This window comes from Lolium perenne, chromosome 2 (assembly GCF_019359855.2).
Source record: "Lolium perenne isolate Kyuss_39 chromosome 2, Kyuss_2.0, whole genome shotgun sequence".
NCBI classification, from domain to species: Eukaryota; Viridiplantae; Streptophyta; class Magnoliopsida; order Poales; family Poaceae; genus Lolium; species Lolium perenne.
The window spans coordinates 242,936,805-242,998,277 of NC_067245.2; the positions used below are offsets into that span (position 1 = coordinate 242,936,805).

The 61,473-nt window shown below is 47.2% G+C and overlaps 3 protein-coding genes across 3 annotated transcripts; all 3 read left to right on the top strand.

Annotated features, from left to right (window-relative positions):
* Positions 1 to 44,748: 44,748 nt before the first annotated feature.
* On the top strand, positions 44,749 to 48,864 carry LOC127335440 (magnesium transporter MRS2-C). Its single transcript, XM_051362091.2, has 5 exons — positions 44,749 to 45,360; positions 46,867 to 46,995; positions 47,093 to 47,446; positions 47,548 to 47,595; positions 48,562 to 48,864. Exons 1-5 carry the CDS (start codon positions 44,827 to 44,829, stop codon positions 48,793 to 48,795), a joined length of 1,299 nt encoding a protein of 432 aa, XP_051218051.1. The 5' UTR covers positions 44,749 to 44,826; the 3' UTR covers positions 48,796 to 48,864.
* Positions 48,865 to 53,034: 4,170 nt separating this feature from the next.
* LOC127335442 (uncharacterized) lies at positions 53,035 to 57,085 on the top strand. Its single transcript, XM_051362093.2, has 5 exons — positions 53,035 to 54,077; positions 55,726 to 55,783; positions 55,903 to 55,986; positions 56,069 to 56,210; positions 56,503 to 57,085. The coding sequence occupies exons 1-5, from the start codon at positions 53,606 to 53,608 to the stop codon at positions 56,896 to 56,898; spliced, it is 1,152 nt and encodes a 383-aa protein (XP_051218053.1). The 5' UTR covers positions 53,035 to 53,605; the 3' UTR covers positions 56,899 to 57,085.
* A 1,305-nt stretch (positions 57,086 to 58,390) lies between these two features.
* On the top strand, positions 58,391 to 60,037 carry LOC127335441 (UPF0481 protein At3g47200-like). The gene is made up of 2 exons (XM_051362092.2): positions 58,391 to 59,186; positions 59,279 to 60,037. Exons 1-2 carry the CDS (start codon positions 58,596 to 58,598, stop codon positions 60,002 to 60,004), a joined length of 1,317 nt encoding a protein of 438 aa, XP_051218052.1. The 5' UTR covers positions 58,391 to 58,595; the 3' UTR covers positions 60,005 to 60,037.
* Positions 60,038 to 61,473: the final 1,436 nt, after the last annotated feature.

Genomic DNA, 61,473 nt, shown 5'->3' on the forward strand with positions numbered 1-61,473 from the left:
AAAAACACAGTGGGTCCCACTTTCTGTTAAAGGGCCGGCCCATTTGGTGTGTGGGGTCCACCATATAGCAAGTGGGCCGGCCCAAAAAGAAAGTGGGCGGGCCAAAAGCACAAGTGGGTCCCACCTTCTGTTAAAAGGCCGGCCCATTTAGTATGTGGGGTCCACCATATAGCAAGTGGGCGGCCCAACAAGATAGTGGGCCGGGCCAAAAACACGAGATGGGTCCCACTTTCCGGTTAAAAGGCCGGCCCATTTAGTATGTGGGGTCCACCATATAGCAAGTGGGCGGCCCAACAAGATAGTGGGCGGGCCAAAAACACAGTGGGTCCCACCTTCTGTTAAAGGGCCGCCCATTTACCATGTGGGACCACCATATAGCAAATAGGTGGCCCAACAAGATAGTGGGCCGGCCCAATAAGCATGTGGATCCCACTATCGTGTAAAGGGCGGCCTACTAAAGAAGTGGGCTGGCCCAAAATGAAAGTGGGTCCCACCCTACAGAAAGTGGGCCGGGCCAATCTGTTGTAGTGCCCTACTTGTTTGACTAGTCAACTTGCATTACATTTCATGAGCCTAAAATCTGATATCACCGATACACACAATTACATACACAAATAAAACAGGTAGGAAAATTACAAGGCAATTAATGTGCCCAAACAAAAAAATTACATAGAATCATTGAGGACTTCTATTAGCATCATCAATAACACGTTGACATTTGGCAATCGCCTTGATTGAATCTTGTGTACTCTTTGTCAACATATCGACTCTGAGATCTTAAAGCGACAATACCATGTCTTTTATAAAGTACTGACCTTGAGATATTTCTTGTTTGATGAAAGCAATGGTCTAGGTTGACGGCTCTGAGAAGATGCATCAGAAGAAATATCAGAACTTTTTGTGGGCCTCACTTCTAATGAAGATTGCTTCATCACAACTGCATTCTGATAATAATGCAAAAAGAGTTAAACGATGAACTATGCAAACATTTATTATGCAATGTAGATATAAGATAATAACAAGTTGCATAAATAAGACAATGTATGGAACTTGTACTAAGCACAAACTTACATCATAATGTTGCACAGGGTCGCTACAGATCCTTTTTGGCGACTATCTTCTAATGATGGCGCTTCATTAAGCGCATCTGGTACCATTTCAAACATAGTTACAACAATTAACTATTCAAACATGTATTACGCAATGTAGAGATCAGATAACAGCATGTAGCAGAAATAAGCACAAGATAAGATAAGATGCATGTACTAAGCACATATTGGCTCGCTGCAGGTCCTTCTCTTGCGTGCACTAGTCGTGGTCAACATGCCTGTCATTTTAGGTTCAGCCATCAAGTGAAATGCTAATCCTCCTGCTCCATTGTCCTTAATCTGTGTTTAGATATCACATTTAAGACCAAGTCAGCTGGTTTCAAATAACAAAAAACTTGAGCTGCCAAATGAATAAGCCAATATTTACCAGATATCGGATTAAAACCAACTAGATGTTGCTTTGCATGAGATACGAATTTCAGACATTCAGATTTAGAGTAGGGTAATGCCAAGGTTTTCCACATAAAGTAAAGCTGGCATTAAGAATGACCAAATGTCGGTTCAAATCACCTTCGCAGTTTCTCCAAGACAAGCATATCAAATAGGCAGAAACATAGTAAAGCATGAATGGCATTGCTATGGCAGGGTTCCAAGTGTTAATCTCTTGCATAAGGAACAATGCATATAGGTTATAGATAATAACGGAAGTAAACTGCCAAAATTACCAACCAAGAACTCAGATTCCAACCTTCCCTAGCGTCCCCGCTGTTAATGTTGGATGTTCTAATAAGTGGTTCGCATGATCAATCCCTAGGAAAAATAACATTGACAAGTCAGTCTACGATAATACAAAGACCAGACATGCACGCAACAATAACTATATAAGCTAAAGACGAGGTATAAGAGCAAGCAGATTGGAAATGCACATAGCATGATTATAAAAGCGATGTGAGAATAGCGAGACACGAGAAAACAGCTAGCGGCTAGCGGTGAGCTAATGACGTGGTATAAGAACAAGCAGATTGGAAATGCCCATAGCATGACTATAAAGCGGTGCGACAATAGCATGCGGTACAAAAACGAGGGCAGCAAATGAATGGGTATAAGGCTATAAATATGTGGATGCACACAGGTGTCGATAGAATGAACGGGATGGTAGCGACCGGATAATGCTTTTATCTTGTACAATATTTAAACAAACTTCATGCGAAGCAACACATCAAGAAAGTTAACGGCATATGAGATCTGCAAATAACTACACAAAACATGGCTAAAGAAACACCGCGATCTAACGGGCCAGCGTACTAACCAAGCTGCGGCGGGGTGGACGGGGGCGGCAACTTGCATTCCAGCGGCGGCGAACGCGGGAGACAATGAATCGACCTGTTTCAAGAGAAGCGGGCGTTAGTGAAGCAGATCTGGTTGGCTGGCAAGGGATTCGGTGAAGTTGATACAGCCGCTGCGCCGAGGTAGTCGGTGGCGAGGTCGGCGGTGAAGCAGATCCGTCGGTGGCGAGGTCGGCGGTGAAGCAGATCCGTCGGTGGCGAGGTCGGCGGTGAAGCAGATCCGTCGGTGACGAGGGCGGCGGGGGAGCGGATCAGGTGGGTGGACAGCCAACACGATCAAGGCTACGCCGTGGAGGAGTATGCCGGCGGCGAAGCAGAGATCTAGTGCGTAGAGAGTCAGAGCTTTGGCGTGTGAGAGTATTTTTGAGCTAATGGGGCGAATGGTTGGTGGGTGGGTGTGGGCCTGTGGGGAGGGTTCGGGATCTAGGCAAGATATTTCATTGTTACCGAATGAGCCCTCCATGGTCGGTGGGTTGTAGCTTAGGACCGGTTAAAAGGGTAAAACTGGTCACGGGATTTTCGAATGGATGCGGCGGGATGATTTGGCGCGCGGCCGAAATTTTCAGTTTCAAGCTACGAGCAGAACGACAAAAATAATGTTCTTCCCCAGGGAGCTCTCATTTCTTCCTCTTCTCTTTCTCTCTCGAGTCTCGCCCACTCCCCCGGCTCCTCTCCCCCTTCTCTCCGGCGGCCTCGCCGGCCGGAGACGAGGCCGACTTCTCTCTGTATATTGTACACCCTCCGAACTAAATTAATTGATTCAACTTTCCTTAGACGTGTATGTATCTAGAGTAAAAACATGTGTGGATACATCCATATTTAGATAAGCAAAGTTGAGTCAGCTAATTTGGATCCGAGGGAGTTAGTGTTGTTGTAAGCTTAGATCCAGTGTTTCCCATGAGCAGAATGGCGCAATGGAGTCGGGGATCTCGTCATCGGCTTCAGATCTGGCCTATGGTGAATCTGGCGGATCTTGCCAGCCAAACCCCGATCTGGTGCCATCAATGTGATGGCGCTAACGGTGAGGCTTGCTTTGGTCAGTGCTTCAGATCTGGTCAATGGGGAAGTTAAGCTGCTAAAGTTCACAAGCTCGGGGCATACGACGGCGTCATCCGTCTTGCCCGTGCACATCTTGGCCTTTCAGCGGCCCTTCTCAGAGCCAATATGCCGTTCTTTGAGGCCCTTCTTCTCCTTCGTCCTGGCGACTACCGGCGACACCGTCCCAAGTGGTGCGTCCCCGGCGACGGAGTTCTTTGGAAAAGGATGCGGAGCGAGAGATCGATGTGCGGTCGAGAAGGACTCGATTGATTTTCTTCTATATGTTTTGGGGTCCTTTTTGTAAAGTTGCAGGTTCTATTAGTTATTGTCTAGTACTTTTGGTCCTCTATGTAATTTTGGACTAGTTTCCATTGGCAGATAAACTTGAATTTTGACAAGTTCACAGGAAAAAAATCCTTTGCACATATGGCCTATCATGTATAAACATTCTTGAGATTTAAACTATATGTAATGTGCCATGCATTAACCCTAAACCATATATATGTAACTAACCCTAGCTGATCAAACCCAACTTAATTAAAACAAATAACCCTAAACTATACGCATGCACTTTATGCGCATAGGCGCGGGTGCCTCTAATAATGTGTGTGCGCACTCGATCGATGATCCCTAAACCTTATACAACCCTGAAACCCTAATCCCTAATCCCTAAACCCTAAACACCCTAAACACTAAACCCTATACCCTAAACCCTAACCCTAAACCCTAATTAAACCCTATATATAGGCCAACGACACTTAATTGTGCATCAAGCAGGCCAGGGGTGCCTCGCGGTCCTCTAATTAAATTAAATGTGCCATGCATTAACCCTAAACCATATCTATGTAACTAACCATAGCTAATCAACCCAACTTAATGAAAACACATAACCCTAAAGTATACTAGCTATAACCCGATCTAATAAAAACATGCTCTATATATAGCAGCTAGCTAGCAAACCTTAGATTAACACCAATTAATATATACATGGCCTATATCGATCATGTTGTATAACATATCCTTGAGATTCATTAATTAATTATATAATTATCGTGATAAATTAATTAACTCTAATTTTGACAAGTTCTCTCGAATGAAAACACATTTGATTAAGTTGCCTCATAATATATATATAATTAGTGTGCATGCATGGCCTACCATGCATTCGTGCATATATTTTAATGTATATTTGAACATATTCTTGGGGATTTCAATCTCTCTCTCTCGATCATCTATATATCGTTGGTGGCCAAAAAAACACACATATATATGCATGCAATTTATGCGTAAAGGCGCGGGTGCCTCTAATAATGTGTGTGCGCACTCGATCGATGATCCCTAAACCTTAAACAACCCTAAAACCTTAAATCTCTAATCCCTAATCCCTAAACCTAAACACCCTAAACACTAAACCCTAAACCCTAGACCCTAAACCCTAACCCTAACCCTAACCCTAAACCCTAGCTAACCCTAAACCCTAATTAAACCCTATGTATAGGCCAACGACACTTTAATTGTGCATCGAGCAGGCCAGGGGTGCCTCGCGGTCCTCTAATTAAATTAAATGTGCCATGCATTAACCCTAAACCATATATATGTAACTAATCCTAGCTAATCAACCCTACTTAATTAAAACACATAACCCTAAACTATACTAGTTAGCTATAACCCGATCTAATAAAAACATGCTCTATATATAGCAGCTAGCTAGCAAACCGTAGATTAACACCAATTAAAATATACATGGCCTATATCGATCATGTTGTATAACATATCCACGAGATTCATTAATTAATTATATAATTATCGTGATAAATTAATTAACTTGAATTTTGACAAGCTCTCTCGAATGAAAACACATTTGATTAAGTTGCCTCATAATATATATATAATTAGTGTGCATGCATAGCCTACAATGCATTCGTGCATATATTTTAATGTATATTTGAACATATTCTTGGGGATTTCAATCTCTCTCTCGATCATCTATATATCATTGGTGGCCCAAAAAACACACATATATACGCATGCACTTTATGCGTAAAGGCGCGGGTGCCTCGATCTAATAATGTGTATGCGCACTCGATCGATGATCCCTAAACCTTAAACAACCCTAAAACCCTAAATCCCTAATCCCTAATCCCTAAACCCTAAACACCCTAAACACTAAACCCTAGACCCTAAACCCTAACCCTAACCCTAACCATCTGCCCTAGCTAACCCTAAACCCTAATTAAACCCTATGTATAGGCCAACGACACTTAATTGTGCATCGAGCAGCCCAGGGGTGCCTCGCGGTCCTCTAATTAAATTAATTAAATGCGCCATGCATTAACCCTAAACCATATATATGTAAATAACCCTAGCTAATCAACCCTACTTAATTAAAACACATAACCCTAAACTATACTAGATATAACCCGATCTAATAAAAACATGCTCTATATATAGCAGCTAGCTAGCAAACCGTAGATTGACGCCAATTAAAATATACATGGCCTATATCGATCATGTTGTATAACATATCCCTGAGATTCATTAATTAATTATATAATTATCGTGATAAATTAATTAACTTGAATTTTGACAAGTTCTCTCGAATGAAAACACATTTGATTAAGTTGCCTCATAATATATATATATAATTAGTGTGCATGCATGGCCTACAATGCATTCGTGCATATATTTTAATGTATATTTGAACATATATATTCTTGGGGATTTCAATCTCGATCTCTCTCTCTCGATCATCTATATATCGTTGGTGGCCCAAAAAACACACATATATACGCATGCACTTTATGCGTAAAGGCGAGGGTGCCTCTAATAATGTGTGTGCGCACTCGATCGATGATCCCTAAACCTTAAACTTAACAACCCCTAAAACCTTAAATCCCTAATCCCTAATAATCCCTAATCCCTAAACCCTAAACACCCTAAACACTAAACCCTAAACCCTAGACCCTAAACCCTAACCCTAACCCTAACCCTAACCCTAACCCTAACCCTAACCCTAAACCCTAGCTAACCCTAAACCCTAAACCCTAGACCCTAAACCACCCTAGACCCTAAACCCTAACCTAACCCTAACCCTAACCCTAACCCTAAACCCTAGCTAACCCTAAACCCTAATTAAACCCTATGTATAGGCCAACGACACTTAATTGTGCATCGAGCAGGCCAGGGGGTGCCTCGCGGTCCTCTAATTAAATTAAATGTGCCATGCATTAACCCTAAACCATATATATGTAATAACTAACCCTAGCTAATCAACCCTACTTAATTAAAACACATAACCCTAAACTGTACTAGCTAGCTATATATAACCCGATCTAATAAAAACATGCTCGATCTATATATAGCAGCTAGCTAGCAAATTAAACGGTAGATTAACACCAATTAATATATACGACATGGCCTATATCGATCATATATTGTATAACATCTCCCTGAGATTCATTAATTAATTATATAATTATCGATGATAAATTAATTAACTTGAATTTTGACAAGTTCTCTCGAATGAAAACACATTTGATTAAGTTTCCTCATAATATATATATAATTAGTGTGCGCACTCGATCGATGATCCCTAAACCTTAAACAACCCTAAAACTCCCCTAAACCCTAAACACCCTAAACACTAAACCCTAGACCCTAAACACCCTAAACACTAAACCCTAAACCCTAGACCCTAAACACCGTAAACACTAAACCCTAAACCCTAAACCCTAAACACCCTAAACACTAATTAAACCCTAAACCCTAGACCCTAAACACCCTAAACTAAACCCTAGACCCTAGCTAAACACCCTAAACACTAAACCCTAAACCCTAGCTAACCCTAAACCCTAATTAAACCCTATATATAGGCCAACGACACTTAATTGTGCATCAAGCAGGCCAGGGGTGCCTAGCTCGCGGTCCTCTAGTTAAATTAAATGTGCCATGCATTAACCCTAAACCATATATATAACTAACCCCTAGCTAATCAAACCCTAGTTCATTAAAACACATAACCCTAAACTATACTAGCTAGCTATAACCCGATCTAATAAAAACATGCTCGATCTATATATAGCAGCTAGCTAGCAAATTAAACGGTAGATTAACACCAATTAATAAATACGACACATGGCCTATATCGATCATATGTTGTATAACATCTCCCTGAGATTCATTAATTAATTATATAATTATCGATGATAAATTAATTAACTTGAATTTTGACAAGTTCTCTCGAATGAAAACACATTTGATTAAGTTTCCTCATAATATATATATATATAATTAGTGTGCATGCATGGCCTACCATGCATGCATTCGTGCATATATTTTAATATATATTTGATCGAACATATTCTTGGGGATTTCAATCTCTCTCTCTCTCTCGATCATCTATATATCGTTGTTAGCCAAAAAAACACACACATATACACATGCACTTTATGCACAAAGGCGCGTGTGCCTCTAATAATGTGTGTGTGCGCACTCGATCGATGATCCATAAACCTTAAACCCTAATTAAATAAACCCTAATCCCTAATCCCTAAACCCCTAAACACCATAAACATTAAACCCTAGACCCTAGACCCTAAACCCTAACCTCCTAACCCTAAACCCTAAACCCTAATTAAACCCTATATATAGGCCAATGACACTTAATTGTGCATCAAGCAGGCCAGGGGTGCCTTAGCTCGCGGTCCTCTAATTAAATTAAATGTGCCATGCATATATATATGTGTTTAATTTGGGGATTTCAATCGCTCTCTCGTATGTAGATCTCTCTCTACCTCTCTCTCTCTGTCTCTCTCTCTCTCGTTAATTGGTGGCCAACAACACACACATGCACTTTGTGCGCAAAGGCATGCGCCTCTAATAATGTGTGTGATCGATCAATCTAGTTTTGATTAATCATAGCACACAAATAAAGAAGTTGTATTTGAATCCACACAACCTAATCTAAAACACATAACCCCTAACATGGCCTAATTAATTAACCCCTTCTCTCTACCTAATTAGTGGAAATTGCACAAAATCAAAAGGGGTCCCTCACTAATTGTGCATATCTGCTAGATTGTGATAAACTTTTGCCCCATATATATTTGGTGGATGGGTGCGTTGTCAAAATTTATGTACAAATGATTTCTTTCCATCCAAAGTGCATAAAATGGGAGTTTTAATGAAGAAAGTACAAATAAAACAGCTCAACATGCTTCCACACCCCGATTTCCACACGAAGTAGAGCATATTTAAAGGATAATTCCAGAGTTTTACTATTTTTCAAGCAACTTTGCTAATTTTCCCCCACTCACATGACTTTATGTCGATTTAACGAAAATATGGCGAATTTAAACTACATGGGCGGGATAGTTTGAATTGTGCGCGCGGCAAAGGGAACCGCCTATTCCTCAACCTTGTGCACGGCAAATTACACACGCAACTCCATTAAACGCCACCTACCGACCTTAATTATCACCCCGGCCCGGCCGCCGCATGACCCCCACCCACCCCTACACAACTTATCCCCGTCCGTGCGAAGAGCTTCCCCTCCCCGTCCCGTCCGTGCGAAGAAGAAGCTTCCCCTCCCCGTCGTTCTTCTCGAGACGCACCGGCGGTCAAGTTGATCCACGGTAGGGCTGCTATCTCTAGCTCAATCATGTATCGGGCAAGACGGCCTAACGATTTATATTTTCTTGATGCTGCTAAAAAAATTCGTCAGTATGCTCGAACTAATTGGCACTTTATAGTTTTCCGCTCGATTTGTCATCGATCAATTTGTTCATTTGCGTGGGCATATAGAGTCAGTTCTGCACTCGATCCGTTAATTTGCTGAAATGCCATGGCAGAGTTTTGTACACGATCTGTTTGCTAAAATGTCGATGGGCATTTTTTGTTTTGTACTCGACATGATTGCTGAAATGCATAATCATGTAGTATAGTTTTGTACTCGATGGATATACATTTCCTACTTCGCCTTAAATTAATCACCAACCACTGTATCTCATAATTAAACAGATGGACAGAACTTGGATCTGCATGGACATTTATGTCCCCCTTCATATATAAATGGTGTTCAACCCTTTATGGGGTTTATTAGAGCTCATGAAGGTCACAACCTGGACGTGTATTGCCCGCGCTGCACATGTATGAATGGTGAGAAGAGGCCTCACCCTGTAGTGGCAGATCATTTACACATTTTTGGGATGGACCGCACATATGTTAGGTTGGTTTAGCATGGTGAACCATATAATGATCCTTTAGCAGGAGAAGCAGATCTTGCTCACCTTTGTATGTGTCTTGGCATATGTAGTTAATTATTTATATTGATGCTGCCATTGTTTCAATCAATAGTTTGCATTGCTTTGTGCAAGGTTACGTACTCAAATTTAACTTGTTGCAGATGGATGGACGGGAAGGAGAGAAAAAGCGCTTGCTTCGAGAAACGGGTTTCAGCTACGGGACATGTGCTGTGCCGGATGAGAAGGTAAATATGTAAAACGGCATTTGTTCAGGTTGCATCCCTTAGATGTTTGTCTAATCGGTTGATGTACTAATTGCGAAGCATAGAGTTGAAGAGGTCTCTCGGTTTGATGGGAGATTTGAAGATGAATCTCAGTTTGATGCACTGTGGATGGTACTAATGACGAGCCTTTCATAGACGAAGGTCCTGCACCTGAGATTATCCAGCCTACAGAAGGAGGCCGTGGACCGAGTACACAGCTTTGCGTTGAAGTGGATGCACGCCCGGAGATCATCAGGGGCGTCCGGGTAGTCTCAAGACCACCCAGCCACGATGCACTGTGGATGGTGCGATGACGAGCCTCTCATAGACGAAGGTCCTGCACCTGAGATTATCCAGCCTCTGACGAAGGAGGCCGTGGACCGAGTACACAGCTTTGCGTTGAAGAGGATGCACACCCGGAGATCATCGGGGGCGTCCCGGTAGTCTCGGGACCACCCAGCCACGATGCAAAATGTTGAGCTACTTTATGATTCGTACTCTTATGTTCTGGTGCTGTAGTATGTTATGATTTGTACGCCTTTGGCGCTAGATTAAGCATTCGGTGGATGATCGTGTTGCAAAATTCGACACCCACACAATCAGTTCATCGTATGAGTAGTAGCACAATTACTTCTACTGCGATTCTGCCAGCGCATTAGTTGGTAGCATGAAACACTTTCAGGTACTCCCCTACGATTCATATTAATTGACTCAATTCTGTCTAGATATGGATGTATCTAGATGCATTTGTTAACTAGACTAACAAACTTGAGTCGTTAATATGAATCCGTGTAAACCGCCCTTGATCCTCGAGCAGCTAGTTTATTGACTCTGGACTCCAAGCCTCTCGCGGCAAGCCATCGACGAAGCTTTGACCAGATCTTGGCCCGCAATTTTTTGTGTGTGGCGAATAGCAAAGCTTTGACCAGGTTCCTCTCGGGATGCGGCACGCCGGTGAGCTTGCACGGTTGCCATGAGCACTTTCCGGCGGAACTTCCTCTTCGAGCGCCCTCAAGCCGGCTGCCGCGAGACAGCACGCGGTGCCTCGAGGTGGACGGAATTCTGGATCTCGGGCGGGGGTCCGCATCGTCCGGAACGATCTCCAGCGGGTTAACGAGGACATGCATGGCGGCCGGGGATTTGTTTTTTTTGGTTTGAGCTTGGGATTTGGGGTTTTCGGATAGGGAGGAGGAACCGAGGAAGAGGAAGGAACAGCCGCGTGCTTGGCGCGTGGCGGTGTGCTTGAATTTCGAATTTTTGTGAAATGTTTCATTTCCCCGCTACAATTCGGGGGTTTCTTGACGCGCCAATGCATCCCGCCGGGCAGCTTCAAGTGAATTTGGGGTGCCACGCTATGGGCCCTAGTTTCAGTGAGACATGTAATGACTATAGTCACATCAGTAAGTTCACTGTGTAATAAAATATTTTACCCCTCCCCCTTATGTAGCACCCCTTCTCTCCCGATCGAGTGCCGATTGCCGATGGATGCAAGCCGCTAGCTCGATCCCCTCCTTTCGCCTCCACCGTCCAGGGCATCCAGCTTGGAGGGGCAAGCCGCATCTAGACCAAGCGGATTAGGTAGGACTAGTAATGTTCTTTCCTTTCTCGAGATCGGTTCTTTTTCCTCTCCTCGATATCTTGCGCATCTCTTTCCTATTACGGGCGAAGGGGTGTCTTTACGGTCACCCTCGAGCTGGGAGTGATTGATGGGGGTGGGGGCGGGGGCTACCTTTGCTTGGATTGGGGTGTTCTTCCTTTATTTGTCGACATTTGCAACCTTTGTAGTTTCTGCTGATCCTCTTGTATCTTTTGTCGGCTTGTACGGGAAAGGTAAGACCTCGGCGGTGGGGGCAATGGAGCGTAAGGCCACCGCGCATGTGGGCGATTGGCTGAGCCTCGAGGCTGCGTCCCCAGCCCGCGAAGCGGTACTCCGTTTGCTTATCCACTCTTTACCTTTTAAGTGTCTCTCTGCATCCTCAATCTGTTCCTGTTCTGGAATATGCTTAAAGTAGCACATGTCTTCAGGTGTTTGTGCGTAAAGCCTCTGTGACACCATGCTCTATATTCTCTGTATCAGGTTGGTACCTCCAGGTTCCGTCTGAGGCTATGGGGAACGAGAATAGCGCCCACTGCTGCAGGAGCATGGCCCGATCTGCAGCACAAGAAGCGAAATGCCTTTGCCGAGCTGGGCGGGGACCGCCAGGGGGTAATTTTTTAACCAACTTACCATGATGTAGTCTGAATACGATACTCCCTCGGATCCAAATTAATTGACTCAACTATACGTAGATACGGATGTATCTAGATGTGTTTTAGCTCTAGATACTACTGCCTCCATCCCAAAGCTTTGGGCTTATATTATTTTTAGAAAGTCAAACTATACCATGTTTGACTAAGCTTTTACCAAAAATCAGTAACATGCAAAATACAAAATTAATATCATTAATTAGATAATAAAATATATTTTCCTACGGTATCTACACAGTATTATATTTGTTGATAGAATGTTCTAAAATTTTGGTCAAACTTTGCTTGTTTTGATTTCTCAAAAATAAATAAGGCTTAAGCTTTTGGATGGTGGTAGTACATTCATATCTAGACAAAGCTGAGTTAACTAGTTTTTTGTCTGTCCATAGCTAGTGTTCACGCTGCAAAAGGCTAAGAGCATCCACTATATGCATCAGTCTATCTCATACAGTAATTCAATATCACTGCTGAGGTCTGCCTTTTGTTTTGCTATTCATATGCAGACTGAAACTTTAGGACCTTTACTCAAAAGGAAGATCAAAACTGCGGCTGATCAGGCTGCCAGTATGTTGATGCCGCCCCCATCTTCTAAATGCCTCTACAAGCACAAGGCCACGCGCCAGCTGGGTGGTGATCTTTTAATGAATATGGTATATTTTCTTAATCCACAAAACATGCCTTGATTTTTCTCTGTTTATTGTCGGTTTTTTCTATGCTTGCCAAAAGTTTACAACAACAACAACAACAACCAAGCCTTTCAGTCCCAAACAAGTTGGGGTAGGCTAGAGTTGAAACCCATAAGATCTCGAAGCCAAAAGTTTAGAAACACCAAATTCGTTTGCTTACAATCATCATACAGTAATGTTCATCTACTCCAGTTCCCCTAACCCAACAAAAAATTATGTTAATTACGATTTTTAGATTAAAAGAGCACCATTAGGCACTGTTAATTACGACTTTGAGATTAAAATGTCATTTGCAATTGTTAATTACAATTTTGAGACAAATGGTTAGTTTAACCTCGATCTCTTCTGCTCTCCATTTATCCCAACCGAACAAAAATTTAACCATTCCATTCCTCTGAAATGGAATCATTCCATTCCATTCCACGCTGTTTCAGAACCGAACACACCCTTGCATTGTTGTGAACTGTTGTCCATACACGGCCATACCCTTTCACTTACATCCAGCACTATATGCATCAGTCTGTCTCAGAGTCATTCAATATCACTGCTGAGATCTGTTCCCATTCTTATGCAGGCTGAAACTGCTGCGCCTTTACTCAAGTGGATGCAAAATGAGGCTAATGAGGCTGCTGTGAGGACGATGGTGCCGGCACCATCTTCCGAAAACCTCTACAAGCACGAGGCCATGGGCCAGCTGGGTGGTGACCTTTTAATGAATCTGGTATATTTTCTTAATCCACATACATGATTTCATTATTATCTGTTTAATTACTGTTGGCTTTGTCTAATGCTTACCAAAAGTTCAGAAACACTGCGTTTGCTTACAATCATCATACACTAATTTTTCACTTTTGATCTGTCTCATCCGGTATATAAACTGTTGATTTCCATTGGCTTGTTTTGTAATCATTTGCATTGTTGTCGATTGTTCTCTATGCACAACCCTATTCTTCCACTTACACCCGCACTATTTGCATCGGTCTATCTCATAGATTTAGTAAATATCAATGATGCGTTCTGTTGCTATTCATATGCAGGATGAAACTTCGTGCCTCTACTCAAATGGATAAAAAATGATCCTGATGAGGCTGCTGTGAAGACGATGGTGCCGCCACCATCTTCTGAAAACCTCCTCAAGCACAAGGCCACGGGCCAGCTGGGTGGTACCCTTTTCAGTAAGCAGGTATATTTTCTTAATCCTCATACATGATTTGATTTTTGTCTGTTTATTGCTGGCTTTGTCTAATGCTTACCAATAGTTCAGAAATACACACACCTATTCTTACACTTACATCCAGCACTATATGCATCAGTGTCTCATAGATTCATTTTATATATCACTGCTGATGTCTGTTGCTCTTCAATTTTCATATGCGGTAAGCCGCTAACCCTTCATTGGTCAAAAGGATTGCAAGCTGCTGCGATGAGGCATCTGCAGAGGCTGCCACCAAGTTCTTGTCGGCCCCACCTTCTGGATGCTTATATAAGCTCAAGTCCAAGGACCAGCCAGGCCGTAACCATCCAAGGGTTCGGATATATTTTCTTAAGCCACATATACATGCCATGATTTATGTCTGATATTATCACCGGCTCTGTCTAATGCTTTTTGGAATTCGGAAACACCAAATTAGCATGCTTATATTCATCATACACTAATTTTTCACTATTCAGGTTGTAACATAGTGTTATGCACTCGCTTGTCAACATTTGCATTGCTCTGAACTATGCACTTTACACAACCTAATTCTTCCACTTACATTCAGCGCTACGCACCAGTAGTACCTCCCATGTTTCCTTCACCATCCCGATGCCGAGCTTGCGGGAATATGGCGGGCCCATGTACATACCCCGCATATAACACCTCCTATGGCTCTATCTACCTTTCTAGTAGCTCCTTCATAGAGTTACAGGTATGTATTCTCAGTGGTTTAGCATGAATTGGCATATAGTAAAGTCTTGTTTTTAGTCTTCCTGCTTCTTACATTTGTATCAATTTTCACATGCGAGTGTACCTTGTGAACTTCGTCCAATGATTAACCAGATGTGTCCGCATGAAGGGTCTTTCACTATGCATGGCAATGGCAAATTGATGAACACCTACACGGTCTATGAGGTGTATGTCTACAAGACGCAGGCCATCACATATTTGTATGGACATGATTGGAGAAAGTTTGCTTTTGACTACGGTGCGAAGAAGGGCGACGAGTGAGGATCGAAACTCAAACGGGCAGATATACGTAGCGCTTACGAGTTGGAGACACTTCCAAATATATAATATGTAACTTTTTTCTACTCATATCTTTTGATAACTGTTACGAGCAGTTGTTCTAAACCATTCCCTCTGTTCTAGCTTGCTGGGTTTAACATGATCAAAGCTGCAGATCCACGATGGAACATGAGCGGATGTCACAAAGGGCAACCACACCAGCACCGGCACCGGCTTCCCACTCTCTGCATCGGCACCGGTTCTGTACCAGCTCCGTTTCTGCATCTACCCAGCAGTCCCCTACATCAGCATTGGTTCTGTAGAGGCCCCATATACTACACCTGCCCGGCAGGCTCTGCATCAACCTTTGGTTCCTCTAGCTGCACCGTTCTTGCACCTGTCCATGATCTCCTGCATCAGCACCGGTTCCTCTAGAGGCACCGTTTACCGCACCCGCCAGATCCTCTGCATCAGCACCAGCTCGTGTACCAGCCAGGCTCCTGCACTGCCCAGCCCGGATCACCGAGGTCTCGGCTCATTGCTTTGTGGCCACCCGTGTGGTGACCAGGACGCATCCGAAGGCTATGTTCGTGAGTATATGACAGCATAAGCTTGCTCTTATCTTGATGTCTTCTCTGCTCAAAGTCTCACATGGTTCAGTGCATTGGTGCCATTGACTAATTTTTGGTGGTATCTCTTGCTTTGAATCAGAAATTGCCTAAAAGTATCTCCAAGGATCTCAATGCTGGCCGAAGGGGCAAGATATCCCTCGTCATGGAGAGTGAAGGTCTCACCATGGAGGGACGGTACTCCGTCGGTCCACAGAGATGGCCGCTTTTGTTACTTCCAGGTGGAAAAAGTTCATTGAAGGTGCCAAACTTCGGATTGCATCAAAGTTGAAGGTCAAGATCTTTCGATGCCACTGTGACATGCTGGTCATAAAGTTCGCGGTTGTCTAGTTCTGTTGCCCCATGAGCCCTTAGGAAATGCATTTGTAGTTATACTTATATAAGGTTATCTTATCTGAACTGCTAATTAATTGTATGGGTGGTAAAACTACGGCAAGCTTTTGCTCTTAGCAAGTATGTATGTATGATCAGCTATTATGATAACTAATGTTTGTGTTCATCTTAATTTGCATTTCCGTTTTAGAAAAAAACTTAATTTCTATTTTGGCTGACCTGTTAGAGAACTATCAGATTGAACCCACAACATGATTCAAATAGATTCATTACACCGAGCCACATGTCTTGACCTTGCTATACACTACTTCCATTAATCGGTGCAAGGAGGCTTACCCGAGCTGCTGAACCATGGCGATTCGAATCCACCTTATCTATCTAGAAATACAACCTTTGCGAAAGAGGATTTGCGGTATGAGGAGGCTGACATTGGGGACCCATGAGCCGGCGGCGTCGTCAACGTTTTAAAGGTGGCGGAGATCAAAAGAAAAAATAAGCCAAAAATCAGTTGGTAAACAAATTCAAGAAAAGAAACATTTACCTTTACGAGAGGATGACATGCGGGACCCATGAGGCAGCGGCATCCTCAACTATTTCAAGGCGGCGGGGGATCAAAAGAAAAAAGGAAATAGCAGAAATTAATTAGGGTCAAAAATAAATCCATCAAAGGAAACTTTTATTGTTCATAGAGGATGACATGTGGGACCGACTTGCCAGCTGCGTCGTCATCGTTTCAAGGGGGCAGGGGATCAAAAGAAAAAGGCAAATAGCCAGAAATTAGGGGAAAAAAATAAATCCAACAAAGGAAACTTTTATTGTTCATAGAGGATGACATGCGGGACCCATGAGCCGAGCTTCCTCAACGTTTCAAAGTCGGCATGAGATTGAAAGAAAAAAGGCAAGTGACATAATATCAGGAGCCAAACATAATCCAAGAAAAGAAACTTTATTGTACATAGAGGATGACATGCGGGTCCCATTTTGTAGCAGCGGTCTCAACGCTTCCAAGGCGGCACAGACTGAAAGAAAAATGAAGTAGCCGAGAAATCGGGGTGTGAAAAAAAATCCAAGAAAAGAAAGATTTCAATTGGGTTGTATACGGACATCCGGGCCTTGAACTATCCTCTTTGGGCATTTTGACTCGTACAATTTCAGCCCACTCCAAAACAGGAAAGGTCGGATTTTTCTCAAAAAAAAAAACAGGAAAGTCCTATGCTTCGCAAAAACAAAAAACAAGGAGATTCAACATATAAGTTTGTTTATGTAGATATAAAGATTTAATTTATCCGTTTGCAATAGCTCGAGCAAAATACAACGTTTATTGTACGCAAAATAAAATATCACATGTTTCTTGTACGGGGAGGCTGACATCGGGGACCCATGAGCCAGCTGACGTCGTCAACGTTTCAAAGGCGGCGGGGGACCGAAAATAAAAAAAGCCAAAAATCAGTTGGTAAAAAAATACAAGAAAAGAAAACATTTATCGTTACGAGAGGATGACATGCGGGACCCATGAGGCAGCGACATCCTCAACGTTTCAAAGTCGGCATGAGATCGAAAGAAAAAGCCAAGTGACATAATATCAGGAGCCAAAAATAATCCAAGAAAAGAAACTTTATTGTACATAGAGGATGACATGCGGGTCCCATTTTGAAGCAGCGGTCTCAACGTTTCCAATGCGGCAAGAGAACAAAAGAAAAATGAGGCAGCAGCATTCTCAACAATTCCAAGGCGGCAGGGGATCAAAAGAAAAAAAGGAAATAGCCAGAAATTTATTAGGGGTCAAAAATAAATCCACCAAAGGAAACTTTTATTATTCATAGAGGATGACATGTGGGACCGACCTGCCAACAGCGTCCTCATCGTTTCAGAGGGGGGCAGGAGATCAAAAGAAAAAGGCAAATAGCCAGAAATTAGGGGTAAAAAATAACTCCAAGAAAGGAAACTTTTATTGTTCGTAGAGAATGACATGCGGGACCCATGAGCCGTGACTTACTCAACGTTTCAAAGGCGGCATGAGATCGAAAGAAAAAGGCAAGTGACAAAATATCAGGAGCCAAAGATAATCCAAGAAAAGAAACTTTATTGTACGTAGAGGATGACATGCGGGTCCCATTTAGCAGCAGCGGTCTCAACGTTTCAAATGCGGCTTGAGATCAAAAGAAAAAGAAAGTTGATTGTACATAGAGGATGACATGCGGGTCCCATGAGTCAGCAGCTTACCCAACGTTTCCAAGGCGGCAGGGGATCAAAAGAAAAAGGAAATAGCCAAAAATCAGAGGGTGAAAAAAAAAGAAAATAAACTTTTATAGCACATAGAGGATGACATGCGGGTCCCATGAGCCAGCAGGTTCCTCAACGTTTCAAACGTGGCATGAGATCGAAAGAAAAAGGCAAGTGACCGAATATGAGGAGCCAAAAATAATTCAAGAAAAGAAAGTTTTATAGTACATAGAGGATGACATGCGGGTCCTATTTAGCAGCAAAAAAGAAATTGCCAAAAATCAGAGGGTGAAAAAAACCAAGAAAATGAACTTTTATAGTACATAGAGGATGACATGCGGGTCCCATGAGCCTGCAGGTTCCTCAACGTTTCAAACGTGGCATGAGATCGAAAGAAAAAGGCAAGTGCCCAAATATGAGGTGCCAAAAAAAAAACAATTAAAGGAAGTTTGATTGCACATAGAGGATGACATGCGGGTCCCATTTAGGCTGCAGCGGTCTCCTTTGTTTGAGAGGTGGCAGGGGATCGAAAGAAAAAGGCAAGTGACCAAATATCAGGAGCCAAAAATAATTCAAGAAAAGAAAGTTTTATAGTCCATAGAGGATGACATGCGGGTCCCATTTAGCAGCAGCGGTATCACCGTTTGAGAGGCGGCAGGGGATCGAAAGAAAAGGCAAGTGACCAAATATGAGGTGCCAAAAAAATCCAAGAAAAGAAAGTTTTATAGTACATAGAGGATGACATGCGGGTCCCATTTAGCAGCAGCGGTCTCACCGTTTGAGAGGCGGCAGGGGATCGAAAGAAAAAGGCAAGTGACCAAATATGAGGTGCCCAAAAAAATCCAAGAAAAGAAAGTTTTATAGTACATAGAGGATGACATGCGGGTCCCATTTAGCAGCAGCGGTATCACCGTTTGAGAGGCGGCAGGGGATCGAAAAAAAAAGGCAAGTGACCAAATATGAGGTGCCAAAAAAAACTCCAAGAAAAGAAAGTTGATTGCACATAGAGGATGACATGCGGGTCCCATTTAGCAGCAGCGGTCTCAATGTTTCCAAGGCGGCAAGGGATCAAAAGAAAAAGGAAGTAGCCAGAAATCAAGGGGTCAAAAAATCCAAGAATAGAAAGAATTTTGGTTCATAGAGGATGACATGCGGGACCCATGATCCTGCATCGTAAACGGCTCGATCGGAGAACGTTGAACGAGATGGCACGATCGAGAAAAAAAACAATGCCAGAGAGGCTGCCATCTGGGCCCTACATCCCTCGGCGGTGCGGATTTGCGTTGACTCGGCCGGCGAACCCGAGATTTCGAGATGCACCACGTCCCGGGCCACCATACGCGACGTTTTGGCCGCTTTCGTCGGGCTAGGTGGCCTCAAAAACGAGAAAAAAAAAGTTTTGACATGCACCACGGAGGGACCCAAAATCGTCGGCCATGGTACACCAGCAACCACGGCGCGACTTCAACTTCATCGGCCATGGCAATTTTTCTTGTAGTGACTTTACATAACCGCGTTCATGAGACTTGCTCCACGTTCGACATGCAACTTGTATTGCATAAGTGGCTTTGCGGGTGTCTGTCTCTCCCACCATAGTGAAGATTCAATTTACTCTTTCTATTGACAACACTAGTATCACCGTTGTGGTTCATGTTCGTAGGTAGATTAGATCTTACTCGAAAACCCTAAACCACGTAAAATATGCAAACCAAATTAGAGGCGTCTAACTTGTTTTTGCAGGGGTTTGGTGATGTGATATGGCCATGATGTGATGATGAATATGTATGAGATGATCATTATTGTATTGTGGCAACCGGCAGGAGCCTTATGGTTGTCTTTAAATTTCATGTTGAGTAGTATTTCAAAGTAGTTGTAATAGTTGCTACATGAGGTGAACAATCATGAAGACGGCGCCATGGACCTTGACGCTACGCCGACGATGATGGAGATCATGCCCGTTGATGATGGAGATCATGTCCGTGCTTTGGAGATGAAGATCGAAGGCGCAAAGACTAAAGGGCCATATCGTATCACATATGAATTGCATGTGATGTTAATCCTTTATGCATCTTATTTTGCTTAGATCGCGACGGTAGCATTATAAGATGATCCCTCACATTAATATCAAGATAATAAAGTGTTCTCCCCTCGTATGCACCGTTGCACAGTTCGTCGTTTCGAAGCATCTCCTGATGATCGAATGTGATAGACTCAACGTTCACATACAACGGGTGTAAGCCATGTTGCACACGCGGAATACTTGGGTTTGCTTGACGAGCCTAGCATGTACAGACATGGCCTCGGGACAACGGAAACCGAAAGGTTGAACACGAGTCATATGGATGATATGATTAACATGTTGATGTTCACCATTGAAGCTACATCATCTCACGTGATGATCGGTTTTGGTGTAGTGGATGTGGATCGTGTACCACTTAACAACTATGAGGGATGTTGTATTAAGTGGGAGTTCATTAGTAATTAGATTAAAACATGAACTAATTATCATAAACATAGTCTGAGTAATATTTTGAATTAATTTGTAGTATTGGCATCCGTTTTCTACCAAGCGCTAGTCTTGTAATTGAGATAGAAATACTGTTAAAATCTGACAAGAAACTTTACGGACTGGTACCGTATTGTTAAAGAATCAAGAAATGATTAAGTCCTATTGCAAACTTTCAGTAAACCTCACATTGTTGATTCAAAGAGCTATGGTTTCAATTAGTACCTAAAGTTATCTTGTCTCCGTGAAACTTGAAGTTCAAATCTGTTTGAAAAGTAAGGAGTTGAAAATTTTGTTTTCAGAAATAATCAAGGTATGAGATATATGTGATATCTAAGACCTTATTGCAAGATGATAGAATATAATTTGGTGAGACTACATAAACTCATAAGTTTTATGGGAATGTAGGAAGGTTGAAGACGCAAGGCGTCCCAATCCTCCAACTATTGGGGCACTAACGATATTCGCATATCCATGAAGTGATCGTCCTTAGTATGCACCGTTGCTAAGACTCGTCGTTTCGTAGCATCACGTGATGATCGGGTGTTATAGATTCTACGTGTGCATACAACGGGTGCAAGCCAGATTTGCACATGCGAATACTGAGGTTAAACTTTACGAGCCTAGCATGTACAGACATGGTCTCGGAAAAGTCGTCATGATATGATGGATAAAATTATGAGTGAAATTGTTCATCATATTACAAAGTTACTAATAGTGAAATCTGAAACACTTGTCATATGATGATCAACTTCAAAGTAAAAACCTCAAGGTTATTGGTATTTGACCAACAAACCTAGAAGTTATTGAAGGTGAAGTATTTTCTGAATAATGAGGAAAGCTAAAAGAGAAACTACAAACGATATTTTGGCAGAAAGAAAAGAGAAGACTAGAAAGTCTAGCTCAGGTGTATATACATGATATACATGTTATGGTTGTATTCCTAGTTTGGTCACACAATGAAATTCTTGGGTATTAGTACCATATTGGTTGGTATGAAATGTCATACAAAACAACGCAATACAAGAATACAATGGCCTAAGTGGTGACAAGGAATATGATAGGAATGCACTTCTGGAACAAAAATAAAGTGTTATTATGTTCGTCGTTGGCATCCTATCTAGCCCTTAGAATTTATAATAAAGAACTTAATAATTGTTATTTTGCTCTGGTCAAATGAAAACAATGAGTTGTTCAAATTATGACATTACTCCATGTACGATGGATAAGTTATTATAAATCTTAATGGTGAAACACACATACATAATACTAACGCTAAAATGCCATAAGGCAAATGATTTGAATTCCACTTATTTGTGGAACCGCAATTTAGGTCATATTAGAAAGGAACGCATGAAGGAACTCCATGCAAATGGATTTTTGGAGTCATTCGATTTTTGAATCGTTTGGCGCTTGCAAATCTTTTCTAAAGAGAATGACTGAAATACCGTTCATAGGCCAAGAGTTGAACGGGCAACTAACTTAGTGGAAAAATACATGATGATGTATGTGGTTCACTGGGAATAGGTTGTGCGGGAGATTCTTCTACTTCATGAAAACTTCCAACAATGAATTGAGTATATATATGTGAATATATTCGATAAGGAAGAAGTTTGAAACATTTGAATGGATTCAAATAAATTTCAGCATGAGGTGGAAATCATCGTAATAGAAAAGTCAAATATCTATGATTGGATCATAGTGGAAATATTTGAATTACGAGTTTTAGCGAACATCTAAGAGAGTTATGAAATTGTTCTACAACTCACGTTTCTTGGAGTATCATAGTGATGATGGAGTATCCGAGAGATGTATCCAAACCTTGTTGGGTCAATGATGAGATAAAATATTGATGCTATTATATTTTTGTGGATTATGCTTTAGTGACTACCGCTTTTACACTAAATAGAGCATCATCATGATCCGTTGAAATGACACCATACGAGTTATGGCATGGGTATGAACCCTAATAGTCCTTTCTTAAATTTTGGAATGCATAGCATAAAGTAAATAAGTTTACAACCAAAATCGGATGAATGTCTTTATGGTTATCCCACAGAATTGATTGGGAATTCTTTCCACTATGGAGACAAAGACAAAAGTGTTTGTCGATGTTTCTTACTTATTTCCAAGAAATTGTTTTTAGTGAAGTATTTGAGTGGGAGGACAATAAAACTTGATAAGGTTTATGAACCTGAGCATAATGATCAGAGTAGCGCAGCATCGGAATTGGTTCCGGAAGCGGCCACGACGATCATGGCTCCCATGTCTACAAAATGTTATAGTCATGGAGATCGAAGTACTTATTGAACCTTGTAGGTATGGTTTACTTTGTGATCAAATAAATGATTTGTGAACAAAGGATTGTTTTTGAACAATGATAAACCAACTACATACAAAGAAGTTATGATGGGCCCTGACTCCATTAAAATGGCTATACGTCATGAAATCCAAGATAGATGAATACTTTTTGAAAGTAAACGGATCTATAAAATTGATGGACTTGGATGGAATATCCTTGAATAAGCTCGACTTGTCGAAAAGTTGTTTACGACAAAGTTCAAAGAGTTGACTACGATAAGATTAGATCTTTCGTAGCAATGCTTATAGTCTATGTGGATTATTCTAGTAATCGCTACATATTTCTTTCATGAGATATGATAGTAGGATGGCAAAATACATTACTTAACAGAAGTGTGTATTAAAGGTGTATACAAGATACAACCAATTGTTTTGCTAGTCCGTGGAATACTAGATAGCTAAACGAACTTCAATTGGATGAAGTGAGTATCACGGAGTTGGAATCTTCACCGGATGAAATAGTCAAAGAGTTTTTGATTTCATCAGAAACGATGAAGAGGCTTGCATTTGCAAGAAATTAAGTGGGAGCGCTGAGACATATTTATAATACTTTATGTAGATACATATAGTTGGTTATAAATGATGTAATTATATACTTGATTATAAAAGATTTCATTGAGAATTAACTTCAATGAAAGGATATGGACTGAAACATATTTAGTGTCAAGATCTATGAAGATAGATTGAAACACATAATAAGTTTAAGTCAAAGTACATAGAAAGGATATTGAAGTAGTTCAATATAGAAATATTAAGAAAATGTTCTTGTCATGTGAAGTTTTAACAAAACTTGAGTGTATCTGACACTCAATGAGTAAAAACACATGAGTGATTTAGATCACAATTAATATGTACACAATCAGATGTCCTGTGCTCTAAAATGTTAGGAGCATATACCAGAATGATTCATGTGATAATCATTGGACAAACAGTAAGAATATCCATGTGTACTTTAGAAGAACCAAGGATATATAAATAGTTTTGTATGGAGAAATGACAAACAAATCGCTGTAAGGTGTTGCACCGATATTGGTTTTTTCACATATAAAAATAAAATTTCAATCTCAAAATTAAGCTAAGTGTTGTTTAAAAGGTAGCACAATGCTAGATTTAGAAGAGTTCTAAATGTTGTGACGGATTCTACAAATGAAGGCAGAATATGTCGTTGTTTTGACAATGATTGAGGATGTTAAGTCAAGAGGTTCTTTGAGAACTTGGTGTAGTTCCGATAGTGTCAGAACTTTGAAGCTATATTGTGTATGACAATATTAGTGACATATTTCGGACCGCGGAATTAAGGTTCCACCAGAAGACCAAACATATTTAATGCCGACTCATTTGGAAAATGAGTGATGCGTGAAGACGCAAATGAATTGCAAAATACATACGTTTCTGACTGTGCCAGAACCGTTGACTAAAGCTCTCCCTAGGGCAAAGTATGACCAACACCAGAATGCCATGGGTGTTAGGTACATTACAATATAATCTAGATTATTGACTCTAGTGAAAGTGGGAGACTGTTGGAGATATGCCCAAGAGGCAATAATAAAAGTGGTTATTATATATCTTTATGTTTATGATAAATGTTTATATACCATGCTATAATTGTATTAACCGAAACATTGATACATGTGTGTTATGCAAACAACAATGAGTCCCTAGTAAAGCCTCTTAACTAGCTTGTTGATTAATAGATGATTAGTTTCATAATCATGAACATTGGATGTTATTAATAACAAGGTTATATCATTATGTGAATGATGTAATGGACACACCCAATTAAGCGTAGCATAAGATCACGTCATTAAGTTTTTTGTTATAAGCTTTCGATACATAGTTACCTAGTCCTTATGACCATGAGATCATGTAAATCACTTATGCTGGAAAGGTACTTTGATTACATTAAACGCCACTGCGTAAATGGGTGGTTATAAAGGTGGGATTAAGTATCCGGAAAGTATGAGTTGAGGCATATGGATCAACAGTGGGATTTGTCCATCCCGATGACGGATAGATATACTCTGGGCCCTCTCGGTGGAATGTCGTCTAAATAGCTTGCAAGCATATGAATGGTTCATAAGAGACCACATACCACGGTACGAGTAAAGAGTACTTGTCAGGAGACGAGGTTGAACAAGGTATAGAGATACCGATGATCAAACCTCGGACAAGTAAAATATCGCGTGACAAAGGGAATTGGTATCGTATGTGAATGGTTCATTCGATCACTAAGTCATCGTTGAATATGTGGGAGCCATTATGGATCTCCAGATCCCGCTATTGGTTATTGGTCGGAGAGAGATCTCGACCATGTCTACATAGTTCGCGAACCGTAGGGTGACACACTTAAGGTTTGATGTCGTTTAAGTAGATATGGAATAAGGAATGGAGTTCGAAGTTTTGTTCGGAGTCTCGGATGGGATCCAGGATATCACGAGGAGGTCCGGAATGGTCCGGAGAATAAGATTCATATATAGGAAGTCATATTCCAAGTTTGGAAATGATCCGGTGCATTCATGGCAGGTTCTAGAAGGTTCTAGAAAAGTCCGGAAGAAATCACCATGGAAAGTGGAGTCCCGAAGGGACTCCACCTTGCATGGCCAGCCAAACCCTAAGGGGTGGAGTCCCAGGTGGACTCCACCATAGGTGGCCGGCCACCCCACCTAAGGGAAAGGTGGGAGTCCCACCTTGGGTAGGACTCCCCCCTTGAGTAGGTTTCCCACCTATGGGAGGTTTTGTTGTTGGGGTCTTATTCGAAGACTTGGACTACAACTCTTGGGGATTTCCACCTATATAATGAGGAGGAGAGGGAGGGGGGCAGCCACTCTTGGCCGCACCACCTAGGGCTGCCCATGGCCGGCGCCCTAGCCACCCCCTCTCCCCAAACCCTAGCCTCTCCTCCTCCACATAATACTCCCGCAGCGCATAGGCGAAGCCCTGCCGGAGTTCTCCACCACCACCGCCACCACGCCGTCGTGCTGCCGGGATTCCGAGGAGGATCTACTACTTCCGCTGCCCGCTGGAACGGGGAGAAGGACGTCGTCATCAACACCGTACGTGTGACCGAGTAAGGAAGTGCTGCCCGATTGTGGCACCGTCAAGATCTTCTACGCGCTTTTGAAAGCGGCAAGTGACCGTCTACCGCAGCAACGAGAGCCTCCTCTTGTAGGCTTTGGAAATCTTCAAGGGTTAGTCTCGTTCATCCCCTCGTTGCTCTCATCTTCTAGATTGCATCTTGGCTTGGATTGCGTTCTCGCGGTAGGAAATTTTTTGTTTTCTATGCTACGAATCCCTACAGAGGTGAGGGGGCTGGAACCCCAGCGAGAGATCAAAGGGTGATCCACAAGACACTACAAGAGAAACTTGCCCAAAGCGGGGTCAGCAAGATTAGCAGGTTGAGGCGGAGGGACGAAATCCATCAGTTCAAAACGGGGGATCCACCTCGAGACACCTTCAACAAGGGAACGACACCTAAAAGGTGACGCCGTCACGAGCAATGGCAAGGCCATGCGTAGCTTTCGCCTAGATCCCACCGGGTTGAAAACTGGTCGTCGTCGCGAGGACGCCGAGCGGACAGGACAAAACTCGCTACTGCACCTCCAACCCAAGCCACACTATGACCTAGCTCCAGCTAAAGTCACCCGCACGAGGGACGCAAGAGCTGGATGGCCAACCCGGCCAGACCCGGAACCAGACGTCGCTCGACGCTGGATCGGTGGCACCACGACGGCTGCAACATCAACAGCACGCCAAACCCTGCAGTAGCGTGACCACAGTAAATCGGAGGGAGAAACTACAGCCGCCAGAGCACCTGCAGTACATGCTGCCTACCCCGGCGAGCACACGCCGACTTAGGAACCCTGTTCCAGAACAAGCCAGACACGAGGGACGTAGAGGTTGCAAGATCCGCCAACGCAGAGCAACAGATCCAGCGGCCGACAGCCAACGCCGCGACCGAAGGCCACCACGCCCGTAACGGCAGAAGGGAATCCCGGCCAGACCCTACCAGGCCCAGATTTGGGCCCACAAGCCCAGATCTGGAAGAAACCCTAAGACCCAAGCCCACGGCAGCCGCCGGCCGGAGCAGCACCACGCGGGGCGCCGCCGCCGTTGACGGCCACCTGCCGCCAGGACCGAGCCGGAGCAGCGCCGGCTTTGAGCCGGCGCCGACGCCCCGCGGTGAGGTCACGGCCCGCCGCAACAGGCTGCGACGCACGGGAGGAGAGCGACCAGGTCGCGAGGAGCGTGGCGACGCCCGCCGCCCGCGGCATCAGCCGGAGCCTACGCCGCCGCGTGATAGGACAAGGCCGCCCCGCCGGGCCGCCTAGCGCGCGGAGAAGAGGAGCACCGCCGCTGGCACCGCGCGGGATTTGCCCGGCGGCGGCCAGGGAGGAGTGGGGGGCGGCGGGTGTTGGGTGGGTGAGGTGGGGCGCCCTGGTCGCCTCGGGGTGGCGACGGGAGCGGGGGGAGAAAGGTTCCTCGAAGCTTCTGACCATATCACCTTTCCCACAGCACATTCAAAGAACAAGTACAGGCATGCCTCAGGTTCAGGAAAAATGCACATGTTAGGTCATCAACTGAGTGCCTCTTAACTAAATTATCTCCAACTAGAATCTTGGTATGAGCAACCGGCCAAAAATAGATTGTAGAAGGAACGTTTACTTTCCAGGCCCCTGAAATCAATAGCATCGGATTTTTCTCCCAATCAATCAATGTGACGCAAGCTTGTCAAATTATAATGCGTGACATGGGTAGAAGTTGCAAAGAGGTCTCTCCTAGTATTAAGCTCCATATACAAAGGCAAACAATTCAAGGGAAATACGTGAACAAACAATGCTGTGCAGTCCGAATCGTAGAATGTTCAGATACCTGAATCCTACACCAATAACTCCCTTCCGCATCTTGTGCCAAGTAATTTCAATCGCTTCGACGATACCAGGAGGTATTCCTGCCCGTCCACGCTCTGGCAGTAGAAACGAGTCCTGACTTGACGACGACGACGACCTCGATGGAGCGAGAGCCTAGGCAGGACCTGATGACCCACCGCGACAGCCCCGGCACCGCGTTCGCCTTCAGGGCCTCCGCCTGCCACGGCGCTGTCCGCCTGAGGGCAACCGGGCGGCGCACGCTGGCCGCCGACCTGCACGAGCACCAGCTCTTCATCCACCTCGTGCTCGACCACCGCGGCCGGCGAGTCCTCCTGGGCAACAAGTCCGGCAGCGCGACCGTGTTCCTGGACATGGAACCGGACAGGCGGGCCGAGGTGGTTGCGCGCATCGTGTCGAGGGCCCGGCCCCGGTTGCCGCCAGGGTGCGCCGAGGCCGTGGAGCGGATGTGTGTGCTTGCGGCCGCGTACGGGCAGGAGAGCGCGTGCGACGACATGACGGTGGCCGTGGTATGGAGGCCGCGCGCCGGAGAGGCAGCGGTGGCAGCAGAGGAGGACATAGCCGCCGTTGCAGATCGTCCGTCCCGTGTGCCGCCGGCGGTCAAGCCCTTGATGTTTTGGTTGCTCGGATACAAGGAGCAAAGAGGATGTGATCGATGCATGTCGCAGAGACGCCGACTGTTGATACTTCCGTTGCTCATGTCCAGCTGATCGTGTCTTTGGGGCCTTCAATGTTGCAAATAGTGGGCCTCCGATGTTCCTGGACATGGACCAGGCTGCCGTCGGAGTGCGCCCAGGTCATGGTCGGCGCCGGTGTGGACGACGTGACGGGCTGACGGTGACGCAACCGTGGTCTGGAGGCCGCGCGCTGGAGAGTTGGCGGTGGCGACAGAGGACACCGCCGGTGCAGTCGTGCAGAACATCCGTCACGCGAGTCGTCCTCCAAGCCGTTAACGTTTTAATTTGGTTGCTTGGCTACACGTTCATGTTTTGGTTGCTAGGCTACACTTCCAGTGGCGAAGCTAGAGCATACTACTGCTGGGTTCAGCTCAATATCTTTCAATTGAAGTCGTTGGCAGGACTAATCTTTGAAGGATTTGTCTATACCAGCTCCGCCACTGTACACCTTGCAAGCTCAAGCTATACGGGATGCGACGAACTCGGAGAGAGGCTACCAGAATGTGCACATCGAGTCGGATGTACAAGAGGTAGTGACTAGTGAAGCTGTGGAATGATCATGGAGCTAGCACAACAGATATTGCCAGGAGATGCCGGGAAGTTAAGGAGCTCAGTGATGTTTCTTTTACTAGGTTTCAAATCTCTTTTGTAATTAGGGTGGCGAATCAAGGAAAATACATCCATTACTCATGCCAAGCACCCACGACATTCTAAAAAAAATAGTAATTAAAAAAAGGGCAAAAAATTCTGAATCCTTTTGGGAACAGAGATGATCAAGTATTATACTCGTGTATAAAAATATTTGGGCTTGAAATAATTTCCATTGTATCCAGGGCAAAAATGATAAAATCAAACGAGCCACATATCCATGTACTATTCACGCTATATTCGTTATAGATTTATCTTTTTTTGCCAAGGATACCATGAGAATCATTTCGAGACCAAACATTTTTTACCTAGGGTCCTGATGCGATCAAGACTTTGCTTCACATGCTATTGTCCGGACATGGCTTGTGGAGAAAACTTAACATCTTGGATCGGACGTCAATAACGCTTGTGCATTATTAACTTCTTGGAGGCATCGATTTTAGAGAACCTCTTTTATGTGGACGCCAGTTCTGGCGAGTGGCAGTGGTCTTCCGTGCGGCCATCAATGGCTCGTTTCGCCTTCTGTGACGATATCAACGCCACACACTCTTGGAGGCCAGCATCGACATTGATGTCGGCCATGCACCCGTCCTTTTAAGGCAAGCAGCCGCGCCTACCATCGCCCACACCATTGCCACAACGAGCAACTTATGTCCCCCAAACCATCGGCAACTCCTCACGATGAGGCCATGGGCAACTCGTGAGCAGTGGAAGAACTGATCACTCAATTGTATTGCATCTGGTCGTTTAAGACGATGAGCAATCACGAGGTTGCGTTCTCGTGGCCCAAGCTGAAGCGCAACCACCAGTATGTCCCATGGACGTGGTGTTGTGGGTATACTTCATGGGTGTACCATCGACAGTGCCAAGATCCGGCAAGCCCGGGTGGCCCACAGATGGTGATGAAGCATGTGGCCCATCGGGCGGCCCAGTTGCTGTTGATCCTGACGGAAGATGTCCGGCCCAGGAGCAGGGAGCCGGATCCGACCGACCTTGTGGAAGAACCCGGATCCATGGAGGCCCAGTAAGGACCCGGATCCGGGTGACATAGATGGAAGGGTGGATCCTTGACGTACACGGCAAGACATTGTACCGTAGTTAGGAAACCTGTATCCGGTAGGACTCTCCATGTAAACCCTAGATCCGTGCGCCTTTATAAGCCGGATCCCGGGAGCCCTAGAGGCACAACCACAACTCATTGTAACAACGCGAAAGCGCCTAGATAATTCCAGACAAACAGCAGTAGGCCCTGTCATCGTGCAGGTGTTCCGAAGCTGGGTAACTCGCGTACCACCGTCCCGTGTGCACTCTGCCCTATGGCCCCTACTTCTTCTCCCCCTCGTGAGGATCCCTCCTCTGAGGTACCGTCGAATAGGCAACGACAGTTGGCGCCCACCGTGGGGCCTGCGGCGTCTGGAGGCCGGAACCGGGAGGGTTCCGCCATGGGAAGCTTCGACGACACGATCGCGGTGGGGCGTGTTCTTTACGCCGGGAATCTTCCAATCGTCCCTCCGGATGAGTGCTGGATTCCGGCTAAGACTAACCCCGTCAAGCTCTCCATCGTCCCAGTTGGCGGCATACACATCTTCATCGGGGAAACCGTCGATTCCGACGGAAACCCACTGGTAAGTAACGCTGACGCGACCGCCGCTGAGCAGGATGCAGTCGCGAAGATCCGATCTGAGTCGCAGGAACTTCCTAAGGAAGATTCCGCCTTAGATCTGAAAAAATTAAAACCCACCCAATCCGCCCCTGAGCAGGAAATAACGGTGGAAGACCAGTGCAGATCTGCCTGGGTCTCCCAGGTGTTAGAAAAGCAAAGGTGTCACTTCGTACACTTCATAGCCCATACCGCAGGAGCCGCCCCTCAAGAAGTCGGAGCTGGTCCCGTGCAGGTTGAGGCGCCGGAAAACGCTGCTCCGGATCAGCAGGAGGCTGTCGGAGAAAGCGGAGCCCCGGTGGAAGAGTCGATTCTGGGGAATCTAAGCCCAATTTCCGGAGATACCCAATCCATGGACACTGAAGAGTTCGACCGCAGGGTGAAGGAATATGGATACGGTGATCAGTCTGAAGTTGATTCCGCCCAGTCAAAGCAGGTACTTGCGACCGTGGCGGCGCTGGGAGAACATGAATTAGAAGGGACAGCCAGCCAATCCGACCCCCAGCCATCCCATCAGGGATCTCCAATGTCGCGGGAGCGACCCCGCATGAGATTCTTCCTCGGAGGACCTCCTGTCGCCTGAAGAGATGGTTGCACAAGCAGGCATGGATGCGGTTTATCGCTCGGATATTCTTAACAAACCCATCACTCCCGAAGACATAGAAGCATTAGAAGCTAAGAGACTGGAGCTGCTGGCCACAGCCAAAAAGTTTAAGGACACTGCAGCCGCCATGCTGGAGGAACGGAAGCACGCCGCAGTTTTTGTGGAAGACTTCATCCAGCGCGAGCAGGAGGTGGACGAAGGACTGGCAAAGGTCAAGGAACTCTGAAAGCATTGGGAGGACAAGATCGTTGAAGCTCATCATGAGGTCGAAAAGGTCCGGCGTGAGTTGATAGCTCCCCGCAGGATCACCTTCGCAACTCCAACGGAGCAGCAGCCGTTCGCCACCCCGAAGGACAATATGACGAAGGCTGCAGAGATCTTGAAGAAAAAGAACGAGGAGATCGATATCGACTACGTTCGCACGCTCGTCGCGTCAGCAATGATGCAGCAGAGCAAGGCAGACACTTCGCGCAAGTTGGAATCTAACCCGGAGCATTGCGTCTCCACCGCGCAGAAGGACGCCCACGATAATCCCCATCGAGACGACGAATCGCGAACCGGCTCTTCGGAACGCAGAAGGAAAGCCAGAGAGCACCCAAATCCAATCCCCGTCCCATCAAAGACGCCTCCGTCAGATCCAAGAAAGGGAAAGGATGCAATGTACTCTGGACGGGACAAGTACCGCAACCCCTCTCCTCCGCCTAATGGTTACCCGCGTCCCCCTCGCCGCCGTAGTCCAGCCGGAAACATCAGGCCCCAGGGCCATGGTGGAATTATTATCCGCGACAACGTGCTGCCCTCAAGAAACAGAAACAGGGAGCGCACGCCGGAACCTCGCCGGAACCAGAACAACGATCGTGAGACCGAGCCTAGGAGGAGTCGGAATGAGGAACGTGACCCGGAGCCTCGCCGGAGCCGGAACGGCCAGGGCAGCCAACGCCATGACGAAGGCAGCCACAGGAGCCGGAGCCAGCACCGGGAAGGTCGCGGAGAATCTGAAGGCGGAAGCAAGAAGTCAGACCGACCCCCTCGCAGGTCTCCCTCACCACCACCTCGCGGTGGCGGCGGAGGTGGAGGCGGAGGTGGCGGCCGAAGATCTCGCTCTCGTTCACAGTCTCCTCGCCACGGTTCGCGCGACGCGCGGGATCGCTTCAACGAATACAGAACTGATTACATCGGTCCAAAATGCTTTGGCAGGATGATTCGAGAGGAACCAAAGCCAAGGATGAATCTCAAGCTACCCGGAAATCTGAAGAATTATGATGGCACGGAAAGGCCGGATACCTGGATTGAGGATTACTATAATGCTGTAACCTTCGCCGGAGGAACCCCTAACATCACCTGCCGCATGCTTCAGTTGTACCTTGTAGGTCCAGCCCGGATCTGGCTCAGCGACCTCGAGAAGAACTCCATCTTTTGCTGGTTTGACCTGAAGACCGCTTTCGAGAAACACTTCAGGGGCACCTACAAGAGACCTGCCACAACAAGCGACCTGCAGGCATGTATCCAGAAGAAGGGTGAAACGTCCAGGAATTTCCTCACCCGATGGTTGGCATGCAGAAACGACTGCGAGAACGTTGACAACCGCACAGCAATGCACGCCTTCATTGGGGGCTTGCAGCGAGGAGGATTGCTGCGACACAAGCTAACTTGCTTGGTCAATGCAAACAAACTGACGTTGGATGACATGATCACCATCGCCAGTGATCACACTGCCGCCGATGACGACGCAGGCGGAGATCTAGCTGCGACGACAATTCCCCTGCACCAGCAAAAGAAGAACCGTGACAACGGTAACACCAGCGGCCATAAACGCAAAAACCCACCTGATGACCAGAAAAGTGGCGGATCCGAGATGGTCGCCATGGCGTTCCAACGCGGAGGTTCAGGAGGTGGAAGAGGACGCGGCCGTGGAGGTGGAGCCGGCAGGGGTCAGCAGCACGGCACTGAGGTCACAGCTGGCGGATCCCGCGCCCCGCAAACCTACGAGGAGTACAGAGACATGCCCTGCCTGGCCCACCTGGATCCGGTTACAGGGAAGTCCACTCACACCAACCGCAACTGCAAGTGGGTCAATGATCTGAAAAACGACCCGGAAGCAGGATACAAGCGAGCCCGGAAGCACCGCCCTCGCGGCAAAGGAGGCAAGGGTAAGAACAAAGACAAGGAGGAGGACAGTTCCGAGGCAATGGATGAGGATGACCACTCGCCGGATCCCAAGGCAGGGTCCGCAGGTAAATCCAACCCTTTCGAGAAAAAGAGCGTGGGGGCTTATCACACTTTCCTCGGAACCCCAACAGTCCGCGCTACCAAGTCAGCTACCCGGATCCTAAACGCCACAGTTCCGGCTGTGCCGCAGTATGTCAGGTGGTCGGATGTCCCGTGCACATTTGACTGGGAGGATCATCCTGTCATTGTGCCTATAGAATGCTTCTGCTTGGTTGTATGTCGCCGGATAGACGGGTATGACTTCTCCAAGTGCATCATGGATGGTGGAGCCAGCTTGAACATCATGTACCTGGAGACTCTAGAGCGGATGAACCTCACCAAGGAACAGCTCAAACACAGCACAACTGAGTTTCATGGCGTGGTTCCGGGTAAAAAGGCGAATTCCCTCGGCAGCATCACACTTCCCGTGGCCTTCGGCGATGTTCACAATTTCCGCGAAGAGAAGATCACGTTTGAAGTTGTGCCCTTCAAGAGCTCCTACCACGTCATCTTCGGCAGGCCCACCTACCACAAGTTCCATGCGAGAGCGTGCTACATCTACAACAAGCTCAAGATTCCGGGTCCCAAAGGTATGATTACCGTATCCGGAGACTACAAGAAGGCTCATGAATGCGAGTTAGGCGAAGCCGCCTTCGCAGAGTCTGTGATATCTGGAGAGGAGCTGCAAGGCTACAGAGCCGCGGTGGATCCGGCGAGATGCGAGACCACCAAGAAGCAGATCTACGAGCAGAAGACCTCCTTCAAGGCCGCGATAGAAACCAAGAAGCACGACCTCATCGTAGGTGACCCTTCCAAGCAGGTTTCGGTCGGAGCCAACATGGACCCCAAATAGGAAGACGCGCTCGTCGAGTTCCTCCGCGCTAACATGGATATCTTCGCATGGCAACCTTCTGACATGTCTGGAGTACCTAGGGAACTCGCCGAGCACTACCTCAACATAAATCCGGGGGCTAAACCGGTGAAGCAAGCTATGCGACGCTTTGGAGATAAGAAGCGCCGCGCCATAGGAATGGAACTAGCTAAGTTACTAGAGGCAGGTTTTGTAATAGAAGTTATCCACACTGATTGGGTCGCAAATCCCGTCCTTCTACCCAAAAAGAACACTGAAATACTAAGAATGTGCATCGATTACTCCGGCTTGAACAAGCATTGCCCGAAGGATCCGTTCCCCTTGCCGCGCATTGACCAAGTCATTGATTCGACGGCGGGGGCGGAACTTCTATGTTTTCTTGATGCGTATTCCGGGTATCATCAGATCCGGATGAAGGAGTCTGACCAAAAGGCGACTTCGTTCATCACCCCCTTCGGCACTTACTGCTATGTCACCATGCCCTTTGGTTTGAAAAATGCAGGTGCCACCTATCAACGTACGATGCAGCGGTGCCTGAAGGACCAAATCGGCCGGAACGTGCACGCCTATGTCGACGACATCGCGGTCATGACCCGGAAAGGATCCGACTTGATCAGCGACCTCACAGAAACCTTCGACAATCTCCGCAGGTACAAGATGATGTTAAATCCGCTAAAGTGCGTCTTTGGCGTGCCAGCCGGAAAACTCCTTGGCTTCATAGTCTCTCATAGAGGCATTGAAGTGAACCCGGAAAAAATCAAGGCAATCCTGTGTATCAAACGGCCAACTTGTCTTAAAGATGTGCAACGACTAACTGGTTGCGTCGCAGCAATCAGTAGGTTTGTTAGTCGTCTTGGCGAGAAGGCGCTACCTTTGTACAAGCTGCTGAAGAAAACAGACAAATTCGTCTGGGACGACGCAGCCGACGCAGCTCTTCGGGGTTGAAGGAAATACTCACCTCCCCACCTATCTTGGCAGCCCAGTGAGTCAGAGCCAATGCTCCTTTATCTGGCAGCTACCAACAAAGTCATCAGTCTCGTCATCGTGGTGGAGCGAAAGGAAGAAGGTCATGAATATGACGTCCAAAGACCTGTCTATTACATTAGCGAGGTACTGACGGAGTCAAAGCAAAGATACCCTCACTTTCAGAAGCTAGCTTATGGAGTGTTCCTAGGCAGCCGGAAGCTGAGACATTACTTCCAAGAGCACCCAGTAACAGTTGTGAGCAAGGCTCCGCTGTCAACGATTCTCAACAACGCTGACGCAACAGGGCGTACGGCTAAATGGGGCATCGAATTATCCGCCTTCGACATCGCTTACAAGCCTAGGACTGCGGTTAAATCCCAAGTCTTGGCAGATTTCGTCGCAGATTGGACAGAAGCTCCGGATGCAAGTCTGGAGCCGGAACCAGAAACATGGGTCATGCACTTCGATGGATCCAAGCAGCATCAAGGCTCAGGAGCCGGAGTCACCCTGAAGTCCCCTACCGGAGAAGAACTGCAGTATGTTCTGCAGATCCACTTCGAAGTTACAAACAATATGGCGGAATACGAGGCTCTACTACGCGGTCTGCGCATCGCTAAGGAAATCGGGATCAAGCACATTATATGCTGTGGAGATTCCGACCTGGTGGCACAACAAGTAGCCGGAACCTGGAACGCCAGAAACTCCGTCATGGCGGCCTACAGAGACGAAGTTGACGAGATCGCCAAGTGCTTCCTCGGATACGAAGTCAAGTACGTCAGGAGAGATGATAACACAGCGGCAGATATGCTATCCAAGCTCGGATCCGGCAGGAAGCCAATTCCGCCTGGAATTTTCTTGGAGCATCTCCGGATACCCTCGGTGAAGGGCGCTAACCCGGAAAACCCAGAGGTGGCAGTATCTCCAGCTAGAGAAGTGATGATCATCATTCCGGCTTGGACACAGCCTTTCCTGGACTACCTCATCGATCAGAAGTTGCCAAAGGACGAGGTCCTCGCGCGACAGATCATCAGGCGAGCACGATCCTACACAATTGTTGATGGACAGCTCTATAAACGAAGCGCAACAGGGGTATTTCTCAAATGCGTCTCTAATCAAGATGGCATTGAAATCCTCAGAGAGATCCATGCAGGGGATTGCGGGCATCATGCCGCTCCCAGGTCACTCGTTGCAAAAGCTTTTCGGCTAGGCTTTTATTGGCTCACAGCTAAAGAAGATGCTGATAAGATAGTCAAGACCTGCCGAGGTTGTCAGTACTACGCTACTCAACCAAACGCTCCAGCCCAAGAGCTGAAGACCATACCTATCACCTGGCCGTTTGCGGTCTGGGGGCTCGATATGGTTGGTAAGTTAAAAAGATCATCTCCTGGCGGTTTTGAATACCTCCTGGTCGCTAATGACAAGTTCAGCAAATGGATCGAGGCTAAGCCAGTGAGAAAAGCCGACGGTGCTACGGCACTAAAATTCGTCTGCAGCCTCGTGATGAGATTCGGCATCCCACACAGCATAATCACAGATAATGGCACAAATTTCACACAGGGAGAATTGAAGGATTATTGTGAGACAGTAGGGATTAGGCTGGACCTTGCATCTGTGGCTCACCCACAATCCAACGGTCAAGTTGAAAGGGCTAACGGCCTAATATTATCAGGAATTAAGCCACGCCTTGAAGAACCGCTGCGACGAGCAGCTGGAGCTTGGGCTGATGAGTTGGAAGCTGTTTTGTGGAGTTTGCGAACTACCCCTAACAGGTCAACAGGGTTTACCCCATTTTTCCTGGTATACGGATCCGAAGCCGTGCTTCCCTCCGACATCATCCACGATTCGCCGCGAGTTTCCGCCTTCAACGAAGAAACAGCTGACGAGGCCAGACAGCTATCTGTAGATCTGATCGAGGAAGCTCGGAATTTAGCTGACCAGCGCTCCGCCATCTACCGGCGAAGCTCCGACGTTATCACAGTCGTCGAGTCCGGAATCGCTCTTTCATGGCAGGAGACCTGGTCCTCCGCCTTCGGCAGGTGAAAGACCATAAGCTGCAATCTCCTTGGGAAGGACCCTTCGTCGTTAGCAAAGTGCTTCATAACGGATCGTACTACCTTGTTGATTTCCGAGAGCTGAAGGACAGACCTGCTAATTGGCACCGGAAACGCAAGCGTGAGGATCCGGATGACATCTACGACGAGACAGATCGCCCCTGGAACATCGCACAGCTACGTCCTTTCTACACTTAGCCTATTTTTTTTCCGAGTTACAAACTATGTAATAGTTATACATGATCAATGAAATAAAGCTTATGGTTCACTCTTTGAGTCTTTTACCTCCTTTACTTGTTCATTTTAGATCGTGTATGCTTTTTCCGACTAAAACCGCAGAGCTGGATGTTTCCGCCTAGGCGTGTATGAAAGTTGTGATTTCTCAAAATCGTCCTTTAGGATGTAAGCTTAAGTTTTCTGATTAAATTGTTATCTGTCGCGAACTCGTGGATTCCTAGTAGCGATTTCCGGCACCTATGCTTGGGGGCTTGTTTCCGCGGTTATTGACGGATTTCCATTGGGCTTCGTCGCCGCTGGCGAGCGTCTCCGACTAAGGTCTTCCGGCTCGCGGAAGGTCAAGCGGGCGAGCCGGAAAACAACGAAGTCAGCACTTGCTTTTCAACACAAAAACGAAACATGCATATAATATTAAACGGATAGCAGGATAAGTGTTCTCCGCCCGCGCATAACATGTCTTCGTCCCTAGCTACTTAAAAATTTAAGTTATTACAAACCCACTCCGGGGTCAAAAGTGATGCATCGATTCTCATTGTTTCACAGGTTCTCGGAGGACTGCTCTTCGTCAGAATCTATGTAGGCGGAGCCATCATCCGAGCCACCGCCTGAGCCGCCGTCGTCGAAGTCGGAACCTTCCTCGTCGTGGTCAGCACTTGACCCGGAGCCTTCCTCATCGCCCTCCTCGGCAGCTTCTTCTTCCTCCTCCTCCGGGTCGGAAAAGCCTTTGGGAAGATCATATTTGTTGTACCAAAACGAGTGGTTAACTCGTCCAGCAAAAAGGCGATCAAATCCCATGGCTTTCGAGAGGAGATGTCTCATGACGGTATCCTTGGGGACTCCGCGTGCGACATCTGCAAATCTCATGGTGGGGAAGTGCGCCTTGCAGGTGGCTAGCACGAGGGCAGCGACTCCGTGAGATGAAGATTCCTGCCAATCCTTGATAAGTTCCGGCACGTTCCGCATGAGTTTCGTCATGCGGTCAATCACCGTTGTATTGGCTCTCTTCAGGTTGAGGGACTTGGCGATTCCGCGACATGCTTCGACGAGATCATCAATTGAGGTCCGCGCTTCATCATATGCCTCAGTTCTTTTGAGGGTTGAATCTTTGGTCCACTCAAAGCCTAGGCTTGCTGCAAAGTAAAAAAGGATCAGTTTCTTCCGCGGACAGAGAAAATTTTGAGGAAGCCGGAGTCAAGACAATAACAAAAAGGGTCCTTACGGAAGATCAACTTGTCAATTGCTTCCGCCTCTGCCTCCTGGCTCTTGTTCTTGGCCGCCAGGGTCGTCACCCTTTGCTGGCTCTTCTTGAGTTTGTCAGCCAGTTCCGCCATCTCGTGGGAATGTTTCTCGGAGAGCTCTTTCTTTTCTTTAGTTTCCTTCTCGGAGGACTCTTTCAAGAAGTTCTTCAGAGTTTCATTCTCCGCCTCCAATACTTGGATCTTGGCGAATAAGGCATCGATGGTGGGATGCTTGTCAGTTTCTTCTGAGAACAGAACATCACACAAGTTATACACTTTAGTGGTTCACACAGTACAAATTTGGCAACCCGGATTTCTCACCCTTCAATCGGGTCTCCAGGCGGAGCACAGCTTGACGACTATTCTCAGCAGTCTGGCGCAGCCCTTCTATTTCCGTCATCTGCTCCAGCACATGGACGCGCAGATCTTCGTGCAGCTTCCGCGTGCTCTGAAACGCAGAGAGGATTTAGCCGGAAATTCAAAATTGTGGGGGTTGGCGAGGAGTTTAAAGTTCTGGATTGAGAAAATTTCAAATTTCCGTCTAAGACTAATGTTGAGAGAAGCATCGGCTAACACATGTTACACGAAAAAATGTCTGAACCAATGCTTGGGGGCTAGTGTTACCTGGCGCACCTCCTTATGCTTAGCAAAAAAGACCTTGAGTTCGCTCTCAAGGTCGGAGAGCTCCTTCATCTCCGTATCCGCAGGCCCCCATACTTTCTCCATCATGGCTGAAATTTCCGCGTGACGTTGAGAAAGGGGGAGCTTGCGGCGACGAAGTTTGGGACGCGCCAGTGGCATTGATCAGCTGCACTTTCTGCTTGTATTGTTCGGCCGTTGGCTCGACGGAAGTAGCGGTGGGATGCTCAGGCGGAGGAGCAGACGAGGAGGCACCCTTGCCGGAATCGCCTTGCGCAGTCTCAGTGGCCGGATCTTCAGGGATGTCATCAACGTTGATAACGTCCTTAGGATCCGGCTTGGCGGCTGAAGCAGCCTTGGGTGGAACTCCGACTTCTGGTGTGACTGGTATGGAAGCCGGAGATGGCTTAGTCTTCTTCTTGGGGGCTTTAGGGGCCTTGGGGGGCTGGTTTTCGGAACTTCTTTTGCGAAAAGAAAAGAGCATTACGATTAAGTATGTGCTGATTCACGATAGCGGAAGAATTTTCCTTCGAAGACTTTGCACTTACCCGGAAGGTCTGAAGAACTGCTGGATGTCCGTTTGGGATCGGTTGCTGGTATCGATGAGCTTGAGGCGCTTTTTCTCCGCCTCCGCCTTGCGAGTTGCCGCGATGCTGAGCACGTCACGGGCACGCTTGGCCGAAGGGCTGGAGGGGGCAGCCCTTTTCCTCTTAGAAGGGCGCGGAGCCTCGTGGGCTTCCGCCTCTGATGCAGCTTCTGGATCCGTGTTGCCGGTGGAAGGAACCCGGAGGAGGGTTCCGAGTTCATTTTCTTCAAGCGCCTCGAGCTGATGCATAGAGTTAAACACTTAGACAAAAAATTTGAATGCGAATAAACACAATGGGCTAAAGTCAAGGCGACGTACCGCGGTTCCGGAGCCATTCATGTGAATGTCTTTATTGCACACGTGAACGTGAAGTTCACGCGGAATCTTGATAAGGACCCGGATCCTCTTGTCGATGGCGTCGGCGGAAAGATTGTCTTTTGTGGCGCGCATTGGGTCGTCGCGCCCTGTGTACTGGAACATCAGCTGGTCCCTGTGTTGGAGCGGCTGGATCCGCTTGGTGAACCAGGAAAGGGTCAAGTCCTTCCCTGTCAGCCCCTCTTCCGTCAGCTTGCAGATCCGCCTAACGGCGCGTGTGAGCTGGGGCGAGTCGGAAAGGTGGGGGCAGTGTGACCATGCCGGAAGCTCGGTGGCGGGGCAGTTCTTGAACGGCGGCAACTTCCTCGTGCTCGTCGGGTCGGAGACGTCCTTCAAGTAGAAGAAGCCCCCAGACCAGTACCGCGCGGATTCGTGGCGGTCGGTGTGGGGGTAGACGCGGCCTGGGCGGATCATGAAGGTGATGGATCCGCATGTTGCTAGTTCGGTGGACCGCCGGATCCTCTCCTTCTTGACAGTGAAGTAATATTGGAACAGGGAGAGCTCGGGAGTTACCCGGAGATGGCCCTCGCAGAGGGTGACGTGATTGCTGATCGCAAGCACGCTGTTCGGAGAAATGTTATGGGGCTGGAGCCCATAGACCTTCAGGATTTCCAGGAAGAAGTCCGAAGGCGGAAATGAAAAGCCCCGCTCCACCAGTGCTTTCGTCAGCACCATCTCGTTGTCCTCCGGAGCTGGAGCTAAAGCATTTGGAACTGACCTCCAGCTTCCGGGTTGCAGGAAGCCCTCCGCCTCGAGGTTCTTCAGCTCCATCTCAGTGGTGGTACAGGGCCACCACTTTCCCTTGGCTTCAGAGTCTCGTTGACGAGCCTTCGATTTTTTGGCGACTTCTTCCGCCTTGTGCTCCGCCTGATCCGCCCCGGAGGCTTTTTCCGGGTTAGCGGAAGTCCCTTCAGCCTCCTTGCCGGAATCCTTTGAAGGATCCAGCCTGACTGGGACGAAGGGTGGAGGGGCGGAAGAGATTGGGGTTGCCAGGATTGGTTCGGAAGTTGGAGGCAGAGTCGTTGAAGACATCTGAAGAAAAGACATTGGCGGAAACATTCCTTAGTCGGATCCAGCGTCATCAACCTAATGATCATCCATACCGACTACGGCGCGAGAGCGAAGCTCGAGAACTCACCGTGATGGAGTCCGCGGTGGCCGGAGTCGCCGACGACGAGGTTTCGACGCGGTGGCTCGCTGAAGTTAAGAACAGGACAAACTCCGTACGGCGGCGAATCAGCTCCGGCGAGGGTCCGGCGAGACTCCGGCACGGCGGAGAGACAGCTCGAGGCGGCGCTTCGCAGAGAGGTAGAAAGGGGGGTGAATGAGGATTAGGGGGTCGACGGCGGATATTTATAGGCTGAGGGGACGAGATTTGTGCTCCGCATCCTGTGGTCGGAACGCAGGCGTCACGCCGTTGGATGCGTGACACGTGTCCCAAACCCTAACGGTAAAAATGGCTAGAGATAAGTTACCGCACAAATCGCGCGAAAATGGCGCCAGAATTGGCGGAACCGTTCGAGTCTGCTAAAGATTCCGGGTAAAGGCGCGAAGATAAGTAATCCCCATTCGCAAGCAGGGGAGTAACCCGGAGACATGTTTGAAACTGTCTATGGATGAAGTCCCGCAGGATGGGGGATTTTCTGACTAAAGGTTAGGAAAGAAGAAAATGTGAAGTTGGAGTTCTTCAAATTTCTCCGCGTTACCAACGATGCCGGAAACCTAAGGTGCAAGCATGGCGGAAACTGCAGGCGAAACTCGGAGAACTCTGGGGGCTACTGTTGTGGGTATACTTCATGGGTGTACCATCGACAGTGCCAAGATCCGGCAAGCCCGGGTGACCCACAGATGGTGATGAGGCATGTGGCCCATCGGGCGGCCCAGTTGCTGTTGATCCTGACGGAAGATGTCCGGCCCAGGAGCAGGGAGCCGGATCCGACCGACCTTGTGGAAGAACCCGGATCCATGGAGGCCCAGTAAGGACCCGGATCCGGGTGACATAGATGGAAGGGTGGATCCTTGACGTACACGGCAAGACATTGTACCGTAGTTAGGAAACCTGTATCCGGGTAGGACTCTCCATGTAAACCCTAGATCCGTGCGCCTTTATAAGCCGGATCCCGGGAGCCCTAGAGGCACAACCACAACTCATTGTAACAACGCGAAAGCGCCCAGATAATTCCAGACAAGCAGCAGTAGGCCCTGTCATCGTGCAGGTGTTCCGAAGCTGGGTAACTCGCGTACCACCGTCCCGTGTGCACTCCGCCCTATGGCCCCTACTTCTTCTCCCCCTCGTGAGGATCCCTCCTCTGAGGTACCGTCGAATAGGCAACGACACGTGGCATGGTCGCTCCACCAGACGAGGATGGAGGTAGGGTGGGACGACGCCCACCTTCCCAACGGTTGGCTGCTCAACTCAAGAGGGTTTCCGTGTCACCGGTCCCACGTGATGGACATGCGCGGAGCTAAGAACTCCGGTGTCGTCGGGTGCTCCTGCTGCCCGATCTACACGTCGATGCTTCGTACAACATCAACTTGTACACGTGGGACACCTATGGGCACTAGGTATGGGCCCACGCCGACTGGACATACAATGACAAACAAGGTCGGTCGGCAAACCCTTTCCCAACCGACTTTCTGTTGGCAAAAGCGCTTTTCCCGACTATTGTTGTTGTCGTTGATTCTGTGCTGTGGTGTAGTAGGGACTTGGGACACCGTGCGGGCTTCCTCAGCGACAAGGACTTCTTCCACTAGTCTGTAGATAACCAGCGCAACTGGAGTCTATAGTGCATAAGGACGCACCGTTCCACACGAATCTAATCTGAATTAATTATGCATAATTATGCTCATTATTATCTTTTATCCCATTCATGTATGCACACCTGCAGGTGAACCTTGGTCCTGGCCTATCTCCATCAATTGATTCACAAACCCCCAGTAAATTCGAAATCCCAAGTAAATTCAAAGGTCCGGTGAGATGAAGATTTCACAAGTTTAACAAGGTTGCTTGAGTAAATCACCATAGAAGTCGCTTCCCAAGGATCGATATAAACCGAGATCTTGTAAGGAAAAAGCAACTATACTACATCAGGTATTTCGGACCGAATGGATCAAGAGATAACACAGAGAACTACCTCGGCTTCCTTGCGTGGGAGAGCGGGGAACTAGCGATCGTGAAGACAAAGGACGAACTCCCGGTCGTGCCACCGGGGTGGATGAGCAGGAGCCTCTCTGGCTGGACATCGCCGCCTCTTAGCGGTTGCGGCCCCATCTCCGGTGCCACCGATGCTCCCGTGGCCTTATTCGTGGCCCGCCCCGGAGCTCGTCGACCCGACTGCCAACCACGACGAGGAATAGGCACCGCAGCCAGCGCAAGCCCTAATAGGGTTTCTATCCAGCTATTTTAAATTTTATGTATTTTTTATTTTTTATTCCTATATAAATTAAGTTATAAATATAAAAAATCATATAAAAGGGTCTTGCCGCTGGGTCTCGTCCAAATTACTATTTGGAGCCCAACCTAAAAAGACATATTTTATGTCCGAAATAAATCAGTCCATTGAGATGGCTAAGAGACAATTCAGTTAATCTACATTTTAGACTCTTTTTTGTTCCATGTTAATCTACGTTTTAGCTTTTAGTCTTTTTTTTTTGACTATCCATTTTAGCTTTTAGTCAAAAATAAAAAACCAACGGTCTTGCTTTTTTTTAATTGAATGTCATCACTTTAATGTACTCTAGTTTGAATTATAGAAGAAGCACGAGTAGGTAGAGTTTGCAGAGCATACAAGAGAGCTCGTCAACAAAACCGGAGATTCCAGCGACCTGCTGAATCCAACGACACGGAAGGCGCCACGTCACCTGCATGCCCAGCCGAGCCCACCATGTGAAATAATGCGATGTTCGGCGCCCATCCCCCACCACCGTGGAGATCCCTTCCTCTCCACATACGCACTCCACCTCCTTCGTCATCCAATCCAACCCTTCGTCCCTTCCTACCTATCCAGAGCCCGTCACTGACACGCCGCCCCCACCACAGATCCCGGCCGCCATGGACCAAGACATCAAGCAGCGCCTCCTCCTCCCGCCCCGCGCCGCCGCCAACGGGCCCCACCGCCGCGGCAAGCCCGCGGCGCCAGGCGGCGTCGGCGTCGGCGGGGGAGGAGGCGGCGGCGGCGTGGCCATCGACGTCCACGGCCTGAAGAAGCGCGGCGGCGGGCGGCGCTCGTGGGTGCGGGTGGACGCGGCGACGGGCGCGTCCGAGGCGGTGGAGGTCGCCAAGCCGGCGCTCATGCGGCGCCTCGACCTGCCCGCGCGCGACCTCCGCCTCCTCGACCCGCTCTTCGTCTACCCCTCCGCCATCCTCGGCCGCGAGCGCGCCGTCGTCTGCAACCTCGAGCGGATACGCTGCATCATCACCGCAGACGAGGCGCTCGTCCTGCGCGACCAGGACGCCGACGGGGCCGTAAGGATGTACGTCGACGAGCTGCAGCGACGCCTCGTCGACCGCGCCGACGACCTGCCCTTCGAGTTCATCGCCCTCGAGGTTGCGCTCGAAGCAGCATGCTCATTCCTCGACGCGCAGGTGCAACATCGCACTCTACCCGTCTACCGACCTTATTGTGCCGAACTACTAAAATTGACTTGTAGTCCGGTCTCAACTAATCTACTAGCCGACCTACAGTTTTGGTTCATGGTGAGCTTGATCTCTTCGGTCCTTCGGGAGTTTTGTGAGGATTGAACTAAATGATTGCTATGAATTGTTAATTTGGATTATTTGCATTGGGCTTCCCTAGTCAAAATACAGTGTTAACGTCTGCTTACAGTGTGATCGTCTGAACAGTCATATAATATGACGTTCTTAACATCCACAAATCTACACCGTGTCCTTTCCTGGAAAGAATCGATTTCCTCCTGGCCTTATTGTATTGGTGACAGGAAGGCAGTAGATGGTGAAATAAGCTGTGGAGTAGATCATCCCGTATATACTAGGAAGTTCAGTTTGACATGTAACAATAGTCAAATGAGGTCGCATAGCACCATTGTAATTTTAGTAAATTGGACTACCCAATAAGTCGAGCCACAACCACTGGTGATGCCAAACTAACATGTGTGACACACTCATCGTTATTGTTATATATTATTGCCACTTATGGACAGTCTTGTCCCAACTTTCCTGTCCACAATCTCAGTTGTTTGTTAGACTTGCTCACATAAGGGGAGGAGGAGGTGAAAGGGCCCAGCCCACTGCACCTATTTGTAAGGATAACCGACGTAGCATCAGTTGTGTGGCATTGTTAGCCCTAGAACCAAACAGCCGCTGCTATATTTTTGATTTCCGGAAAATGGAATTAACTATTATCAACAATTGTCAAAGAAAGTTAAGTCACAACCACACATTTGGTTATCACCTGAAAAATCCTGTAGTGAGCAGTTCTAGTTCTCCACTTTCTGTTCTGTTTTTAGCATAATAATGATGTCACGTCTGATTGGAGAACTGAAAATGCTTGCAAATTTTCTCAGGCTGTTGAATTAGAGACTGAAGCTTATCCGCTGCTAGATTAGTAGATCATCCCATATATAGGAAGTTCAGTTTGCCATATAACAATAATCAAATGAGGTTGCACACAATATGAATTTTGATAAATTAGACTACCCAATAAGTCGAGCTACAACCACTGGTAATGCCAAACTAACATATGTGACACCTCATCGTTATTGTTGTATTGTATGTGACAAATGTGGCTATCATCTCACTTGTTTGCTAGACTTGCTCACATAAGGGGATGATGAGGTGAAAGAACCCACTGCACCGATTGATAAAGATAACTGATGTAGCATCACTGCATCAGTTGTGTGGCATTGTTAGTCCTACAACAAAACAGCCGCTGCTACTTTGTTTGATTTCTAGAAAAATAGAATTAACTATCACCAACAATTGTTCAATGAAAATTTAGCCACAATCACACATTTGGTTATCACCTGAAAGATGCTATAGTGAGAAGTTCAATTTCTACACTTCATGTTCTGTTTTTAGCATAATGATTTGGCATCTGATTGGAGAACTAAAAATGCTGGCAAATTTTCTCAGGCTGTTGAATTGGAGGCTGAAGCTTATCCACTGCTAGACGACTTAACAGCGAAAATCAGTACCCTTGACTTGGAGCGTGCTCGACGCCTAAAGAGCAAGCTGGTTGCATTGACTAGGAGGGTCCAAAAGGTAAATGGACTTCAGTTATATTTTTTTCCTGTTTCATTAGACAGTTGTCACAAGATCCATTTTCAGTCTTATGAAATGTACAATTTTCACCATTAAGGTCAGAGATGAGATAGAGCAGCTGATGGATGATGATGGTGATATGGCTGAAATGTACCTCACTGAGAAGAAGATGAGGATGGAAGCATCATTGCTAGACGAGCAAGGCCTTCAAGGAATTGGCAATAATGTGTTTGGCTCATCATTCTCTGCTCAAGTTTCCCTTTCTGCTCCAGTTTCCCCAGCTTCGTCACCCCCTGCATCTCGGCGACTTGAGAAGCAATTTAGTTTTGCTAGAAGCAGACACGACAGCTTCAAGAGCTCAGAGAGCAGCCAGTATAACATAGAAGAACTGGAAATGTTATTGGAGGCTTACTTTGTGGTTATTGACTACACTCTCAACAAATTAACTTCGGTATGAAGCGTGAATTGTAGTTACATTGGCCTCTTGTTCAGTTCTCTTTCTCGTTTAAGTTACACTGGCTGACAATTTTTCTATGTACATTAAAAAAACAGCTGAAGGAGTATATTGATGACACAGAGGATTTCATCAACATCCAGCTGGTATATTTCCCTGATTTCTACTTATGATTTTAACATGGCTATTGTTCAGAGTTCAAGTAATGGATGCAGCTCAAAACAAAACTGTTGGCCATCCAAATCTTGCAAGTTTCATTTTTTCAAATCAAGTTTCATTTACCAGAACCATTTGCAACTTCTCAGTGGCTCATTTTTTGGTAGTTACTACTGTCATATGCTTTTTAGCTTCTTTTTGAACTCCAGTAAGTTTCATTTATTTACACAGAAATTCGGTTTGACAGACTAAACAAATAATTGCCTGTTTCTAGTCATAAGGAAATGATAAGCTAACGTGGAAATGCTAGAGAACAACTTAATTGACAGTATTAATGTCAAACCGTAATGTTAATGAAACTCCGGTAAGGTAGACATGTAAAAAGTACACCACAACTGGTTGATAACTAACACAAGTTAATGTGTTAGCCTTGAACTAAAAAACTTCCACTTGGCCTTATTCATTTATCATGTAGGAGTATTTAGCTTTTGTTTTTTAATTAACCAATCTTTTGGTTCTGAAATTAACAAACAGTAGCTGTTCTCATATAGTCACTGATAGGATAATGCCTAGCATGATGGGACTACTAGTTATTAAGAACATTGATGAGATAGAAATTTCAGTTTGACCAATTCTTGGATGCCGGGGGGTTAACTTTATACAAAACACATTGGTTAAAGGGATTTTGTGAAAGAATAAAGCAAAATGGTTATCTTAATTTTGTCATTATCACAAATGTGGAGCCAAGCAGTAACTTTCTTTGGGAGCATGTGAATCTGTGTTTGTCATAATATGATTAGCTGGTGATGGTCAACTTATTACAGACAGTCATACTTTTTCTATATGTTGGATGTATTCATATTATCATGGATGCCAGGGTAAACTAGATTTCTGGATGTTTTTTCTATCGCGTGTTTAACTAGCATCTTTGCTTACGTGTGATGCTGTTTTTGCAGGATAACGTGCGGAACCAACTGATCCAGTTCGAGCTGCTGCTGACCACCGCTACATTTGTGGTGGCCATCTTCGGGGTCGTCTCGGGAGTCTTCGGCATGAACTTTGAGCAGATGGATGTGCTGAAGTTGCCGCATGCTTTCGAGTGGACGCTCATCATAACAGGTGTCGCTGGCGCAGTCATATTCGCCTGTCTCCTGTGGTACTTCAAGAAGAGAAGGTTCTTCCCCTTGTAGACGGATTCGTGCAAACCTTCTGCTGCACCCTGTACACTAGTAGCATTTGGAAATTCGCCGATTTTTTCAGCCTTGCCGGTATGCAATTGTACATACAGTTTTCTCTGTTTCTTCTGGTGAAGAAATACCTCAGGTTACACTCGGCTGGGGCTGCGTGGGCCATGCAATGTACTACATGTGATCTCACTTTTTGAAGCTTTCAGTTGCGATCGGTTAGCGTCGCACGGCTGGATGGTGTGATGCAGCGTGTTTGTTGCTGTTCGTGTTAGGTGTGCGGCACTGTTCCCCCAAAAGAGAAAAAGATGAAAGCAGTAGAGTATTGCCGGCGTGATCAGTCAAGTACTCTCCAGGTTTGCCTCGTCTTATACGGCGGTACATGCTGCCTAGGGGCTAGGTAGTACGCTACTGTTTAGTTAGCAGCACGTCACATGTACATCCAGCAAGCAGAACGAAACGCACGCCACATTTTCAACCGTAAACCTGGCACGGGACCAGCGTGCAGCAGCAGCTGCGGCCGTAATGTTGGTGATGTGCCTATGTGTTTGATTGCTACGGTCCAAGCTTGTGGCGTGGAAGGAATGGACCTCTTCATTCGGTCCAAGTTTTCGCTCTCGATCGATCGTGGTGGTGTTGCTCAGTTACTGCCGGTCGTGTTGGTGGTGACGAGGACAAGTACCTGACTGTGTGATTGTCTGATTACAAAGGGCCTCTCCGATCTCCGAATGCAAGCCATTGGATCGGATCACATGGCCTAATCATTGTACGCTCTCGCAGTAAACAGTTGATTGATTGTACGCTGATCAGGATTCAGGCCTCTCATGTTAGAACTACAATTCATGCACAAACATTGAAGAACACCCTGAAAATTCGTAGCAAAATAATTATTCATCTAAAAATTATGATTATTTGAGCGTGCCCTAGGCTGTGATACACTTATTTATGAAACATCAATTTTACTACTCACGTAAAGAACTTTTGGTCTGTTTATTTTTGCAAAACACACACTCATGTAAAGAAATCATAGAAATATAATTGCCCGTCAAAAAAATGTGGCCAATGATTAACACAAACTTCAACTCCAAGCAAACAATGCATTTACATACATTTTTTTTTCATGGACACGTCATGGAAAAACCGTATCCGTTTCATAGAATAAATGCCAAAAGGCCGTTGTACAACATGTTTATAGCACATGCGCCAAAGAAACGCAATTCCGTGCTACCTCATAGAAAGGCAACACGTACACACTACGGAACTACTCGCGGCATCTCCACTTATCCAGTGGCGCGAGAACGCCTCTGAACAACCCAGCAGCTCACCACAACTCGGCATCGTCGGAGATCCTCGAAATCACCGCAACTTTGGAGGGGGTCACACCCTCGAAGACCACGTCATCCCGATGACATCATAGACACCAACAGATGAGTGTCACACGAAGTCGCGATCTGCTCCCGGCCCTCTACACTTCTCTTGCAACCAGCAGACAAGCCTGGTGTCCGGTTGCTGTATCCAGTGTAGCTTGCCCCATCAACGCAGATCGGTTGCCCAACCTCGCATGCCAAGATGCAGTCCATCACAAGGTGATCTAAGGACTCACCCATCTGTGATCACAGAAACGGTATGCCGCCGGGTGCGGAAGACCACGCCTGCTCAGCCTATCAGCTCTCCAGCATCTGTTCCTTGCTGCAAGCCAAAGGAACACCCTGCAGTTCGGCGGAGTTCGCGATCGCCAAATTTGTAATGCACCCGCCATCTCAACCCTGGCACCAAACATCTCTCGATAATACGAACGGGTGGAGTAGGAGTAATCCTTCTCCCAACCCCAGCGAAAGGCTTCTTCCACACCCTTGGTAAGGGTAATGTCTACCAGACGATCGACCACCTCGAACAACGCTCTGATCGCAGGCACACCTAAATCCAGAGGAAGGCCGTCCAACCAACCACCAGTTAGGCCCTCGTGGACCCTGCGTTGGTTTCGCGCTATGTCGCATAGCCGTCCATTTGGGATCCACCGATCCGTCCAAAAGAAGGTGGACGCCCTGCCCCATCACTGAGTAGGTCACCCTTTTGAAAAGTTTCCTCACCATTTGGGGAACCTGGATGTTAAGCTCCTTCCACGACTTATAGTCGTCAACTCGCTGAAGTCACAACCATCTAGTTCTCAAAGCTATGTTCATCATCCTAGGATTAGGAATGCCAAGGCCACCCCATTCATTGAGGACACACACTTTGTTCCATGTCACTTAGCAGTGGCCACCCTTCACATCCTTCTGAGCCGAAGCTTCTTATGATCTTCTCAATTTGACCGGGATGCCGAGGGACATTATGGCAAAAATGGGTATCGCAGAAAGTGTCGCTCGGACTAGCTCATGTGGTCCTCTCCTTTCGAACAGACATTTCATCTTGGCAACTTGTTGGCCACACTATCCACGATTACATACGGTCTATGTATGCTTCTTTTTCTTTTAAAAAAGTAGCCGGTCTCTACATCAATTAATGCATACCAGGTTCACATTGTAAGGGAACCTCCAGCGGCGCAACACATTTTAATGTCCAATAACCGTTTTTGTCCGCGCGTCCGTTTGCGTCTGGGGGCTGCTCCAGCGGGGCGACACATTTCTTTTTTCTTTTTTTTCCTCTTCTCCATTTAAACATAGTTTCAAATATTACATTTTGAACCATGATTTTACACAAACTAACACATAGTTTGGAACATGGTTTACACAAACTAACACATAGTTTGAACCATGGTCAACACAAATATATATTTTTTTAAAAGGAAGCCAGTTGTGTTGATTTCCGTATGTTCGCTGCCAAGAAAGAAAATTCGAGGGCACACCCAATCACCCAAACTGGAAAATCCAGCGGGAGGAGACGGTGCCCTTGTTGGTTCTACCGAGGAAGAACAGACATAAACCTCCACTACTGGCTTCGTCTGGCCTATAGCCAGATTAGCTGCAAAGAAAGAACACTCGAAGTTCTAACTATCGGTGTCCGAGCCGGATTCGCCGGTGTAGTAGTGCTTGCGGCAGGCTGTGTCGTCGAACACCTTGACGATCATCTCGCCGTCCCCCTCGTAGAGGAAGGTGAGCTGGCAGCCGGGCTCGAGCGCGAGGTCACGAGCGAACTTGTCCCACCCCGTGTGCAGATACATCTTGCCCTGCCTGTCGAATAGGACCTCCACGGGTCAGTGGCAGAAGTTGCAGCTGGCCTCCCGTAGCTGCAAATGCGCCGGCTCAACGCCATCGACGAACTCGGCGAACTTGTCCGGGAGCCGCTTGATGCCGAGTGGGTCGTCGTCGATGCAAAGGAGGAACTCGAAGCAGCGGTCGTCCTGCGAAGACGAGGAGGGCGCAGGCGACGGCGAGCGTGGGGCCGTTGCTGCTCCACCACGGCGACCCCTTCCCCGGCCCCGGGGGCGCCCAGGGCCGCGGCCTCGACCGCCTCGCAGGCCACCAGGACCAGCCATTGACTTCGTCGCGGGCCTGGATGCGTCGCAGGAACACCTAGGCGGCGCTACGGTCGAACTTTGTGGCGGCTAGGGTTTCTTTGGAGGAGCGGGTGAGGAAGAAGAACGCGCGCCCCCTTTATATAGGCCGGAGGCATGCGGTGGCCGCAGGATGTGTGGCGTCGCCATTAACGTGGTTGGCGGAGGTGGGCTGCGGCCGCTTGGCAGCCGAGGCATCGCCATTAACGTGGCGCAGGCTGCTGAAGCGACGCAGCGGCGCAGTCACTGGCGCGTTTGAGAAGACGCATCGACGCAGAGTCGCTGCCAGGCGGGCCCGACGAAACGTCCGTCAGACGCGAGCGGACACTTTCCGGACGTCCACGGAGACGCATCCGAGGCGCATATTTGGGCCAGGTTTGCGTCTCCACGGACGGTCCGATCACTTTGCGTCGCCCCGCTGGAGGAGGTGTCAGACGCATTTCCGGTCACGGCGGACGAAACGGTCGCTCAGCGTCCGTTTGCATCGCGCCGCTGAAGATGCCCTAAAGACAAAAAAAAAAAAAAAAAAACACGGCCACGAAGCGACCTTGCGTATAAACCGCCGAATCATCCTATTGTGGTGTCCGACAAAGGAGCAATGCAGCATCTCTCGAAGCAAGGGGGACACAATTCACAGTAAACTTCAAGTTGGCACTATCTACTATAGCTACACTAGATCCATCTAGCTCTTCACGCGACTACAAGTCAAAACCGTGAGGACCAAAACACCTCGCTAACCCAAATCTACTGCTAAACACTACTACGAGGCACCACCAACCAATACCAGCGGCAGTAAATTTCGAGCTGCTGCCGCTACTGCTCCGGACACCTCACTCCGCCTCCTCCTCCTCCCTCCGCCTCCTCCACTGCCGCTAGGGTTCCCTCTCGGCTGCTCGCGCCCCGCGTCGCCGTCGCCGTCGCCGTGGAGGAGGGCAGTGCCGCTCGCTGCTCGGGAGTCACCCGAATCGGGCCTCGCGGGAGCCTATTTCCTCGCCTGCCGCCGCCGTTTCCGAGGTTCTGGAATTGAGCCTTTGGTTTCGTCTCCGGGAGCTCGCGGCGGGGGTTTTGGGCGTCTCCGGCGTCTAGATCGAGGCCTGCCAGCTCGCTGCCCGCAATGCCGCGGAGGTTGGGCGCCGATTGCTAGGGTTTTGCTCCGGATTTGCGGAGAGGGAGCCGGGGATCGTCTGGAATGCGGCGGGGTACCCGCGGCCCGGTGCTTGGTTTGGCGTTCCCCGAGCGGCGCCTCGCCGATTTGGTTCCCTGCTAGGCTCGTGAAGGCGAGGAGGAGGGGTTTTGGGGGGAGGATTTGGTGGTTCGGCCGCAATGTCCGGGTCCAGCTCGAGGGGGCGGCTGTCGCCGGCGTCCGGCGGCGGAGACTCCGAGCCGAGGTCCGCGGGGAGCAGGACCAGGTCCGTGTCTGCCACCCGGGGCCGGAAGGCGTCGCCGAGGCCCGGGCGGGATGCCACAGCAGCGGTGGAGGAGAAGAAGCCGGCTGCGGCCCCCACATTGCTGCCGTCCCTCAGCGTGCCGGCGGGGATGCGCCGGCAGGAGCTGCTGCTGCGCTCGGGGTTCTCTCTCGACGCGTCGTGCTCATCGGACGCGTCCACGGACTCGTTCTGTAGCCGGGCGTCCACCGGGCGGATCGGGAGGCCGGTGTCCGGGCCGAGGAGGAAGAAGGCCGTCCCTCAGACTGACCACAAGCTTGCTGCCATGCTGGAAAGGGAGGCTGGATCCGCTTCTCCGGGTTGCGCTTCTGGCCTCAAGAGGAGGTGCGCCTGGGTGACGGCTAATACTGGTGCGTCTTTTCTTGAACCACTGCTCCGTTGAACATATAAACCTATATTTCGTTTAGCCCAGTCGTTTTTAGCACTGCAGTAGTGGTTTTGTTGTAGGATGAGGAGGCAATCCGCATCAGATCCAAAATGCAGATCAAAACTACTATATTTTTCTTGAGTTTAAAATGCTAGATCCTAAATGATGCGAACCTGGGACCAGGATTTTATCATTCATTTATGGTTGAAGCATTTCAGGGTTCTCTGATCTTTAAGATTCCAAATGTTACCAAGAGATTCCAAATGTTACGAAGAGATGTTGCAGTTAGTAAGAAATTTTATGATTAAAGTAGTTAGTAAGCTATCACCATAACCATAAGGAGCTACATTGAAAGAAGCCTGCCATTCTGCCATTAGAAGTTACTCAGTGCATTAGTGTTCTTGTTTAGTTTAATGTGTCAAATGGATTTGGTGTGGATGTGTGTAAAAAACACTACTGAGTTGTATGCAAAAATTAGGTATTACTAGATGTGACTAGGAAACCGCAGAATCATGCCGTAGTGGTCTTAATCACACAGGAGCTTTACTCTGGAAAAGCTTCACACAGTGGTTATTTAGTGAAGGGTATTTTCTAGTTCTACTTACTGAAACAACATATACATGGATATTATGTAAGATGATAAGCATGGTCGTTATCTTACAAATGTCAAACAATGTTTTGTCGGCTAGCAGTTTTTTTTTTCAAGAACATGTAGGAGCAGTATCTGTCATGCTCTACATATAGGCCTATTGCTAATCTTATTGAAAAAAAGTAGGTGAAAATGAGAAACTGGTAGTTACCTTCTTAGCAAGCTAGGAACTTTCTCCATTTTTATGTGACTAGTTGTGTGACCTATCCAAAGAAATTTGCTTTGAATGCCCATGAATTTTGTGTATAATTGCTAGCATTATATTGCATAGTATGATGCATGTGGGCTACTCCTGTTGTTTTCCAATAGCGATGTACAGATCCTAATTCAACAAATTTCACTGATCACAAATATGGATGATTTTTACTGAAACCTTCACGAACCTGTAAACTAATTTGAAGTAGTTACTAGAATCTTTACAGATTTCCAAAATTGGAATGCAAGTTTGAGGAATCACTTTTCACATGCTTGCCTGGTCATCAGCTTGATATTAAAGTATACAGGACTTGATCCTTTTATTTCCTGCCTCTTTTTGCTCCAATAATGTTGTTTTCACTGCTAAGGGCCTTGTAATATGTAATAACAGTTTTATCTTCTCACGTGAGTCATCCCTTCAACAGTGATAGTGCAAAGCTGCAACAGAAATCCAGTGCAGGACTATCCTAAATTTGGGGGACATGAACTTATATTCCTAGCACAGTGTAGGATTACATTCATTAGTGTTTTCAGTTTTCGCATAGCTGGATATCTTTCTTTTTTCTTATTTTGATTTAAAGTGCATATTTGGTGCAATGAGAGCAAACTGCTTGTACCAGTAATCTGGTGTTTATTTTGAGACTCCCTCGTACGTACAAATTTTCCTATCTTATTATCCATGGTGCTTCATTTGCTTTGTATGATCCATGCCGCAGTCGTACCTTTCAAAATCTTACTGTTATATTTATTGTGTTCACAATTTAATCATATTCACTTGCAATTGCAGATCCATGTTATGTTGCATTCCATGATGAAGAGTGGGGAGTTCCAGTTCATGATGACAAGTATGCAAATATGAACATTGATAAAGCTACTACTTTGTTTACGCACATGGGACTCTTTGTAAAACATGGTGTTTTATCCTTCTTTAAAGAATGTCTTATGAACTACATGTTAATTACAGGAAGTTGTTTGAGTTGCTGGTACTCTCAGGTTCATTAGCTGAGCTTACATGGCCAACAATTTTGAACAAAAGATCTGTATTCAGGTAGTTCTCTATACTTTTGATATGCTTGGATAACGTTGGCATCTGGCAACCCTGCTAACATCTTAGGTTGTGTGCTTCACAGGGAGGTTTTTATGGATTTTGACCCAGCACTGGTCTCCAAATTAAGTGAGAGGAAGATCATTGCACCGGGAAGTCCTAGCAGCTCCTTGTTATCTGAACAGAAACTGCGCGGTGTTATTGAGAATGCGCGACAAATACTGAAGGTTAGCTTGCCCCTTTACTCATAATAATTCTATGGCACGGTAGTGCCAAAGTCGATTGCTGAATCCAAGTTCTGCTTTTGGATTAAGAACAAATGAAAATATGATATGGTTGTATTTAAGTCTACTGAAGTTTTTGTAACTCCACATATCAAAATAAACCTCTACCTTTCTTACTGATATTTGACATCCAGCGTCCTGCACCCCTTTTACTGAAAAAGAGCTGCATGCGATCTTTGCCCAAAAATATTCTTTAACTGTGTGTTTTCTTATCACCATGTCCTTACTATTGCAGATCATAGAGGAGTTTGGGTCATTTGATAAGTACTGTTGGAGCTTTGTGAACCACAGACCAATTTTGAGTACATTCAGGTATCCCCGTCAGGTTCCTGTAAAGACATCTAAAGCAGACGCCATAAGCAAAGATTTGGTCAGAAGGGGTTTCCGCAGTGTAGGCCCAACAGTCGTGTACACCTTCATGCAAGTCACTGGCATGACAAATGACCACCTCGTCTCTTGCTACCGGTTTGCTGAATGCGCCACAACTGCAGCTAGTGCTAAGCTTACCGGATCAGGCACTGAAGCAAATTCAGGTGGTGGCGACCATGCCACAGAACAGATGAATGGGACCAACGGGCTTGCCACTGATGCCGAGCTTTCCAGAACTATAGATGAACTCAGCATCTCGTAGCGGCGGTTAGGAAGGAAGTTCGAGCAATGTATAAGTGTGTGTATTTTGCGTATCGTAGTTTAGTTTCTCTGCTTGTCAAGACGATTGAACGACAGCATGTAATGATGTATATTCTTTGTGATACAGATGCATTTGTTTCCCAGAATCTGTAGTGGAGCTGGCTTTTCAGGTTGGCCCGTTGAGCTCAGTAGCTGTGATTCCGTGAGCAAGGAGATTCCTCTAGCACCTCTTCATCTTTTTTGGCAGGCAGCTCCCTGAATAAGCGGAAACATGTAGTAGCACCTCGGTCAGAATGCCTATGTTGTTCACCTGGAAAATGAAAAATAATATCCATGTTCCTCTCTACCACCTGGAACTGAGCAACGAGCAAGACGTAGTTCTGTAAAAGGTTTGCCATAGGTTGCCCAGGGGAACAACTGTGAGAGGAAAAGGCCCAGGTTTTTCTTGCGTGAGATTTATTATACCCCCTCGGTTTACTAATGTAAGACCTTTACCTTCTTTCGTAAGTACATGTATCTAGGCACATTTTGGTTTGTAGGTTCACTCATCCTAATCCATTTTAATATATGTAAAAGTTCTTACATTAGTGAGGGAGTATGTTTTTTCCATAGCGGATAACAATATATTCAGCATGGCACAGTTCAACAATCACAACAGAGCCTGGAACTCGATCCACGAGGTGGACTATTGGCTTGCCCCATTCTTTTTTTGCTGGAAACCAAGGTATGCCCTCAATTGTTCGGAGTTCTGATTACTATGGTGTTTTGTGATTTTTACACTTCCGAATCTGCAAATGTTGCTGTGACAACAAAGTGGAAACCCTTAACTTTATTGATGTTTGTACCGATGTAATAGTGAAAGTGCTGGAGTGTTTCTATTCATGAAAAAAAAATGTCAGATCTCTCTTAATATCTTAAAATGGGTAAAACTCGGTAAAAGTTTTGCTAAATGGAGTAATTCGGGTGAAAATTTAGTAAATAGGGTAATTAGCGTCAGAAGAGTGTAACTCGGGGGTAAAAACCAGAATTCTCCCAGATACTTATATTCTTTAAATACAAAATTGTGGCTCATGTAACACGAGGATGTGATTCATGTAAGATGAATTTATATTAGGATAAAGCTTAACTTTGCCTGTCGATGCGATGCAAGCCTCTCGTACTCCATCGTAATTTGTTGGCTTGGAGATTCGTTGCCTCTCTTCATAGAAAGTAGAACACGGTAAAGATACACCTCCCAGCTGGCCAGCTCTATCTCCATCGTTCTTTTCTACCTGTCGATTCTACCATTGTTAAATTTGTTAGCTTGGGGATTCGTTGCCTTTGACAATTTTTGTTTAAAACGAGGCAAAAGCTTTATCTTTCGATAAAGGAGAAGCAAACATACAGTGGCCTAAACCATCAAGAAAAGCAAATAAAGAGGAAAAGAGGCAACTATATCCGCCTCTGCCAATATAGAAAATAAAAGATGGTAAAGATACCTCCCAGCTCCATCACTCCACCATTCTTATCTAGCTTTCTTCAGCCATTGTTAACTCTTATCATACAGTAATCATGTGAGCTTTGCTACTTAGAAAGTTGATCCATCCGTATCCATTTAGTCACATCGGTCACTAGCCGTGGTTTCAGTACACGTAGAGGACGCGACATCGATCTGAAGAAGAGTAGGCACATAATTCTCCAGTCGAAACGGAAGCCGGAATGGCGGATGAGACCGTGGAAGCATGGGTCGTGGACGTGGAGAAGACTCTCGTCGACTCCCAGCCAGAGGCGGAAGGGGCAAAGTGGATGGCTCAGAGCATCTACCTGGTGCCGGCGCGCATGAAGATCCTCGGCGCCGGCGCCTACAAGCCGCGCACATTGTCGCTGGGCCCCTACCACCATGGCGACCCCGACCTGCTGCCCATGGAGGTGCACAAGCGCCGCGCGCTCCGGCACGTTGTACGGCGCTCCGGTAAGACGGCCAGGCAGTTCGTCGCCGGCGTGGAGGAGGTCGCGGAGAAGCTGGAGGGCGCGTACGCGGATCTCGGCGACGAGTGGCGCGGACCAGGCAACAGAAGCCGCTTCTTGCAGGTGATGGTCACCGACGGGTGCTTCCTGCTCGAGGTGATGAGGATGGCCGCGGCGGGGGAGCACGTCGGGGACTACGCTCCCAAGGATCCAGTCTTCAGCATGCATGGCCTTCTGTACACAGTTCCACACATCAGGCTGGACATGGTCATCATGGAGAACCAGCTGCCGCTCCTCCTGCTACAGAAGATCATGGCCCTGGAGAATGTCAATACTAATTTGGTAAGCGTTGCATGCATATTCGAATTGCCATCGCGGCGCATTTCTCTAGTTAACTAACCATCGATCGGATTAATGCTTGGATATCTGCCCAGACCGACGAATTCGCCATCAACCGAATGGTGCTGGAGTTTCTGTCCACGATGTTGCAGCCGCTTCCGCCGGGCATCGGGCTGGCGCTCCACCCCCTCGATGTTATCCGGCGGAGCTTCCTCTCCGGCCAGGACCAGTTAACTTCGATCACACAGGGCCAGGGGTACAGCATCCCGTCGGCGTTTGAGCTCTACCACGCCGGGATCAGTTTCAAGGCGGGCAGTACGATCAGCCCACGTTGCATTAGCTTTCAGAATGGCGTGCTGACCATGCCTCGGTTTGTTATGGACGACAGCAGCGAGTACTTTTTTCTCAACATGATGGCGTTCGAGCGGCTCCACGCCGACGCCGGGAATGACGTGACGGAGTTCGTTCAGTTCCTGGGCAGCATCCTCCTGTCAGCCCAGGACGTGAAGCTCCTGTGCTCCGAGGGGGTCATCGAGAACATACTCCACGAGGACGAGGCGGTCGTGGGCATGTTCAAGCGGCTCGCCACCGACTTCGTGGTCGTGCGGGGCAGCGCCATCGGCCACTTGTACCAGCAGGTGTACATGTACATTTGGAACAATCCCTGTCGGGGACTCACCTACTGGTTCACGCAGTTCGTCAACACCTACTTCCACACCCCTTGGAAGGCCATCTCGCTCTTCGCCGGCACTCTCCTCCTCATGCTCAGCATCGTGCAGACCTTGTACGCCGTCCTATCTTTCTATCGCAAAAAGGACTAACGTACCTTTGTGACTTATGATTGATATTATCACTCGTGTTGCTTTGATGAAAAATTTGCGCTTTTAAGTTTACTTCATCAGACTCCTTATGTGATTTTTATTTTGAAAACATAGTACTTCCATCCCAAATGGTTTTTTGAGATTTATCAAAATTTAGATGTATTCTCAGAAAACAACCTTCATGGAACGGAGGGAGTAAAAGAACTCAACTAGAAAGATCTTGCTTTCAAGAAATTAGCTCGTACTTCAAACAAAAAAAAACCCTTGCCAGGCAGATTACTAACGATAAGCAGATATGATCTTCCAAAGAAAAAGAAAAAAAATCCTTCTACTCAGTAGATCAATTCAAACAATTTCTGACTAGTCGATCTGCAACCCACGGCCTACTTCTGAAAGACATAGTGACAGAAACTGTTGACATAACAAATAGAACATACTACTGTACACATATATTGCTGTACTGTAAATAAGACTGGTAAGCAAAGAGAAAAGAGAGGCAGCCAACAAGTAGACCATTCAATGGCAAATCTGAAAGAAAAAAATCGTAATCTCCAGTACAGCGCACCACAAATTAAACTGATAATGATCAATCTTACTGAGATAGTAATACCTTGAGTATGTTCCAGGAAATAGGGCGATAACACAAAGGAAAACTGAAGCACATAGTGCCAGAAAATTACAGTCATCTACTCCATGACCAATATGCATCCTGAGAGCCTGTAACCTGTTTCTCCTCCTCGCGTCGCCCCCTCCTGGCGACCGGGGAGGCAAAACCCTAAAGCGCGCCGCCGCCGCCCCCCTCCCCTCCTCTCTCCCGTCTCCGCCGCTCCCAGAGGCGCTGCCGGGCTAAGCCCGCAACGCCGGTGAAGGGGGCGGTGGGGATCTGAGCTCTCGGCTCCCCCCGCGGTGGCTAGGTGGAGGATCTCCGCGGCGGGCTCGCCATGACCTTGGAGGCGGCGCGACGGGCTCTCCTCTCCAACGGCCGGCCTCTGGCTCGGCGGATGGCGCGGCAGAGCTGGTCCAGCGGCTCCCTCGGTGGGGGCTCGGGACTGCAAGGCGGCGGCCTTGCTCGGTGAGGCGCCACCGGCTTCGACGGCGAGCGGTGGGCGCGGATGCGGTCCGGTATCTCGGCCGCGTGGGCGGCGAGGTTCTGGCGGACGGCGGTCGTGGCGCGGGGCTGCTCCGGTGGCTGGGCGCCAGATCTGAAGTATCCTCTCAACTGCTCTTAGGCGCTTCCCACCACGCTGGATCTGGAACTCGTGGGCCTTGTGCCGCCGGTTCCATGGCTGGAGGTGGTGCTGGTGGCTGGAAGTAGAGTCCGGGAGAAATCCCTGTGCCGGTCTCGGCTGCGACGGCGGCGACGCCCGAGTGGCGCCGCTTTCCTCCTTGGTGGCGTCGTCGAGGTACTCCCTTCCCTTCACCCCACCCCTGTTGTGCCCCCGGGGTGAAAATCCTAACTTTGTTGGGCG

What these genes read in the sequence shown, in the direction of transcription:
- LOC127335442 (XM_051362093.2), top strand. Translation starts at nt 53,606, where the DNA reads ATGTCCGGGTCCAGCTCGAGGGGGCGGCTGTCGCCGGCGTCCGGCGGC. An exon ending in AACAAAAGATCTGTATTCAG is followed by an intron (nt 55,987 to 56,068) that starts GTAGTTCTCTAT and finishes TGTGCTTCACAG; the next exon opens with GGAGGTTTTTATGGATTTTG. An exon ending in ATGCGCGACAAATACTGAAG is followed by an intron (nt 56,211 to 56,502) that starts GTTAGCTTGCCC and finishes TTACTATTGCAG; the next exon opens with ATCATAGAGGAGTTTGGGTC.
- LOC127335440 (XM_051362091.2), top strand. Translation starts at nt 44,827, where the DNA reads ATGGACCAAGACATCAAGCAGCGCCTCCTCCTCCCGCCCCGCGCCGCC. An exon ending in GCTCATTCCTCGACGCGCAG is followed by an intron (nt 45,361 to 46,866) that starts GTGCAACATCGC and finishes AAATTTTCTCAG; the next exon opens with GCTGTTGAATTGGAGGCTGA. An exon ending in ATTTCATCAACATCCAGCTG is followed by an intron (nt 47,596 to 48,561) that starts GTATATTTCCCT and finishes CTGTTTTTGCAG; the next exon opens with GATAACGTGCGGAACCAACT.
- LOC127335441 (XM_051362092.2), top strand. Translation starts at nt 58,596, where the DNA reads ATGGCGGATGAGACCGTGGAAGCATGGGTCGTGGACGTGGAGAAGACT. An exon ending in AGAATGTCAATACTAATTTG is followed by an intron (nt 59,187 to 59,278) that starts GTAAGCGTTGCA and finishes ATATCTGCCCAG; the next exon opens with ACCGACGAATTCGCCATCAA.